General features: G+C 35.7%; 7 protein-coding genes and 4 long non-coding RNA genes across 12 annotated transcripts; 6 read left to right on the top strand and 5 right to left on the bottom strand.

Annotated features, from left to right (window-relative positions):
- Positions 1–2,338: 2,338 nt before the first annotated feature.
- Positions 2,339–3,983, bottom strand: LOC149616177 (uncharacterized). The gene is made up of 2 exons (XR_016376016.1): positions 2,497–3,983; positions 2,339–2,425 (listed from the first exon to the last, which is right to left on the bottom strand). It is a non-coding gene; the product is annotated as an uncharacterized LOC149616177 (long non-coding RNA).
- A 6,726-nt stretch (positions 3,984–10,709) lies between these two features.
- Positions 10,710–11,546, top strand: LOC149616176 (uncharacterized). The gene is made up of 3 exons (XR_016375798.1): positions 10,710–10,743; positions 11,144–11,315; positions 11,388–11,546. It is a non-coding gene; the product is annotated as an uncharacterized LOC149616176 (long non-coding RNA).
- Positions 11,547–13,635: 2,089 nt separating this feature from the next.
- LOC149616175 (uncharacterized) lies at positions 13,636–17,313 on the bottom strand. The gene is made up of 4 exons (XR_016376133.1): positions 16,597–17,313; positions 16,453–16,536; positions 14,586–14,736; positions 13,636–13,755 (listed from the first exon to the last, which is right to left on the bottom strand). It is a non-coding gene; the product is annotated as an uncharacterized LOC149616175 (long non-coding RNA).
- Positions 17,314–23,225: 5,912 nt separating this feature from the next.
- On the bottom strand, positions 23,226–26,550 carry LOC149616174 (uncharacterized). Its single transcript, XM_089856245.1, has 2 exons — positions 25,917–26,550; positions 23,226–25,178 (listed from the first exon to the last, which is right to left on the bottom strand). The coding sequence occupies exons 1-2, from the start codon at positions 26,385–26,387 to the stop codon at positions 24,813–24,815; spliced, it is 837 nt and encodes a 278-aa protein (XP_089712371.1). The 5' UTR covers positions 26,388–26,550; the 3' UTR covers positions 23,226–24,812.
- Positions 26,551–27,664: 1,114 nt separating this feature from the next.
- LOC149616173 (putative methyltransferase-like protein 25) lies at positions 27,665–32,768 on the top strand. 2 transcript variants are annotated; one of them, XM_089856047.1, is made up of 6 exons: positions 27,671–28,034; positions 28,757–28,964; positions 29,358–29,799; positions 31,145–31,263; positions 32,308–32,481; positions 32,541–32,767. In XM_089856047.1, exons 1-6 carry the CDS (start codon positions 27,769–27,771, stop codon positions 32,721–32,723), a joined length of 1,392 nt encoding a protein of 463 aa, XP_089712173.1. In that variant the 5' UTR covers positions 27,671–27,768; the 3' UTR covers positions 32,724–32,767. The 2 variants fall into 2 exon arrangements, with proteins under 2 accessions (XP_089712174.1, XP_089712173.1); XM_089856048.1 differs by lacking the exon at positions 32,308–32,481 and having other exon boundaries at positions 27,665–28,034; positions 32,541–32,768.
- Positions 32,769–32,858: 90 nt separating this feature from the next.
- LOC149616172 (uncharacterized) lies at positions 32,859–34,340 on the top strand. The gene is made up of 3 exons (XM_089856164.1): positions 32,859–33,682; positions 33,744–33,987; positions 34,031–34,340. Exons 1-3 carry the CDS (start codon positions 32,872–32,874, stop codon positions 34,338–34,340), a joined length of 1,365 nt encoding a protein of 454 aa, XP_089712290.1. The 5' UTR covers positions 32,859–32,871.
- A 147-nt stretch (positions 34,341–34,487) lies between these two features.
- On the bottom strand, positions 34,488–38,012 carry LOC149616171 (uncharacterized). The gene is made up of 3 exons (XM_089856457.1): positions 37,510–38,012; positions 37,124–37,428; positions 34,488–36,708 (listed from the first exon to the last, which is right to left on the bottom strand). The coding sequence occupies exons 1-3, from the start codon at positions 37,868–37,870 to the stop codon at positions 34,600–34,602; spliced, it is 2,775 nt and encodes a 924-aa protein (XP_089712583.1). The 5' UTR covers positions 37,871–38,012; the 3' UTR covers positions 34,488–34,599.
- An 8-nt stretch (positions 38,013–38,020) lies between these two features.
- Positions 38,021–38,395, top strand: LOC149616170 (uncharacterized). Its single transcript, XR_016375839.1, has 2 exons — positions 38,021–38,208; positions 38,271–38,395. It is a non-coding gene; the product is annotated as an uncharacterized LOC149616170 (long non-coding RNA).
- A 1,956-nt stretch (positions 38,396–40,351) lies between these two features.
- On the bottom strand, positions 40,352–57,263 carry LOC149616169 (uncharacterized). The gene is made up of 8 exons (XM_089856975.1): positions 57,145–57,263; positions 54,950–57,070; positions 53,863–54,052; positions 53,123–53,380; positions 52,121–52,285; positions 51,041–51,187; positions 43,744–43,868; positions 40,352–42,519 (listed from the first exon to the last, which is right to left on the bottom strand). Exons 2-8 carry the CDS (start codon positions 57,026–57,028, stop codon positions 40,840–40,842), a joined length of 4,644 nt encoding a protein of 1,547 aa, XP_089713101.1. The 5' UTR covers positions 57,029–57,070; positions 57,145–57,263; the 3' UTR covers positions 40,352–40,839.
- A 7,657-nt stretch (positions 57,264–64,920) lies between these two features.
- LOC149616168 (gamma-aminobutyric acid receptor subunit beta-4-like) lies at positions 64,921–67,031 on the top strand. The gene is made up of 5 exons (XM_089857144.1): positions 64,921–65,190; positions 65,272–65,363; positions 65,427–65,497; positions 66,295–66,521; positions 66,823–67,031. Exons 1-5 carry the CDS (start codon positions 65,150–65,152, stop codon positions 66,989–66,991), a joined length of 600 nt encoding a protein of 199 aa, XP_089713270.1. The 5' UTR covers positions 64,921–65,149; the 3' UTR covers positions 66,992–67,031.
- A 315-nt stretch (positions 67,032–67,346) lies between these two features.
- Positions 67,347–69,156, top strand: LOC149616167 (glycine receptor subunit alpha-2-like). Its single transcript, XM_089856163.1, has 4 exons — positions 67,347–67,359; positions 67,464–67,631; positions 67,936–68,273; positions 68,912–69,156. The coding sequence occupies exons 1-4, from the start codon at positions 67,347–67,349 to the stop codon at positions 69,152–69,154; spliced, it is 762 nt and encodes a 253-aa protein (XP_089712289.1). The 3' UTR covers positions 69,155–69,156.
- The last annotated feature ends 880 nt before the right edge of the window (positions 69,157–70,036 follow it).

Genomic DNA, 70,036 nt, shown 5'->3' with positions numbered 1-70,036 from the left:
CAAAATAAATTAACTGGAATAAATAGAGGTAAACGGAATCATTGTGTGAGAAGAGCTAAACTTATCATATGACGGGCTTTACCTCGCGAATAATCTATTGAACCTTGCGTTAGCGCCTGACCTCGCGTTGCTAACAACCAATGATATCGCAGTTAAAAAGACAAAATAATTATGAGGCGTGACGGATAGTAAGTTCTCAAGCCCGGCCCACAAAACCCGTATAGAAATTAACAGGGGATATATAGGGTCACAATGATTCCAATTATATGTATGAATTCCTGGTGTTAGGATAAAACAGGTCAATATTATTTAAGAAATAGTTATAAAATGGTCTGACCAATGGAGCAAGACGTATTTTCACGTGTGGGTAAAGAATATAGGAGGACACTAATATTTATGAAAAAAACTGTCTTTGTAGAAAACGACTTAAAAAAGTTAAAAAAAAGTGAAAAAAATGGGTTGGCAGAAGTGCCAGATATTAAATTGTCATATTTCGAAGAAGAAAAACTTATACTATTTTGTAAGATCAAAATACTCACATTGCGCCCATTAAAATTTTAAAAACCAAAAAAATAGAACTACATTAAAATACTCAAGGAGGCTGCTGCTTTATGTGGGCATTCGAATTTTTAACTATATCCATTTAGCGGCAACAGCAATACAAAGATTTCTTTCATCTTGCAATTTTTAACAGGCCATTTTCTTTGCCTTTCTGCTTGAGCTAAAGGGGAGGAGTAGTAGAAACCGTCACCTTTGATGGCACGTATGAACTTTGAAACCACGTGACATTGACGCACTGAATCCGAATGTAAATAAGGTTTCTTTGCGTGATCTGAACGAGAAGACCTGGGTCGAAGGTTTCCTATACACATGTGAATAGCCAATGAAACGCGAGGAAATATTAGTGGGTGGTTTAAAGCCCGTCCCCTTACGTTCAATCAGATATGATATTAGCATGGAGTCTATGTAGTATTAAAGATTCCAAGTAGAAGTCCATGTATTCCTGGTGGCAAGGACATGTCACCAAAATTGCATTTAAACGATGTTTCAAGTCGCTAAATAACATTCAATTGAATTACAAAAATGCGAAATTTATTGAATTATAATTGTTCTTCCTCAAAAATTTCATTACTTTAGACATAAATAACCTTAAATGTCTATGCCATTTAACTAAACCTTTTTTCAATGAATGGCACTGAACTTATAAATATTTTGGGAAAATTAAATTACAATGATATTACGGTCAACTGTACCAAGGAGGTAAAAACGCTTTTCAAGTGAGAGTTAAACTTCCTTTCATTAAACTAAGTTTTTATGTTTCCTGGGAGGGAATACCCAAAAACTTACGACAATTTTTTATAACTGAACCTCAAGGAGTTAGTTCTTCACGCAAGAATGATTGACACTTTTTTCCTAAGCATTTTTTTCCTTCGTAGGGGTTATACCGTTTAAAAGTAAAAGTAATACGTGGAAATGTAATATCATATAGTAATGCCCGGTATGGTCCAAAAAAACGGTACACAATTTCCTCTCCAATTTTCAGTATATAAAAAGGCCCAGTCCTCTAAATTCGACATTCAGTTCGATACTTGGTATTCGATAAAGATCAAGCAATCTTGAGTTAAGATATCACTCCAAAAAACAGGTAAAATATTTTTCAAGAGTTGGGGTTGCGTGATAAGTAAGGTTTATGTGAAAATGTATGGTTTGTTGGCAGTTGGTTGACATTTACGATTTAACTTGAACGACGCTTATGTAATTGTTTAAGTAGGAGTGTATGCTCGAATGGAGAATTAGTACTAGACGCTAATAATTCTATCTTTGCCTTATTTAGTAGCTTCAGTTCAGGTTAGGGTATATAAGGGCAATATTAAAAGTAAAAATTATGAAATATTTCAATAATTTTGAATTGAAATTTCAAATATTTCAAATATTTTATTAGTATTGTTAATTCACCCAAATATTATTAAAGTTAATCGTAAAGCCAAAGCTAATGTTAATGAAATAACTATATGACTAGTAGCTATAAAAATTTAGGCTATTAAACCTGTTAAGTTATTATTTGCTAATAATCAAATTAAGCTAAGAGTTAATCTGGTAATTCCATTAGTAAAAGTAAAATTTAAAAGGTTTTGAATTCAAGGTGTGAAGTTTTAAAGATGGGATTCTTTGAGTAACTCAACAAATATACTTCAAGAGCGAAGTATTGGTTTTCGATATTATTAGAGCTGAAAAATGTTAATTAAATTTAAATGATTCACTAAATTTAAACAAAGTAACTTACAATCCATCAATTACTATTAATTTACCAAACAGCAATTTAAATTTAAAATTTTTAGCACACTATTATTTTACCATGGTACTTTACCCGGTGCATTACCATCAGAACTTTAGATAGTAGAACTGTTACTGCATATTTCCAATGCTAAAATGTTTTTAAATCGAATTAATTTTCGTATCACTCTTTCAGAAGGAATTAAAATGGCCCAATCTCACGTCATGATTCTTTTGGTGGCTTTGGTCGTCATCTCAACGTTCATGGTCCAATTGGTATCTTGCGGAAAATTAGAAAAACTCGCCGCTTTAGCCATTATGTTTGGAACAGGCCGAAACAACGGAGGTGGCGGCGGAGGTTTCATTCCAGTTTTCATTAGGTGAGTACACTATTATTACCTTCATTAACCAGCTCACTTCGTAACATTATCGTTTTACAAAGTGTTAATTATTCAAATAATTTTTATTTCAGCGATGACGACTTCAACTAATCACATCTTCTCATCGTGATATCACTTAACATATCAAATCAGTATTTTGACTAATACTTCATGCCTTCTCACTTAAGCGCTAATTGCTTATGCTGGGATAGAAATTGTTGTATTATTTTAACTTAATTTCACTTGTTGCCTTTACACTGAATAAATATATCAAAATAATTTAATATAATATTGAGTTTCTTATTACTGACTCTAAATAGTGTCCTACATCTTATTGCCTGCACAGTCAACTCTATCGAAAACATTAAGTTCATAAGATATGTTCCATAAATTTGTCACTGGTTACTGAGAGCTTGTCATGAAGTGAATGAGGTAGGTCATAGATTCTCGTAAAGCGACGGCTGAGGTGCTGTCAAAGGCTTAGTATAGACAAAGTAGTCAATTCTAGCGTCTTTCTTGAACTAGCTCTCAGTTAGTCTCTGCATTACGAAGTATAGGTAGTAAATACGTATGGTACATATCACATAATCTTAGAAATAAACCTTAAATTGGGACAGTGTCCGTGTATTGAAGAAGATAGAAAATATTTATCACTAAGATCAGCTAATGGGAATCATTGTGTAGCCGTTTTCTCAACGTATCCATTCGGAATTTTAATCAACCAAATTACAGTTAGAAAGACGTCATAATTATGAGGCGTGACGGATAGTTCTCAAGCCCGGCCCACATAACCCGCATGCGTATTAATGTTGATTCTTATAAGCTGAATGTATCCCTGCTAAGATAAATATATTTTAAAGAGCCCTAAGCAATGAAGATGACGGCAGAACGACATATAAAATGCTATTGGTCAAATCCGTGGTACTAGTAGTCCAATAGAGTTTAAGAAATGAAAAAATGATGAACTATGAGATTTGAGTCTGCAAAAGTTAACTTATAAAAACAGTAGTCCCATCTAATTTACAGGTATCGATAGTTTTTGGAAAATATCGTTCTTTAACGGAAATTATAAAACTCAACAAAGTGAAAAAGTCCGTAGAATAAACACTAAGTTTCTACGTTTATTTCAAAATTTTACAAAAGAGTTCATAACTCACCAGATTGATTTAAAAACGAATAGGTAATTGAAATTCAACATTCCGATATATTCCAAAACATATGACATAGTTTATTCACAATATTTATGCTTCGTCTTTCATACAAAATGAGAAGACTAGACTTTTGCGAATACATTGAAATATACATCATGTTTGGAACTCGTACAAGTTCGATCTTACTAGTCTGATACTATTACTAGGAATGAACTGTTTACCGTCAAAACTCAGACAATACATCTAAGAATAATCATGTGGCTGTCAATTTTATCGCGTGCAAAAAAATATTTGGAGATGAGATTAAAGATAATGTCAAAAACAAATTTAGGAAAATTTCAATTTCGGGCGCTTTAACGTTTCAAATTTGAATTCTATTTCAGGCGTGACTGAGCTTAGTCAAAACATTATAAGACAAAACAATGGCTATATGAAGAAGTAATTCAAATGCGTTTGAAAAAAAAAACGGAAATGTGTTTTAAAGCATGATTTTTCCCTATTAATTGTTTTGACGATTTAAATATTAAGTCTAAATTTTTATGCTAAATAAGTTGCTTTACTTATGGATATTTTCGAATTTCCTTTACATTTATTGTACTATAAAAATGCCAGACGGTTTAGTCAGATTATCAAGTTATCAGCAGCAAGTGATTGGTACAGTCATATATTTTCAAGACTCCAGACGTGTTACTTACAAGGTAAGTAATGTTAAATGATTTTGTTAAATGTTAGGATTTATACAAAGTTACGAAAGATTTTGCGTAGGAAATGTAAGATTCTTAACAGAAAAATTATATTTGAATGTCTCATCTCATCCATATGAGAAAATGTTCTAATAATTGTAAAAGACTACAATTTGATAACTATGGTATTCACTACACTTGTTTTAAAATGCCAGAGAATCTAAGGCGTTTGAATACTCAATAAGTCAAAAACTGCACGTGAACTCTAGTATAGTTAATGGCACTTAGAAATTAAAAGTTAAATAGCTGTTGAGTTATTTCTATGTTAAAACTAATAAGCAAAGCAAATAAAAGGGGTTCAAAAACTGCACCTGAACTCTATTATAGTTAATGGCAGTTGGGAATTTAAAGATTAAATAGATGTTCAGTATTTTTCATGATCTCCTAGATCATAATTCATCACAAAGATAGTTGATATCAAGATCTCATTCACGTAAATTCACTTGAATGAGATCTTGTTGATATTCATATTTTATGGGAAAAACGTAAAGATGACCCTTCCCCTACTTGTTTGTAAACGTACTGGGGATAATAAGATACATTGGGTATGTCAATGAAAAGACGTTGATAGATTTACACCAAAGTCCTTCTTTGAAGAGACAACTAACGTCTTTGCATCCACATACCCCAATCCTGTCTTGTTATAATATTGTCGTTAAAAACCAGACTATTTTGGAAAAGGTCTGATTGATCATAATCAAATTTGATCAAAAATTTCGATAACTTATATTAGTAGCCTTTTAAGGGCAGTATTTATTAATGTCTGTTCTTTTAATTATCAGATAGCAAAAATGGCCAAGTCTCAAGTTCTGATCATCTTAGTTGTCCTGGCTTTAATTTCAACTGTCATGATTGAGCTAGCTTCTTGTGGTAAACTACACAAAATAGCAGCCCTTGCCATCATGTTCGGAACAGGACGAAACTACGGTGGTGGTGGCGGTGGTGGTCACGGATACCCCATTATCATTCACGGGTAAGTTGGTATAACAACTTGATATCTGGACTTCTAGAGCGAATTATAATTCAATGATCTTCATAAATGTTTCCAGAGGACATGGACATGGACACGGTCATTAAGAAGCCATATAATTAATAATTAAACTCAGGTGGATATAGTTACTAAAGGGAAATTTATAATTTGGATACTGTTGTATCATTTTAAACGTGTATATATATGTACAATTTTACGATTTTAATATATTAATAAACTCATTTTAAAATTGAAGTTTATAATATGAATGTAAACATTGCAGAATCATTGGTTCGTATTGTCCTTAACTAAAGAGAGTATACATATAACAGGATACATATTAAACAAAGGGTCCTAAAAAGTGTCTCTCAATGTGAAAGAATAATATGGGTAGAGACGAAAAATTAAAAATAATTTTTTGTATTCAAAAGGTTACTCAAGATGGCGCCCTATAAGACCCTGAACCTCATAACCTAAACCTACCCGTCTTTATGGAACTATCAAATTTTGTTTGTAACATATTAGTTTATCTATTATAAAAGTCAATCCTATTCCTAAATTTTAGAGAACAACCTTAGGCTTCAGGGGATCTATGAAACTGCCTTGGAGTCTTATAATAAATAGTTATTTAGGCCTAAAATAAATCGCATTGAAAACTGAACCATTCAAGAGCTACCCAGTCGTATAATCCTAGATAATAAAGGACTTCATAGTATTATAAAGAGCTCCAACGATAAATGTTTTAATAACTTTAATATTTCAATGTTACTTGAACCTTTAATTCTAACTTAAAATTAGGAGTCATATTAATACTAAAATTAGTGTAAAACATTTTTCTATTGATCATAATCCATTCTCAAGTGTAATCGAGTGCGATTAATAAATTTAAAACCAAGAATAATTATTAATTACATGGTAATTAAGACCGATGGAATTTAATGTTAAAATAGACGTTTATAAAAATAATATTATCAGTTAATTGAAAGTATACTTTTCAAATTGCAATAATACGATTAACAGATATAAGATATTATGTTATACCAGATGTTAATAAGTTCGTTTCCAATCACTGCAATACGACATTTCATATTTATAAATGGTACGAATTATGGATGGTAAGACACTTAACTGACTTCTGACGAACTTTCTCGAAAATTAATTAAGTTTGCTAGGAAGTGAGAGTCTACTATTACGACATTACTTTAACATACTAGAAACAGTTACTCAACTAAATTTATCACTATTTTACAAGCTTTCAATAACTATTAAAGCTGCCAATATATATCTATTTTAGCTAGTAGACTTATAAACTAACGAGGTAATGATGAACTTCCTGTAAAATGACCACTAAGCAACTTGGCTTCTCTAGATCGCTAGACCATTAGGCCACAGGACGTGTTACGGTACGATAAACGTACCCTACCCACCCATTTCAATATTTACTTCCTTTAAGAATTCTACTCAACTAAATAAAAATAAGCTACATAACTAATAATTTACAAAATGGTCTGCCAGTAAAAGTAATGAATATTTTTTTTAAATTTCCTTGATTCCGAATTTTGGTGAATATAAAAGTCGGAGGAATTTTTCAAAATTGACAAGTTCTTATTTGGAATCAGATAAGATCAAAACAGTTCTTTGTGTGATAAGGATTATCTAGAAACAAAATCAAGGTATTTATGACTTGTAATTTGGGTTTACTTGTGGACGTACTTATCGAGTGATAAGTATTGGTATCAAACGTTTTGGACTTCACGAGCTACTTGCTTCGTGATAAGCCTCATGGAGATAAAAATCACCTGTGAACTTGGGAGTGATTTTTACTTAGGGCAATATGATAGTACTTGTGCAACGCCGGTAGAATTTTTGGTTGCAAACGGAGAAGCTTCGCTCTTAAAATCAAGCTGTCTAACCCTCAATATGGCGACTACATTCTCAACAAGTAGTTTATATGACCTTCAATATACTATTTGAAACTTTTTCAAGCCGAAAAAAAAATTACGTATTTATGAATGGTAACATTGAAGTATTGTAATTTAGCCCATAATTTCTAGAATTCCACCTAGTAACTTAAATTGTTCGAGACATGGACTGACTATGGTGAAAGCTATTTAGGATTCTTAATAAATGTTGCTTCCTTCGTGATTTGGACTTAGGTTACTTAGATCTTAAGTTTTCGAAGACAAGCTTCTTTTAATTCTTGTTGACTCTCTTCATACAGTAAACTCTTTGCATCAAATCGTTGGCTAAAATTAAAATTATTTTTCCTTTCTTTTCAGAATAAATATGATTCGAGGTAGATTCACCCTCGTTTTGGTCCTAATGGCTTTAATCTCAACCGTAATGATTGAAATGGTATCTTGCGGTAAATTAGAAAAACTAGCAGCTCTGGCCATCATGTTCAACACAGGAAGAGGACAAGGTGGTGGTGGCGGTGGATTTTATCCTATTTTCATTGGCGGAGGAGGGTAAGTCGATAAAACGAACGTTACAAACTCGCCAACTGATAGTTTTGTGAATGACAAAGTACATTTATTTAATTTATAGCGGCGGCGGAGGTTTCGGAGGTGGATTTGGCGGCTAAGCCTAATTATGATGAAGACCATGTTTAACTGGTTGGCAAAAACACACTCCAAGTGTCAAAACTATTAACTTGATGTTCATTTATGCGCAGTATTATTTTTTTTGTAAATTAATAAAATGATTTTAACCTGATATAATTCGCTTTCAACTTTATTAACTCTTAATTAAATCACTATAACCATGTTTTTATTCACTAACATATCCATGTCAAGTAGTCCACTGTCAAAAAGCGATAGGAAGAGTCACTCAAGGGACCTAAATTTTATAATCAGTAATAACATCATTATGATAACATGAATCTATATAACTGTATAGATTCATGGTAAAAAGCTAACCAGGCTGAAAAATAAGGCGGTGACCCAGGACAAATGTTAACTTTAAATATTAGCTGGGTCAGTCGCGATTGGGCAGTGTCACGTGTCTTAACGTGTGCAACGGAAATTTTGTTAACAGGAAGGCAGGGCGTTATGCGATTGGTCAGAGAACCTCATTTCAAATTATCCATAAAATCTGAACCTATAATTTCAATTTTAAAATCATGCAGAATGGTCTTATAATTAGTAGAAGAATCGATAAAATATCACTTGATTTTCCTTTTCACCCCCCCTTTAATAGGCATCTTCCCCCTTGGTTACTGCAAAATTTTGAAGTGCAAAATTCCGAGAGTAATGCAGAGTAGCATGCGAATTGGAAAATATCTGGAAAACCTTTGGTTTAAATCACATTTTGGCGACATTCTGAAGAAGGACTTAGGTGTGACGTAAACGCCATTGACAGAAAATCGTGAGCTACAGTTCCGTTCCAATAGAGCGCCACGCAATTCAAATGATTTAGTTTTCCACATTTGAAATAATTTCGATTATCAGATAACAAACAGAACTTATTGTACTTAATTTGAACAACTTTAAGCAGTTAAAACTATCGAAACTTTATTTTAGTCTAAATTAACCGCCAAGTACTATCCCTAAAATCAAATCGTCCCTAGCAGTAAACGAATTAAAATTAAAAACACGATCATTAATTAAAAATGTATTCCAATTCTATATTTCCTTAATTTTAATTTCGAGATAATTTTTAATTCGATTCATTAAAATTTTAAAATTTATCCATTTTGACGAATGTGTAAATTATTGTGGATAGTTAGGTCCGGATTAGGAAATTTTCCCTATTTAAATTTCTACTTCCTCGGTACTTAACTAAAACTAAACAGTAGGTTAAATTTAAGATTTATATTAATAGCGAAGCAATGTTCAAATTCTCACCTATTTTCGTAGAATGTTAGGCTTGTAGAAAGTTTAAAAACCGTGTCGAAATTTCATTTAAAATTATATTCGCTCTTCTTTGAATGTCACGGTCCGTAATTTTTTTAACTTTCAAACGATGAGGAAACTTTCTCGTTGGGTGTGTACCAAATAACCATAAAGAATTTCTTGCTCATAAATTAGGGTAGTACTAATAAATTATAAAAATTGAAATATATTAATAGTTCCGGAGAATGCATTTTTTGTGCCCAAATCAGGTATATTTTGAAAAAACCAGGGTCTCATTGGGTTTTTTTCAACTATAATATTGGTATTCGCTCATAGAAAATAGGTTCATGTAGCAATAATATAAAGAGTTCTACCTTAAGTTAATTAGATACTTTCCCACGTAAGACAAAACTTTGATTATAATTGTTCTTCAACTAGAGACACTTCCTATACTTCGTAATGCTAGAGACTTACTGAGAAATAGTTCGAGAACGACGCGAGAATTGACTACACGCGGTTTTGTAGTCCATCTCCCTATTAAGTCTGTATTAAGGCTTTGATAGCGCATCACCAGGGTCGCTTTACGAGAATCTATGACGTTCCACCCACGTCAGTTAATTACAAGCTCTCAGTAACCAGTGACAAACTTATGGAACATACTTATGAACTTACGGTTCTTCCAATAACTAAGTTTACGCAGTTTCTCACAGAACAACATCCATATATTCTATATAAATTAGCTTTAAAGATACACCCCGAGCTAGAACTTGTTTCTTTTTAATCGAAAAAGCGTTTAAAATAATGAATATATCAATTAGAACCATGTTCCTATCTACAATATTAAAGAAGATACAAGAAATTAAGTTTCCGTAACGGTGCGTAATGGACACTACGCGTTAGGCTTTCCCGTGAGGCACAGGGAAGTACCCCTATTGGACGACTAGTACCGCCTGACGGACTCATCCAATGGGGATGGTCCCAGTGCCGTCTGAATAAATAAAGATAATCCGGCGGATTCCTAGAGTTAAAAATTGTATTAAATTCCAAAGATCTTAATTGGATATGAATGAAGGTAATGAGCCATGTAAATGAGCCGTTAAATTCCACTTTGGTACTTTGTTTCCATAAAAGCAAAATTTCCTTGCAATACTTTAACTTCCTTTTCCGCTAATGTAAAGAAAAAAATTTCTTTAAAATGTTAATTGGTAACAAAAGATGAGTTCAGGAAATCCTTTAAGAACATCCGAGCCGGATTAAAAAGTTACCGGTAAGCTGGGAATTTATCCTCATAACTTTCGAATATATAAGAACCGCATTTTTTACGTTGAACATTAACCATTTCTTCAACTTTAGTGAATCTTCTTCTCCAAGGACTTAAACGATACAAGTTCAGTAAGTCAATTTTTCTTAACTTTGCATTACAATTACTTGAAGCTAGAATTGAAGTTAGGCTCTCAACCGACGACGTGTGATTGTACATTTTACTTGGCCATAAACACTTTTTTAGAAGTCGGGGCTAAAATAGAGACTGCTATTGTTTGCCCACCATGTTTTCCAATTTGGAACCTTGATGGGTATGTGGACAACAAAGGCGTTAGATAAGCCTTCAAACAAAATGGACTTTGATGGACTAGTAACTCAAGTTTTTGTTGTCCACATAATGTATGTTTCGTCTAAACTCTTAATCGAGCAGACGATAATTTAAAATGGGCTCCACAGACCGTCTGTTAGAACTAGTGTAGATCGTGAAATAAAGAAGAATTTTTTTCTCCCCTTGATCTTTGATACTTAGAAATGATGAAAATGGCATCCATTCAATTCTTACTCGTCGCATTGCTGTTAGTAAATGCCATAAATATTGAGCAAGTAGTTGGCGGGAAGTTGCACAAAATTGCAGCTTTGGCTATCATGTTCGGAACCGGTAGACAATATGGCCACCATCATCATATTCCAATTTACATTGGGTAAGTTATTAGGCTTTATTTTGATTAAGTTTAATTTAAATCTAATGTGAAATATATTGAATTTCTATCTAGACACGGCCACGGACACGGACATCATTAAAATTATATTTTATCTTTGTTTTAAGTGTAGGCCCAATATTGATTACTTTTAATGGAATTTTTCCTTTTTAATTTGTAAATAAAATTTTTATCAGCTAATATGAATTGCAATGTTTCTTTATTTTTTACTCAATGGCGACATTAATGGATTATTACATTTTAGACAGGTCTTTATTTATCTCGATAAAAGGCTTGGTATTTTATTTTTTCACTAGCAACGATTTCTGAATAGCAAAAAAATTTACTAAACTCCTCGATCTCTCAGTTATTTAAATCGGAAGCGTCGCCTTAACTTTTTAATTATCAACGATACATAACTAAAGTGACCATTTATTTTTTACCCCAAACCGGGACGGCTTGTAAACACTAGAAACAAACTAAAATTCGGATTGAAGTAAACACAACTAAGATTTTTCTAAGGGTTGATATTGTCTTTCTTATATTTTTCTGAAGCACAGATTTGTTCATGGAGGTCTGGTGATGATTTTAAGCAGGGGCGCCGATCATTGTTTTTCTCATGGGGGCTGGGGCCCAAGGCAACACCAGGGAGCTCAGCCAAAAAATTTAATTCCTTATAGAAAATATGAATTATGATATTAATGAAAAGAAAGTGTGTTTTTATAGGAAATATAGTACTAAAAATCCTCATAGGTAAACCTATTTTAGCTTAAACTATGTAGAAAAATCTCAAAAAAACTAATCGGATTTTACTTTGAAAAGCAAAGCCTATTGAAAATATTATGTTTAAAAATTCAGAACGAGCGAAGCGAGCTCCGCAATTTCGCTGTCTATAAATTTGATCTCGATGAAAGAGCTAAATTTTGATAAACTTGGCGCCTAACTAACTCTTTTGAAGGTTGTCGTTAAATACGCATTTGCGTTTAGGCATTTTGAATAAAAGAAGACTCACTCGTCACTAGAAAAACTACACAAGTCACCTTGACATTGTTCACAGATTTGAAGAAATATTTAGCAGAATACATAATTACATATACCGCGCGATAATCAAAACTGGGACAATTTCCAGAAAACGGGACTTTTTAGTGTCCCGAGGCATTCTTCGGGGACACCGGGACAAAGTTTAACAAACCGGGACTGTCCCGGCTAAACCGGGACGTATGGTCACTTTATACATAACCCATAGTAGACCAAGAGCCCTATTATCCAGCCTCTAGCTTCCCAAATAATGTGATATGCTAGTGGAAGTGGATCAATGAAAAATGGCACCGACTGCCATCTATTTTGAGGAAGGCAAAAGAATTACCACTAAAATCTAATATGTCAAAGACATGGAAGTGTCCCAAATGCTTACTATATGTTTTTAAAGTCAATTCTCTATTAATCTAACAAATTTCAGAATGGGAAGAGCAATAATTGAGTAGGGTGAATAGAGACTTTCGGATTATACGGTCATAAAATTGCTTTCTATTGCTAAATTTCGTCTACAATTGTTCAATTACGGAATCTGACAAGCTTTGCAATTTACAAGTTCGCTAAAATGCCAATTACCCCTTACCACTATTTACGAGAACTCGGCCATTTTTAGATTCATGACGCATGGACAGCGTCAATTATAAAATATATTTAATTTAATTTTTAAACTCGCGTTTTAAATTCCAAAAGATTAACCAAAGCGTATTTTAAGACAAGAGAGGAAACTAATTCAAAAACTCACAGTTCGTTGGCCACTGGTATTAAACGTAAAACGCGAAGCACTTAATTTGGGAGTACGCGTCACTTTATAGTTAAACGATCCGTATCAACATTTGCAAAGCCGACATTTTTTTACGGACTGAAATATTCAAGAATTTGGAACATTTGACGGACAGTAACTCTTTATCGACTAAAATGATTCATAAATGGAAAATTTCCTTATAGCAAAAAAGTATTTAAATTTTTTTAATATTATAGACTTCGTTTAAAAATTATTGGTATTATAAAAAACATACGCATTTTTTTTCTAAATAAAAATTTACTGTGTCAAGAATACATATATTTAATAGAAGCAGGAATGAAAAACAATTATCCTTTAGTTTAGTCAAACTTATAGACCAATTAAGAGCTCCTACCCTAAACTCGTATCGATATACAGGTTGTTTCTGAAACGTCTGGCCAAAAGTACCTCAGCCAGGGTTAAAACAGTAAGACACAGAAAATTCACATTTAAAAGCACATATATTTTAAAATCTCACAATATTACATGATATTACAAGCACAAGTACAGTGTTTAATAATTTAAAAACTTCATATCTTGATCATACTACTAGTATTTAAAATTGCGTCTGATTTCCTTTACCAATCATGGTCATCATGTCCATGTCCACCACCTCCATGACCATGTCTTAAATTAAAATTAGTAAAATTAATTTTAAATTATCTCTCGTATTTTGAATGGTGAAAAGTAGTTCCTTATTTCTTTAGTAAGAAGGTTCCACTTCCGTGAATGTGTCTGATTCATAATTTAGTATTTAACTCATCCCTCAACGTTTGTTAAAATTTCCTTAATATCGTATTATTGAATTTCCGTTTTGATCATTACTTTAGTAACGCATCGACCGAAATGAGACGCTAATTACGAGATGATAAACTGATTAGACCTAGCTGGGAGTTAAAGTGTCTCGGGAGGAATTTATTAATTTAAAATAACACAAGTTTCCTAATATGTCCTAGCTTCAATGAATTAAGGAACTCATTATGAGTGGGTATTTTACCCAAGACCATTAAACACAGATGGACTGGTTCTTTTAGGGCAGCGCCTCTCTAGCACCACGCCACGACCAATATCGAAACTTTTTCTACTGAAACCACAGATGTAACATGACCTATGAGCACAAAAGTTTCGGGACCCTCCCGCTAGGGGACGACGACAGGAGATGCCATTAGAAGAATGGGGGTTTTAACTTATCATTACAGTACATCTGTGTTTAATTGCCTTAGATTTAACTTGAGGTCATTCGCTAACGTGTCAATCTAAAAGCTTATGATTGGCTACGCCGCTGACACATTAAAGCGAAATATTTCTTAAGGGAAAATGCCCTTTTCTTCATATAAAACGTTTGAGAGATAATTTCCATTTCTTAAAACAATACCTAAGGCGCAGGCGCACCAAAGCCTCTGAAACCTTATTACTGAAGAAAACCTTCCTACTGGTAACAAAGACTATAAACTCACCCTCCAACGTAAATTGGAATTGGAATAGAGTGTCCACCGTGATATCCTCCGCCGTGTCCATATCCTCCACCATGACCATATCCTCCACCATGTCCAAACATGATTGCCAATGCAGCTAATTTTCCCAAGTGGCCACCGTATCCCAGTTGGGCTTGAAAAGTAACCAATACAAACATAACCATCATCAAAGAGAAAGTTACACGGTTTGCAATCATTATTTTAAGCTAATCTAAATCCGTTCAAAACACTTGAGGAATGAATTGTTAGTGATTTTCCAACTTGCAATCCCGCAATATTATATAGTGACCAAAAAGGAAGTGTTATGTTTAAAAGTTTAAATTATTTTTAAAATATTATGTTATGTCATTCTAATTTGGAATCATTTGTAAATGTTTAATGTCCGTAACGTAAACACGTAAACAATCAACATGTCTTCAAGATATAAAAGGATATAAACAATCCGGGAACGACTTCCGTTAAAAGTAAACAATATCGGATTAAGAGATTTTAGGAAAAGATTAATAGTACTACTTTTTATTCTATGCAGGTTTCTATTGCGTTTCACTCCGCAATAAGCAAGTCTGTATAGCATAATTATATGAATTTCTGAAACCACAGTTGTAGAGATCATAATATTATTTGTTGTCTACTATGCAAATTTTTTATTATGTTTACTAGGTAACATTTATTTTAAACTTTTAAAATTTAAGCGGAAACAAAATGGAGGTAGTTTGAAATGAAAGTTATAAAGTGAAATTATTATTTCGTAAGACGTGTTGCGAAACGGTTGAGAACCACTTAGGTAGCATTCGAAATATTTTTTTGAAACTAAGGGCTTATAGATGTAATTGCACTTCGATACTGTGTGGAAATTATCCGCGTACAATTCATTTCAAGGTACGTTATAAGGTGTTGCAATATTACTATTTCATAGGGTGTTAAGCTTTATCTTGTTAGTGTAAATACTCCATACAAAATATTTCTCATAAGTATGTCATAAATTAATGTTCTTTGAGTCAGACTGAGTGAAACGCATAAAAAAATTGGGTCTAAAACATTTAGTTTTGGAGGTACGAGCCCACAAACATTGGTCCCTTAAACAAGGAAATTGGTAGATATTTTTGGAGTGAGGCATATCAGCCTGCCCATCTTGTTTAGACAATTTCAATAGCCTCCGATCTATGAACGTTAATGAGAATTTGTCTGAGTTTGAAGTCAATGTTATTTTATTCGTACCAAGTTAACATCGTTATTTAGAGGTATTGTTCAATATTTCAACCATTGGCATTAATAAGATTCTTCGATTTAAAAAAGAGGCAACCCTCAGTATCGGGACATTCAAGAGGGTTGACCCATAGCCCTGGCACACTTACTTCTGCTAGATAAAGGTTCAGTAAAGTTCTTAGATTGGAGGCTATTGAATTTGTTTAAACAAGATGGGCAGGCTGATAGTATTACTCCCCATGTGTGGCAACTTTCCTGTTTTAGGAGCCAATGTTTGGGGGCCCGTACCTCCGAAATTAAATGTTTTAGACCCCTTGTTCTTTGCCACTTTTAACTCAGTATCACCCAAAGAACACCCCCTTTAATTTATGGCATACTTATCAGAAACATCCTGTATCCTGTATACAAATGTTTTCTATCAGTTACCAGAAAAAACTTATAAGCGACACCGGGAATTTTAGAGGCGTCGGGATGATTCTTAAGAGATGTTGGGGGAACGTCTTACATATCATTTTATTTACATCACCATGACCCAAGCGTACAACGTTTACTAGAGTTTCAACAAGCGATTCCCCATGTCTTTTCTATTTTACCTTGTCATTTCATATTTAAATGCTCCAATTTAATAAAAAAAATTTCTTACCTTATGAATTTCAGTTAAAATTGAAATGGACTTCTACTTTGGTTTTCATCCCATCCACTATCGGTGTTCGAAGTTTTTCGTTCACTTTGAAATAAACTTATCAGAATTATAGAAAATAATAATAATAACTAAAAATCTTCTTACCTTGCATTGTCTTGCTTTGGTATAAGTCCAAACTCTTTGGCTAATTGATACATTAGATTTAATTCACTTAAACGTCGAATTAATCCAGAATGTGTCGATTGAAGATTATAAGAAATAACAAAAATCAATAGTAAAACCTTAAAAATCATAGCGCCATGATTTAATATATTCAAAACATTAATTGGAGAGCCAAATACTTGAAACCGATACTTGGAATGTTTACGAGAAAATGAGCCGTTCGATAAAACGATGCCGTATTTTTATATTTCAATCAGTGACTAAAACAACTTAATAATAACCTGTAACTTATCTTTAACTGAACTATATAACCCTTATCGTTGACAACTTCCGTTTTCTATACCAGGAATATGTTAATTAAACAAACAATAAAAATTTTGCACTTTTCTAGGAAATATTAGGGTTAAAAAGAATCGATTTCAAAATTCCGGTAGTTCATTTCAATCTCAAATAGCAATAAGAAACAAGTTTAGAAAGATTTACGTATAACATGGACTAGTAAAAAATGGACAAGAGCCTTAAACCAGCAGTTATTTCCGCACCATGTTGGTACGGGGTAATATATACTTGAAGACTTTTCTGTAAAAAAACAGGGTACTCTTGATTTCAGCTAAAGGTCAATAGTTCATACAACATTTTTTTTCTTTTTTAGAATGTTGAAAAAAGTATTGTAAAACCATGGAAAATAAAGTAAATAAGTCTTAACTGTACACTTTTTAAACATTGGAAATGGTAAGGACCATGTACCAAACCGACTGTTCTCCTATTGGTTCTTGGAAATATCGTCTGCTCGTTCCAAAAAGGCAAAAACTGACGATTAAAGTTTGAAATAATTTAGCTTAATTATGGTTAAAACGTTTTTATACTACATAAATTCTACCTCCAAATGGCAGATGAAAACACACAAAAGGGATTGTACCAGAGTTTGCTGCACTTCTATCACTTTTACAAAAAAAAAGAAAAAAAAAGCACTAAATAAAAGATTGGCGTTCGTGAACGAAATACATGACAATCCCTATCCCATATGGCGCTCAATTCCATAAATAGAATATATTCAATTTGGATTGCGTTCATGTTCTACTAGTCTTTGGTCGTTATACCGAGTTCCTTATTGTACATTCTTACTGACTTCTCTTATGGCCTGGAGATACTTATTTTCAATTTTAAATAAGCCGTGTCGACACCCCGATTCGCGCACTTTTCCTGTATCTCTATTTATGACATCATGTGCCTAGAGGGCTCAAAAAAAGCCATCTTGGTTTTTTGAAGAATCAATTATCATATTTAAATAATAATATTGATGGATTAAGAATAGATTTTTATGATAATAATAGTAAACAACCTAGATTACAGTGTTTTTGAACACTGTAATAAAATATTTTAACCGCAATACTTCAGTCCATCAAGCATCGGTAATTACTACTTATACTTAAAAACTATTTTAAATAAATAAATTTATTAAATTATGAAAATCATACATACAATAAATAAGGTACAAATAAATTAAAATAAAATCATAAATTACTAAATTAAATAAAATTAAAATGTTGGAAAACCTTGCTGCAGTTCAAGGATTTCCATTTAAATTTAATTCTAATTAATTAATTGATTAATATCTAAAGATAATTAAAATAGAACCCATTCTGAAATCGTCCTTCTGGATTATCGTCATTGCTAAAATAAAAAATTTAGATTTTCAAAATTTATTATATTTTTTAAGATTAACGTGTGAATTTTTGTAAAAAAAAATTAAAGTTCTTACGTAAACATAATTGGAATTGGAGGATAAAATCCTCGTCTTTGACCAGCACCCATTATAAGAGCAATTCCAGCAAGTCTGCCTAGTTGAATACTTGCCATTACAGATCCTATATTTATAAGACATACCAGCCACAAGCAAATAGCAGTTAAATTCGAAATTATCCTTTGAGTGGCCATTTTGTACTTGAATTGATATAGATGATGACTGTATAAAGAAATGCAACACAAAACAACGTATATTAAAACAATCACACTTCGTAATGCCAGGAGTTCGTCAACGACACGAGAATTGACTGCACGCAGTTTTGCAGTCTATCTTCCTATTTAGTCTGTACCAAGCTTTTGACAGCGCCTCACAAGGCGTCTTCACTTTACCTCTAATCTATGACCTACCTCCCTCACTTCATGACAAGCTCTCAGTAACCAGTGACAAACATATCTAATGAACTTATGCTACACTGATGAACTAAGCAAGTAACTTTCAAAAAAAAAATTGAGTTTCTTAAACTTTCACCTAAATTTAATATATCCATCAAATAAAAAGATGACTTCTTACCTGTAAGATTTCTTCTTATCGATGAAGGGCAATAAAAAAGTGCATCTTCTTTTATAGCCATAAAACTATTAGTTACAAGGAAATGCTTTCACGGAGTATGCAGCGTTATACAGTATTTTACCATTAGTTGGTCAAGAAAGCGATTCAACGTTTTGGGGTACACCCTTTTTTAGACTCGCGTGATTTATGCGGATTTATCAAATAAAGAACTAAAGAACTCTAGCGACAAATTAAAGATGCTTTTAGTTTTTATTTATTGTTTACTTTCATCCTCAAGGCTGAAGAACTGCCAAATAAAAATACAAAATCGCAACACTTAAGGAAAAAAAGTATGCACTAAGGGAACCTTTAAATTTTTACATCATAAAGGAATTTAAATATTTAATGCAGTTAACCACCACAATAAATGTTTATAATAGGAAAATTGAATTTTAAAACGTGAATTTCGTTGACTCAATGAACTTTCAAACACCGCCCTTTTTACCTCAGATCTTAACGCTCGGTGAATTTTAAAAAAAAATTGAAACTTGAACATCGTTTTGTTTTAGAACGTTAGTGTCTTTGAAGATAGTAACAGACAGAGCAAATTAATGTTCTAAAGCTACAGGTAACAGGTAATTAAATAAAATTTGCACTGCTAATCTATAGGTTAATTGGCATGTATAATATGAATTCGGGTATTTCTTCAGATCCATAGTTGGTGTATGTCATTCTTCATATCTGCAGTTTGGTGTAGGTCTTTCTTCAGATCTACATTTGGTGTAGGTCTTTCTTCATATCTGCAGTTTGGTGCAGGTCTTTCTTTAGATCTATAGTTTGGTGCAGGTCTTTCCTCAGATATATATATAGTCTGGTGTAGGTCTTTCTTCAGATGTATAGTTTAGAGCAGGTCTTTCTTCAGACCTATAGTTTCGTTCTGACTGCTATCACTGTGATTTCATGGGTTGGTAGCGACGTGAGTTCAGACGCGAGCAAAGTGCAACAGGTTGCGAGGTAGATAATTCGCGAGGTAAAATCCGCTTAGATACGTTGCGAAAATGGCAACGTAACGATTAATATTATTTGTATCTATTACTGCTTTTGCATGATATGAATTGGAATACTATGGTCATCTACATCCGAATAAAAGGAAACAAACTATTTTGAACATTATTAAGAGAGCTTTATTATCACGAAATCCAGTTTCAATTTAAAACATATGAAATATATTGTGTGTGTACAATATTTTGTTACATTCCAGACAATTCAATGGTACTACATTTCAAAACTATTTATATGGGAAATTTTAAAGTTTGATTGGAATTGAATTATGTAAAGCCGAGGTATGAATGAGATGAAATAAAGTCACTGAACAAATGGCTACCATACTCCATGCGCTCCACCAATTGCACCACCTCCCAAACCTAAAGCTGGGTATCCACCTCCGTGTCCAGCTCCGCAACCCGTGACTATAATTCTGTAAAGCAAAAATCATTATGCGTGTTTTAGCCATAAGAAGCTTGCAACTTCCATAAACTTTAAGTTTCCACCTAATCTAACTGAACCAACCGAGGTTGTAGAATTTTCACATAAAACTAGAACATACATTGACTTTTGTTTTAGATAAAAATTCTATAACAGTTCAGTTCGATGATGGGAACACCAGAAGATTATTGAAGTAGCTGATCCAGCCTGGATATAACTTTCGTTAAAACGGTTCTTACGGTTGAAGAACTTTGGGTTGAGGGTGCGATTCTTTAGCCTTGTGACCGCCTCCCCCGTTAACATACACAGGTACCGGTATAAATTTTTGGCCACCACCTATGGTAATTTTAAATATGTAGAATTACGGTTGGTATTTCGATTCCAAATTGTAAACATGGGTATGTATAAATACTACGTATTATCAGGAGTTCGGGGGGTTATTATGAACTCCTGGTATTATGGATTCTCCAATAGGCCAAAAAACTGGCCACCGAATACGCGATACACTCGCGGATGTGAGGTGGCTTGAAATTGAGTCGAAAGTAGCTAGGTCACGTGAGGAAAAGTAACTATAGCTCTCAGGAGAATCCTGATTGGAGAGTTTGAAATTTCGCCCATGCGCAAAGATAGAAAATAGGAATTTCACTGTCCTTCACAAGGTTGGGGGGTTCTAAGCCATATTTTTTCTCCTGCTGAACGGGCGCCTAAGCGAAATGTCTTGTGGAAGTTAAGAGATGGGAATCCATAATACGTTTGTAAATTGGCTTACCAAACGCTCCGGCATTGGCAATAAGAGCTAATGCTGCTAGTTTTTCTATCCGTCTTAGTGATACTGTCTTTTGACTTGATGCTAATATTACGATTAGTAAAGCTACGAAAAGCCTTTGACATCTTAGTGATTTACTCATTGTAAATTCTGTTAGAAAATAACATAGAAAAACATGTTTTAGTCCGAAATTTGAGATTGAAGTTTGGGTTAGACTTTTTCACTACTTATGGAAAGTAAGATGCTCAAATACCTAAAAAGACGTTCCTATGGAAGTGCCTACTAAATAATCTCTACACGATTTTTATACGATGATTAATAAAATAAAAACCTTAATTCAGTTACTGATCCTTAAAAGGAAGAGTTGAATTAAAAAACACGTCTTCCATTAGTTATAAACCCTATCTGAATAGCGAAACATTATGAAACTATCTGTGAGTTATTCTAAAAATTAAAATAGATTCATAGTTCATCGATAAAATTGAAAATTGTACCTCCGACCAACTATAAAGTTTTCGTTGCACTTTACTGTGTTGAGCACAACTAACAGCTACATGTAATTAACAATTAACGGCTCTAATTCAATTAGCACGTTCTGATTAAGGGTTTCACAAAGGAATTATATCAGCATCTAATACCTTCAAATGAAAACCCTTTTAATATAACTAAGCATTAAAGCTGACACCTCTTCAATCATAAACTAACAAATATAAAATCGAATTCAATCACACTTACTTGAAACTTACGATATCTCTTTTGCACGTTGTGCGATATACGGAATACTAAAGTCAACTAGTTTCAATTTCAGTGAAATCCGAGTCTTTTATATGAAAATCTTAAAAATAACGAGTATCAATATTAAATAATGCATAGAGTTAAAGACCATTTCCTTTGTTTTTCTATCTTTTCCCCATTTTACCACGCGAGTAATTTTGAGGAAAGCTATATTGTTTTTTTTTTAAAGAAAGTTTCAATTGAAAACTGCATGCTTCGACATTGAACCCCTTTAAGTTGTCCAAAATTGGATCAGCGGTTTCATATAACAATATAATTATATTATTTAGTCTACGGCAGAATGTATAAGAAGGGTATAAGACCATTTACCGAGCTATTCTTAAACAAGGAGTATTAATATGTAGATTTTTATATAAGGGTTTAAAAACGTTTCAAATATGGTCATGGTTGCCCTACCAGAAATATCATTATTGGTTAAGCATAGTGGACAAATTAGAGCCAAATTATGAATTATTCATTGAGAAGAAACCGACAGTCAATAAACTTAAAACTTTATGGCGTTATAATTCGTTCAAATTAGATACAATTTTAACTAATTTCCGCATCGAAATATATACAAGAAAATAGACCCTTTTCAAAAGAAGTGCATTATTGTCCGCTTGATGTAGGGTTCAGACCGAACATCCGGTTTCTGGTCCTTAGATAGGGCTTTTGTTCAAAGTCCTTTTGTTGCGTCCAGAGAAAACAAAGTAATCAAACACCAGACTATATGTTACATTCTAAGTTGCTAATTCAAGAGATTTGGTTGTAAAATACGTTAGATTTAAACTAAATTCGTTAATTCAAAAGACTCAAACGGTAGTTTCTAACTTGTTAATTCTAGAGACGTACTGCTAATAAAAGTTATTAATTTAAAGTATAGAGCGGCTCCAGTGGATCCCCTACAAGGGTTCTTTCCTCCTGAACTCCGGGTTTGGCTTGGCAAAGGCTATATAGTGGGCAGGATTTAAACATTTACGTATAAATCCCGCCCACAAATGCCTCTAGCTTCGCCAAGCCAAAAACTGGAGTTCGTAAGGAAAGTCAACTTTTAGGGGATCCACTGGAGCCGCGCTATGCTTTAAGAGATTGTTAATAAGGGAATTTGTGTGGTGCGGAGTTGACCTCATTGTGAGTATTACGTCTTTAATATACGATGTATACTCGTATACATCTCAAAATTTCACCCTCACAAAGTGGATAAAGGAAGATGAAGATTTTTTGATGAAATCTGGCTGGCAAATCATCCTTTGAGAAAAAAGTGAACAGACATGGACATGGACACTGATATCAAATATTTTTAAATTTCATTATTTCACATACAACGTTTTTCTTTCCAACAAGTAAATGACAACAGAAAAAACTGGTTACAAGCGTAGGAATTGGAATCTAATACACTAGCTGTTATTGGTAATATTTTATTTAAATTTTCTTTTTACAAATTTCCAGCAATAGCCCTTTTTAGGCTTGGGGGAACTGGTTTTTAAGGGCACATCGACTGGAAAAAAAGTGAGGGAGATGGTTATTCGTATGATATTCTACGGGAGCGATTTTGGTAGGGTCGAATGCCTCAAGAACTGAACTGTAACTCATGGAAAACAAACATTTACTCAGGGTTCGCTTTTTCAGAAAGGGCTTTTGGAAATAGTTTGCTAAATACTCTCGACTGTTGGTTTCTAGCGATCATTTTCCCTAACACTTGCAAACCACTAGTTCTAATGGCAGGAATGTGAAATTCTAGCATCTACATCCAATGATTTTCATACTCCTTTATACATGAAGTTATAAAGGGGCTGAACACGTTTCTTGTTCCATTGAAACAGGTTTTAACTTAGGAGTTACTAAAGCAAATTTCGGCTCATATGGCACTCCTAACATATTGGCTAATCTTCTACACACCAATTTTACCTGGCCTAAGGCAGGAGCCAATCAGAACTCGTTCATGGGGCGGAGCTAAAACTAGCCTTTGCTAAGCATAAAGGGCCAGTCAACTCACGGATGTGTATTGTAGAAGGAGTAGAGACTAGGCCTCTAGGGCCTAGACATAAGCGTACTAATGCTCCGCGCACAATTTTCGCGCATACCGAGCCTATGCAAACAATCTCTGACGTCACGTGTTTTAAAGAAGGCGTCGTTTTCTTCTTTCCCGGCTTAATTCTTTGAATATTTTCCATATTATAGTTAATATAAATAGAAATAATAGTAAAAATAAAAATTTAAATAAGATTTGCAAACGCTTGAGAAACTCGCGTCACTCGGACTCGATACACACAAGACCGAGGCTTAACCCTCCTGAACGTTCGTAGCTCGCGGCCATCTTTATTGTTTACATGGTCTCGCATAGGTTTGGAGGGAGGGTCAAAATTCATACCCCTTTTTATGGACAAATAAGGTCTAGCTTTTTTTAGTAGAGGGTAAGCTACGAGTCTCTACTCCTTCTACAATACAGCTCCGTGGTCAACTCCACCTCTCTATTATAGGATCATTTAGCGGCATTTTTGAAAACTGAACTTGCTTTAAGTGGTAAACTCATGGCAAATGCATAAATTTCAAATATCTTAACATTTTTCCCCATAAGTTAAATTTTCAAAGCTTTTGGCCATTTCTGTTGCTCTTCAGAGAATGGGTTCGTTTTGGGGGCCATCCCTGAAAATCACCTTTCAATTTCGTAAAGACTAGGTTATTTCTACTAAGCATAAATTTCAAATTATTTTCCTCTCAATACTAGTAGAACGTACCAAAGTAGCAAAACATTCTTAGCTAATTTTAAAAACACATTTTGTTATGACAGGCAATACTAAGCTTTATAAAAAGCAAAGTGGTTCTCTTGACCATCAGCTGGCACAATTCTATCTTTATTCTCTAACATTAAATTAACTACAATGTCTTGGGTGGACACCACACAGGGTTTGATCCAGAATGGAGACGTTTTCCATCATTTAATGGAGGAACCTTTTGTTGTACTGCAGGTTGAGGTTGTGTTATATGATCTTGCAGTTGTTGCGGTTGTTGTTGATGTTGTTGATGATGATGATGATGATGTGGCAATTGTTGCTGATGGGGTAGTTGTTGTTGTTGAGGTTGTACGGAAGGAAGTGGCGCTAGTTGAGTAGTTGGCTGTTGTCCTTTTTTAATAAGGGCATTATCACGAGATCTTAAAAAGTGTGATAAACCTATGTCTTTCAATAATCTTGATGTTGTTGATTCACTAAGGTTGGGAAAATTATCGTCTGCATTGATAGCCTAAATGAATAATGGTAATAATTAAGTATTTTTGATATTGAAGCAGCGTGTGACGGTCAGAGGGCGCCACCATGGATAAAGAATGCGCGTGAGGAAATTTGTTTTCACTCTACAGGATAGGCAACTCCCTTTCTCGGACGACAGCTTATTCTGTATATACTCTGTTACAACATCGGTTGTCAGCACGCGTAAAGCTAAGTCTCTATGTAACGTAGCTTTGTACGTGCTGTCAAGAGACCAAAAACTTCAGGATCTTCAGGATTTAAAATATCCGCGAGTATTTTGGCTCGAGTGCACGGACCTCTGGGCCTTAGTTTCAAATACGCGTAGTAGCCTGCTGTAGGCAATTTCACACGGTATTTGAAACTAAGGCCTAGAGGCCCGTGCACTCGAGCTAAAAAAACTCGCGGATATTTTAAATCCTGAAGATCCTGAAGTCTTTAGTCTCTTGTCAGCACGCACAAAGCTACGTTTCATAGGGACCCAGCTTTACGCGTGCTGACAACCGATGTTGTAACAGAGTATATACAGAATAAGCTGTCGTTCGAGATAGGGAGTTGCCGATCCTATAGCGTGAAAACAAATTTCCGCACGCGCATTCTTTATCCATGGCGCCACTGTAGAGTGTCGTCTGCTAAAAGAGGCTGTATCGTGAATTGCAATCTTTTGAAAAATATATGCGATTACAAAGAAGCAGCCATTCATGATACAGCTGCAATATATTGCAACGTACCATACCTGCATTATCTTTTTAACAGTTGGTACTTCATTCCTTTCAAAGAAACCCTGAACTATATTCCTAATACCCGAGACAATAAAATCACTATAAAGTTCTTTCCTAGTTTTCCTCTTTCGTTTTGCTGTTTTCATTAACCGTAAGGGTGAAGGGGGCTTCCCACTATTTTCCTTAGTTTCTTTACGTATCCTGTACACAGTTCGTACTGAACAACCAGTCAATTTTGACGTTTTCTTTATAGAACCCTCTATTGTTTCAGAAGGGAACATAACTCGCAAACCGATGAATACATTCAAAATTATTTGCTTAGATTCGCTACTTAGTGGTTTACCCGACTGTAGGGGGCAAAATACTTCAGGTGGTTCCTCGTCTTGAGGTAAAGGCACGGATAGTTTTGGTAATGAGTCAAGAGTCATGCCTTCCAAGTTCATGAACTTCAAACTATCAATGCTTTGAAATTTTACACTCTCCATGATTTTGTAAGTTTGGTAATTTAGACCCACCGAACAGTTTCAATGAGCTGTCAAATTGTTAAATTAAATTTGTTTCTCATTGAAAACTGACTTCATGGCATTCATTTAACAATCATGAACTCATGACTACGATGATAACAACAACACAACCGCTCTGAACAGACACGAACCTCCGGAAACGTACAAACTCCCATACAGTACATTGGAGTGGACTGTCAACGTTATTAACCTAATTTTAACTACTGTTAGGTTTTAGAACTTACATAAAAACTAGCATTATTATTATTAATTTTTTAATTTACGAATATTTTTACTTAACGAGGAAGCAATAAATCGTTGATAAAGTCTGATTTATAAAAGAAATGATGGACTTTGGTGCGAGTGGATAACGTTCCTCCAGATTCATCTGCTTATATTTCTGACAAGGCTTAGAAAAAATTTTTATTTTTATAAGGAATTTGTTATTTTTTTATTAGTTTTAATTGAAATTCAGCTTAAAAATGAGTTCTAATTTAAATTTATGGCTTGAAAATGGATTTTTAGGTAAAAATTTAAAATCAAAATATGAAGAAATTGAAAAACTGGCACGAATATTTTTACTTCACGAGGAAGCAATAAATCTTTGATAAAGTGATTTATAAAAGAAATGATGGACTTTGGTGCAGAGTCCTGCACGGGCCGGGCTCAAGCCCGGTCCGGCCCGAGGCCCGGCCCGATCGGGTCGGGCCGAGCCGGGCTTTCCACTTTTGAAAATTGTATCGGGCCGGGCCGGGTCGGGCTTTTAAAATTTTGGAAATTAACGGGCCGGGCCGGGTCGGGCTTTTAAAATTTTGGAAGTTAACGAGCCGGGCCGGGCCGAACTTGATTCTCATTTAATCCAAAGTTCAAATGAAACAATTTTAATGAGTATAAGCTTCTAAGAACAAATGTAACGAACAATTATCAAAAAAATGAATAATACACGACGCTAAAGCAAATATGAATTCAAATCATTGATTTTATCGAAAAAATATATAAAAATTACAACTGAACTACGTGTAACGGGCCGGGCCGGGCCGGGCCTGTTCAATTCATTCAATGTGTCGGGCCGGGCCGGGCCGGGCTTGGTTAATGCATGTAACGGGCCGGGCCGGACCGGGCCGAAAAACCAACTATGTTCTCGGACTCGGGCCGGGTTTCGGGCTTATTCAAAATTCTAAAACCGGGCCGGGCTTGGGTCGGGCCTGAAAAACTCGGCCCGTGCAGGTCTCTGCTTTGGTGCGAGTGGATAACGTTCCTCCAGATTCATCTGCTTATATTTCTGACAAGGCTTAGAAAAAATTTGTATTTTTATAAGGAATTTGTTAATTTTTATTAGTTTTAATTGAAATTCAGCTTAAAAATGAGTTCTAATTTAAATTTATGGCTTGAAAAAGGATTTTTAGGTAAAAATTTAAAATCAAAATGTGAAGAAATTGAAAAACTGGCTCGTGAAGTGACTAATTTTGTGGATAAGCACTACGAATTGTTGAACTGTCATATGGTAGATGTCATTACCGAGGATTATTGGAAAAATTTACTAAATCAGGAATTAAAGAATGAACTTGACACTATTCTAACAGAGGAAGACGTCCAAAAGTTCAAAATTGGAAATTTATATAAAAATGAGTAGGTGCACATGACTAGAAAGACACAAGTAGTTTAAACTTTAGTTATGTTTAGAGAACAGTAACAACTGTAACACTAGTGAAAATATTATGACATTTCTCTCCCCAATATATTATTTTAATATATTGGGGAGAGAAGTTATTTGATACAAAATATTTCCCATAGAGTCACAATTTGATTACACAAAAACGTGTCGCACATTATAAAAACATGTAGCCAATGAAAACGTTATTTGACATCAGCGCCATCTATCGATGAGAAAATAATCTATATATCCATGAATTAACTAACGCTAGGGATTGTTCACTAACTGGGTTACCCATGTAATGCTATCGCCAACTACATGTTCCGAATTATTCCTTGATTCCCCTCTTCATTCCCCCAATTTATTGGACCAAAACGGATGTAGATATGGCGCCATCTCTCGGCAAATTAAATCGTTTTAGCCCAATTTAGGCAGTATTTCAATTTTGACGTCATAGACCACGTGATATTTGGTCCAATTTTCTTATAACTTCCTGTTAGGGATAGTAGCTGCTGCTAGGGGGCGTTTGGAACATGCATGCGTTATCTTTTTGGGGGAACGAACTATCCCTAGCGTTAGTTAATCCATGATATATCCAAATATAGCAATATAGTTATTTCCTTCCGTCGTAGATGGCGCTAGGTGTACTTGAAAAACGGTTTTCTATTTTCAAAAATTTTGGTAATTATTTAAATAGCAAATTTCCAAACCTATCACAATTGGTTGAGGAAATCAATAATCTGCATGTGAGAAACATTTCAAGTCAGATGTTACTACCAGAAGAATGTAAAAATAGAAACATAGGAGATGTTCAAAAAATGTGGATCTCGCAAAAGAAACATTACGAAACTGATTTGATGGCAAATTTAATTGCAAATATTGCAAAACCATGTGAAATTGATGTGGTAATTAAAATCAAGAAGTTATATCAGTATCTCAGAGAGAAGGTATAAGATGCCTTTGTATTCGCGCGCCATAGTCCCAGTCCCCCTTTCAAAATACAAGGGGGGACGTAAAAGGAGGCGCCGGGCTATTTCGCCTCTCCTCAGTCGGAAAATATGACTGTAATTTTCGTCACTCGCGTCGTCGCGCTGACGTGAGTTTTCAAGAACCAATGAGATACGTACTGGTTGTAATTTAGAGGCGGGATTGACTCCGGACCTACGTTTGGACTGGAGATAAAGCTGGAAATCTGGCGAATTTATACCTTCTCCCTAGTAAACTAGATATAACTTCTTGTTAAAATTAACTGAATTTGAAACCGTCGAAATCAATTAATTTTAATTCCAATATTGTAGATAGTTGATTTTGGATGTGGCAAAGGATATCTACCTTCTTTATTAGCCCTTCGACATGGGCTTTCCGTTTTAGGCATTGATTCGTCCGACATAAATAAAAATGGTGCGGAAAAACGTAACGGCAATTTTAGAAAAGAGTTTTTGAAACGAAATCGAACAGAAAACACTGACATCTGTGATATCAGGGGTCATTTTGTACCTTTCAAAGAAAACATCACTTTGTCGACTGATATCAAAAACTTAGTTACAGACAATATGAAAATAGTTAACACAGATCCAACACTTCTAATATGTGGATTACACACGTGTGGAAATTTAGGGAGTGATGTTGTTCAACATTTTGTTAAAACTCAAAATGCCACAGTATTATGCTATGTGGGTTGCTGTTACCATCTTATAGAGGAAAAATATTACAAAAATGCCAAGTCCAAGTTTGATAAAAGTAAGAGTAAGTCGGGATACCTAGGGTTTTAAAGTAAGTCTCGGCTGGGGTTTAGTTTAAACAAATGCCAGTAGATTCACCCATAGTCGCCAGCATGTTAAGGGCACCACAGAAGCCGAAATTAGCTTTAAAATGCTACTTTCTAAATTTATACCATGGATGAAGAATGCGCGTGAGGAAATTTGTTTTCACTCTACAGGATCGGCAACTCCCTATCTCGAACGACAGCTTATTCTGTATTTACTCTGTTACAACATCGGTTGTCAGCACGCGCAAACCTAGGTCTCTATGTAACCTAGCTTTGTACGTGCTGTCAAGAGACATATAACTTCAGGATCTTCAGGATTTAAAATATCCGCGAGTTTTTTTAGCTCGAGTGCACGGACCTCTAGGCCTTAGTTTCAAATACGTGTGAAATTGCCTACAGCCTACTACACGTATTTGAAACTAAGGCCTAGAGGTCCATGCACTCGAGCTAAAATACTCGCGGATATTTTAAATCCTGAAGATCCTGAAGTTTTTTGTCTCTTGACAGCACGTACAAAGCTACGTTACATAGAGACCTAGGTTTACGCGTGCTGACAACCGATGTTGTAATAGACCTTTTCACCGGTAGAGCGGGGGTGAAAAGGGGGGAAAAATTTCGAGAGGTGAGCATGCGTAGAAAGAATGTTTGGGGGCAGCGCAGTACTTTTAACCATTCCTTTTGCCTTATTTGCTACACATTCGAGTTTATTTTTATAAAACAGTGTTGTATTACTTGTTGTAAAAGTATTAATTGAACTTCCGAGGTAAAATTTTATCGAATTCAATTGATAAACGTAAAATTAGGGCATTTAATGAAATTCTACACACTAAATTGGGCACCAGAGCTTACGGGCAGCGCTTTCGGCAGCGGCATCGGCGGACATCGCCGTCTATTTGCCGATCAAGCGATGATCCCATACCGTCGCCAAGGCTTAGTGAGTTATAGCGGCGTACTAATATCAATGCATCGTTTCCATTAGAACTTAAACACTTTATTTCTTAACATGGTTTTAATTGTACTATCTAGGTTTTAAATACTAGGCATTTTATTTTAATATTAAATTTCAAAAAGTTCTCCCATACGTCCATCGTAGTTTAGTTTACACGTTAACTCCATAGAAGCGCTATAACTCATGCCCCCAAACATTGCAACTTCTCATGCGCGGCCATAAGTGTGAAAAGGTCTATAGAGTATATACAGAATAAGCTGTCGTTCGAGATAGGGAGTTGCCTATCCTGTAGAGTGAAAACAAATTTCCGCACGCGCATTCTTTATCCATGTTTATACTATTCTCAGCATTTTCTAAATATATTTTAGATTACGATGAAAGTGAGGGCTCTTTTCCTATGTCTAACTTATTAACAAATCTGAAATGCAAGTTGGGGCGAAATGCTAGAATGCTAGCGTGTCAATCATTTGAAAGGACCATCATAGAGGTAATTTTTGTGCAAAAATGAAGGAAACAAGGTTTTCAGAAGTAAATAAAGGCAGTTCTGTAATAAAACGACCCTTTCATAAATGACAGAAATTTGCTAATTTGAAACGATTCCATTAACAAATCCTGCACAATATTTTACTGAACATTCTTGGTAGTAGCATAATTTCATAAAATATGTTCCATAAGTTTTTTAATTAGAGGTGTGCGGTTAACCGTTTCAATCGAATAGTTCGATCGAATACCGAACCGAATAATTCGATCCGATATTCGATAAGCCCATTTTCACTATTCGATTCGAATATCGAATACCGAACTGACTATTCGGTTAAAGTTCGACTACCATAAATTTAGGTCCTTGGCACTAGAGAGCCCACCTTATTTTAAAAAATATCATCCCGATTTTATTTGTCCTTCATCAAAAACTACCAGCAAGTGCACAGGAAAATTTTAAGAAATACTTGACCACCAATGAGGAGAGGTATTTTGAAATTTAGGAGCTTCTAAATGTTCTTCTCCTTGCTTTGTATTGACTATTGGCGAATATTAGGGTTACTACCCGATTAACCGCGAATAGTTGGCCTAGTATTCGCGAATATTAGGGTTAAATATTCGCGGAGGCTTAACTATTCGCGATTAATCGGGAAGGAAAAAAATTACCAAGGCCCAACTCTTCGGTATTCGATTTGGAATAAACTATTCGATTCGGTATTTGATAAGGAAAATTTTTTGGTATTCGATAACCGGTTCGATACCCAAAAAGTGGTATTCGCACACCCCTATTTTTAATGGTTACTGACAGCTTGTCATGAAGTGACATAGGTGAGACGTCATAGATTCTCCTAAATCGGAAGATGGACTGCAAAACTGAGTGTAGTTAATTATCGCGTCGTTCTCGAACAAGCTCTCAGTAAGTCTCTAGCATTATGAAGTATAAGTATTGTAACATTGGAACATATCTTATAAACTTACGCTAGTAATACTATTAATGACTATAGTTTGTGAAACTGAAACAATTCTTTCAAATGACATTTTTTTCTGTTAGGACAAATCTCACACAATATTTTACCGCGCACTATTGGAAGTGATATTGAAGGATCATAAAGTTTCAATGACAACAGAACGACAAGTTGGACGTATCTCTGCTAAGTGTGCCAACTTTCAAGAATATGTTTACAAGGCGTTTGACAAATTAGAACTATCTCATTTGAAACAAGTGGTAACGCAATTTTTTTCTTGAACCACAGTGCATAGATTAAAAATGTAAAAATTTCGTAGGTGACAAACGAAAGAATTGACCAGTATTTCAAGGAGAACAATGCATGGATGGAAAAGTTATACCTATTTCAGCAGATAAGGATAATTATGGGAACTGTGGTTGAGACTGCAATTATACCAAAAATAAATAGGGGAAAGTGTCGGACTCTCTCCTTCGTCTGTGACATGCATTTGGAGGGGTGAATGCATACTCGCGAAATCTGTTTCATCCCCCTCGCCTATTCACGACGTACCTAAGATAATTAGTGAAATTGCGCGTGAAGAAATAGTGCGGTTTTATTTAAAGATCGTCTGCTTACATTACATTAGCTGCTTTTGACTGAGGCTTACCATGGCCACTCAAGTTGATCGCCTCAACCAGGGCCTAACTTTAAACAAAATTCTAAATGATTATAAAGATGATTTTTTTGAATTAAATGAGGATTTCAAGAACATCTGCGAACAATTAAAGAGCACTGGTGACCTCGAAAAATTGATGGATAAGCTGCAAAATAATTATGCCTCGTTTCGAAAGGATTTTGAGAATGAAAGAAACTGCACATCAAGGTTTCTCTGGGTTAATAGTTTTAGTGTAGGAGAACTTATTTCTGCAAACACGCTGTCTTCTTATAATTTCAAAAAAGATTCTCTGAGTTCTGTTATTCATTGGCTTAGTTTCCGAGTTTTTGACGAACTCGCCATAGCTAGACGTCAAAGGAATGTACCTTCGCTAACATTGAAGTCACAAGCTTGGGTAGATGGTGGAGAAAAGGACCCAAACAAATGTACTGCAGGAAACTCGGTTCTAAGGCACATTAAGAGTGATCGCCTTTACACCATAAATAGAATCGGAGGTGGTGCTTTGGGCGAAATTTGGAAATTGAACAAATGCAATATGCAATCCTGTGAATCAAAAAGGAGGGGCAAGAAGCCATTAACACAAAAGCAAAGGGATGATGCGCGTTTGTTGTACAAAGTGAGTTTGAGCCTCAGAAACGTTGACCTGAACGCAGAGGACATGACACCAGCTTTAATTATGCTTAACACTGGAGGGATGTTTTTACCGGCTACAATATTAATTCCATACGTCACTGAAATCAACCGAGTTGTGGTTTCGCAATACAAGAAATGGATTATCAGCAATTGTTCTTCAAAAGCCATTTGTAAGTGCATAAAAATGCAATTTAAAAATTACAGCTAAAATTATTTGCGATTATATTCTAGTGAAAACCATGACCTGTCTCATGAGTGATGAAGAATTGAAAACTATGTTTCATGTAGCAGCTTCGACTATACCCGCTGTCATAAAACAAGGCTTTACTAGTGATGATCTAGAAAAGCTAAGATTAGTGTGGCAACGAAAGATTGGGCATGCAAAAATTGCAGACTTGGTGCGGGGCAAGATAAATGCTCGAAATGAAAAAAGAGGAATTAGAAGCAAAGGAGGTCAAACTCTTAGATGCACATTGTATAACGTTTCAAAAAAAACAAATCCAAACAAATCTATGTAGCAACGCCACTGCGAAAGCGGATTCAAAGTCAATGTGCGGAAAAAAGAGACAATTTGAGAAAGTGGAAGAAAATAATTCAGTACCTAAACTCAAAGCCGCAACGCAAAAGTCTAGGTTGAAGAAACTGAAGATCATAAAAGTTGCCAATGATGAAGAAAATTCAAAACCTATAACTTTCGTCTCAAAATCTACCAAGACAAAAATTAGCAACCCAAAAAAAGAGCAGGTTTGTTCTGGGCAAGCTGTCAGCCCACAAAGAAGAACTAGAGGAGGCAGGATAGTCAAGAAAAAGATATTATTCAATATTTAAATATCAAGCTAGTGATAATTTTGGAATCTGTCATTGTTATTGGTTGTACTGTTCCTATTTTAATGTGTAAAACATACGCAACAAGTTCCATTTTAAGCAAAAATGTGATAATTTTTTTAATGTGTAAAACATACGCAACAAGTTCCATTTTAAGCAAAAATGTGATAATTTTACTGAGTACTGTACAATGTTGGTAAACATGTTTGTAAACATAAAGCCAATGTTTCAATAAAAACGAAAATAGTCAAAATGCTTCTTCTTAATTTGTATTATTATCGTAAAGAACATCTAATCCGACTTTTCTATAGGATGCTTCACAATTTTGAGAGGTTTTGGTGCAAGCTTTTATAGAAAGTGAACGCTTGGCACTTCTATAATTTGAGCTCATTAATTTGCCACCTGCAATATATTTCATCTGACTGAATACCGTTTCCACTGCGGATCCGTTTATTCTGACAGGAAAAATATATTCATCCGTGTGCCTACTGCAGAAATCAGTTACTAATCCCACAAATCCTAAAACGGAGATTCTTAATAGCTCCCACGTCTGCCACGCCAAGAAGTTTTTGTCTCTGCCAATATCGCCATTCAATTTGATAATTTCCGTGGCCCACTCCTCAAAATACTTGAGGCCCTTTAGCATAGATTGTACAGGGTCAGACATAATAGAATCTGCTCGTTTGTGGCTTAGTAACCCTTCTTCGAAAATGTCATTGCATGCTTTTAGATAGTAGAAACATTCCATTACAGAATCTCGATCCACTGGCTGATTTTCATACTTGGGATTTGCGTAACTGTATAATTCTCCAAGCATTGGACGTTGTTGCATTATTTTTGCCGGTGTTACATTGAGCTTTGTCCACGAATCTCGTTGTATATGGGACTGATTCAATCCTTTAACTTGCGCCAGTTCATCTGATGCTCGACGATCATCTTCACGTTTCTTCACATCAACTATCTGATCCCAGCCAAAATGAGTTTTGTTTTTCGTGAAATATCTAGTTCCCTTATCGGTCGAATGTTGTAATGCGTTGATCAAATTCTTCATTTCATGACTTGGGCAAACTATCCAGTGCACCCATAACTCTGGTTTGAAGGGATTTCTAAATTTCGGTGTAATGGTAAAGTTAATCGATCCATCTTCTTTCACCTCGTGTGTTGGAAACTTTGCTACTCCTAGACTTTGCCTTAAAGCAGCTATGTTGTTGCTTCCACCATCACAAACAAGTCCAATCGTAGACAGTCCCACAGTGTGAAAGGCCCACATAACTCGAAGTAGTGTATCTGAAATCAAGGCATTGGAAGCTGGTTTCGACGTCATGAAGTATGGACCGATTATGTCAAATTTGGTGGAAACACATCTCCACAAATATTGTAGAACATACTCCCCTTCCAGAACCTGATTAATTGGAACATCTTTGTAAAGGTCATCTAAAGAGGGGTATTCTTCTGGAGATAAAGCGCAGCCGACAAACTTTCCATTTCGAGAATTCCACATAAGCTTCCCAATAACCTTGACTTCGTCAAATATTACAACCCCTTCTTTAGGTTTTGTTTGACCACTGTACGTGCAGACTAGGTGATCTTCAAATCGCTTAGCTTCGCTTCTTAGGAACTTCAAATCAATTCCTTCATCACACGGTATTTCTCTTGCTTTTGCTCTTAAGGTAGAAACACTTGGAAGTTGCAATATATCAAAAGATGATAATGCTTCGTACGCCGCAGGTGAACGCGAAAACACACATAAAGCTATTCTGTATGTCAGTGCGCTCCACCGATTACCTTTCGATCCTTTTTTACATTTTATTTGGTCCTTCAAAAAGTCATTTGTTTCGTCTTGATGTAAGGAATCTGTCTCCCAAGCTTTCCTCAATGCCATTCCAAGTAATTCATTCTTCGATGTCGCTTCAGAAAAAATATTTTCCAACTCCTCCTGACCTTTATGTTTGATTTCTGAAACTAGTTTGGTCATCTCCTCGTTATGTTTACCTTGTAGCTGGAGCCTTGTGTCACTTAAGAGTTTTTCTAATTCTTTGATTTTCTGGTTTTGTTTGTATGTTCGAAGGCGGTTTTCTCTAAATCGTTTGGTGCGTGATCTTGGCGTTAGGTTAGTAATGGTACATCTTGATCCAGCATATCTTCTTTTCAGTTTTCGTTCCGGGGTTAAAGAACCTCTCAACTTCTTTTGGTTCTTAAGATACCACTCTAAAGCTCTACAGTGACCACATTCATATATTCTTTGCTCAAGTTTTGCGTTTGGAACATTAGCTGGCGGAACAAACCAAACTGGGCAGTTCATGGACTGAAACCTTTCAAATGGGTAGTCAATTGACACCAATGTTTTAGTGTCTCTCTTTTCACATTCATCCTAAACACAAAAGTAATCATGGTTCATAAAATAATGCCAGAAATTGTTGTGAAAACCCCAGGGTGACCACAGCCACGTCTTTAAAATATGGGAATATAAGGAATTTACAAACGATTTAAAATTAAATCTAATACTATGTTATTTTAAGAAAAACGTAAATATCGGAGCATTGGATATACATAGTTTACAGGAATGGACGATTCCTACCATTAACACAAGGAGACCAAGCGCCTTAGAACGTAAAATCGTCCGCTATTTTACACTCTAAGTTGCCTGGTCTCCTTGTAAAAATGGTATGAATCCTCCCTGCGTGTAAACTATGTATTGAAATATTACAAATATAGGGAAATAGCATCCCACTTATTAAATACAGAAAGAGTGGTCACCCTAAAACCCTGACCCCGACATTTTTTACCTTGGGTATCCCAGGGCAGAATACATGCTTTGAGCTAAGTTTACTCAAAGCACCCTTTACAACGTTCCAATTAATGCAATCGGTGGTGGTTGGATTGTTATCACTTGGAAGGATGAATTTCGTCTCTTGTGGCTTTTTAAATAAAGATAATTGGGACAGCATCCCATTAGAAGAAAACAGAAGACGAATTGGTGTGTCGGCATAATGAACAGATGGTGAAACAGACAATAGGGAATTCTTTGGTGTAGCTTCTAGCTGTTCACAAATTCCACGAACATTCTTCAAATATCTCAGCTCAATGTTACCTGACAGACGATGAATAAAATATGATTATACAAATTACAATACTTAAAAACTGGTACAAGCAGGAATAAAATCATATTTACTTAAGTTTTGGTTCAAAATGTAGCCTTCAACTTCCGAAAGTAGAATAGGAACATCTTCTGTTGTTCTATTATCAATCAACTTTGGTAGTTCGATTGTTATTGTTTCTTTATCCACAAAGTCCAACTTTCTTTTTTTAGTTGAACAGTTGTTATGCTTTCCCTTTGCAACAACAAATGCGTTTAGGTCATTCCAAGCAGAAGAGGATATTACTGTCCCAATTATTTCAGTTTGAGTTTGTTTATACTGTGAAGCCTTGGCTTTACACTCGATTTGATCGTTTAAGTAAAAGTTACACTGGGTTGACTGACTTTTTGGTGTAATATTATCGATAGAAGAGCTGCAAACCTTTTTCCGCGGCATTTTTAATTTAATTTCGGCGTTATAACGTTTTAAATAAAGTTTAACAGCGTTCAAACACGAAAATAACACTAAAGAAAATAGAACAGAGCGCGGAGGTTGCGACTCTTCCTTGAGATACGCCTATGCCAAATTCTCCCGTTTGGTGGCGTACGAGCGTAATTTTCGGGAAGAATGACATCATCAACTATAAATCTAATTGGCTGATACAATTTTAAACACCTCTCGCGCGTTTGAGCGTCTCGAAAAGCATGTCAAGCTAATGCAAAGGCAGGAAAATATGGCTGTCCGACACTTTCCCCTATTTATTTTTGATTATGCTACTATACCTCATTGAACAGGTATGATTTCGAAAGCAGCTTAATTTTTTTTAACCACTTTTAAAACGTACATGTTATTTTAGGAATCAATTTCGAACTGCTATTTGTTGCAAGTTTTTGATCCAGTGAAGTCACCACGATGTTATTGCATCATAGGAATAAAATAATGTCAATGAAAATAAAAATAAAAACGTTTTCAAACCTTAAATTTTGTTTCCTTGTCTATTTTTCCATAAGATTTCATTTTGCTGTACCATAAGTTCATGAGTTCATAAGATATTCTCTCCAAGATTGTCACTGAGCTCTTGTCATGAAGTGGCGTAGGTCATAGCATGGATAAAGAATGCGCGTGAGGAAATTTGTTTTCACTCTACAGGATAGGCAACTCCCTATCTCGAACGACAGCTTATTCTGTATATACTCTGTTACAACATCGGTTGTCAGCACGCGTAAAGCGAGGTCTCTATGTAATCTAGCTTTGTGCGTGCTGTCAAGAGACAAAAAACTTCAGGATCTTCAAGATTTAAAATATAAGCGAGTATTTTAGCTCGAGTGCACGGACCTCTGGGCCTTAGTTTCAAATACACGTAGTAGGCTGTAGGCAATTTCACACGTATTTGAAACTAAGGCCAAGAGGTCCGTGCATGCACTCGAGCTAAAAAAACTCGCGGATATTTTAAATCCTGAAGATCCTGAAGTTTTTTGTCTCTTGACAGCACGCGCAAGGCTAGATTACATAGAGAAACAACTTTGCGTGTGCTGACAACCGATGTTGTAACAGAGTGTATACAGAATATTCTGTCGCTCGAGATAGGGAGTTGCCTATCCTGTAGCGTGAAAACTAATTTCCTCACGCGCATTCTTTATCCATGGTCATAGATTCTCTACTCGTAAAGTGACGCTTGGTGAGGCTCTGTCAAAGGCTTTGAACAGACTAAATAGGAAGAGGGACTGCAAAACTGCTTATAGTCAAATCTCGCTTCTCGTTCTCGAACTTGCTCTCAGTAAGTCTCTAGCATTACGAACTATAGGAAGTGTACGTCATACTAGTGGAACATATAACCTTATGGTAGTACTATAATGCTAGCTAGTTTTACTTCCTACGCTAAGATATAAAACAATTGAAGTTAAGGAATTATATTGAAAGGTAAATTTAATAGTATGTATTACAGTTGCATTTATAAAAATAGATTTGTATTAAATTTAATAGTATATCCATCTATAAAAATAGTGTAATATTAATTAACCAGAGATTACAGGCATATTTGTAATGATAATAACTGCGATAGTTTGAAATCGTTGATTGAGCCATAACATACAACTCAAGTGTTGTAATTACATGTATATTATATATAACGAAGGGGTATGAAATAGCACATGCATTTATGCTAAATACATTGTAGAATAAAATCAGTGCTGTCATTTTTCGGAATAAAAAAGTGAAAAATTAATCATAGTAACTTTTCAAGTAACAATTTGATAAAGAAGATTTATTTTCACATAGTTTTCGCGCCTATAATCGAAAATGTCGGTGGGACGTATTATGGCACACTGATCTTTCCCACACTGTATATTTCACCATAGCCCACTTGATCACGCACGCTGGTTGCACGCGCTCTAGAAGCCCGTCCAAACGATTTTTTTTACATGTTAACTCGCGAATGCGGCGCGTCACATAGGTTCGGTCTAAACTTTCAAACCCGTCTGGTTTTAACATGGGCGTCTATGGGATGGAACCAGTTTTATCAACGTTTTTGACAATATTAGTGCATCTACTGGTTCAAATCTCTTGAATTTTTAATGAGACGTGTATTGAAAGGTTTGATATTATCCTGTAAAATTTAAAGCCTTCAGTTTTAATAGTTTTTTTTATAAAAAAATAAAAACCATCACGTAGTAGAGAATTTTGCCCCTTCAATTTCTCTACTATGTGATGATTTTTATTTTTTATAAAAAAACTACTATAGCTGAAGAGTTTAAATTTTACAGGATAATATCAAACCTTTCAATACACGTCTCATTAAAAATTCAAGAGATTTGAACCAGTAGATGCACTAATATTGTCAAAAAGGTTGATAAAACTGGTCTCCTCCCATAGAGGCCCATGTTAAAACCAGACGGGTTTGAATTTTAGACCGAACCTATGTTATTCTCATTTTTAGGGTTGATTGAGGGGGCTTCTATAGCGCGTGCAGCCAGCGTCATCAAGTGGGCTATGATTTCACTAATGACCCTGTTTTTTGTAAAGCCTTGACCATATATTTATGTATTAAACGAATATGACGGCCGTTATATCAGTAGTACGCCTTTGATTAAAAAATTAGCTAATTAAATAGCTATAATTACCAAATATTTATCATTGGAGATTGGAGATTTGTTCCGATGATCGGATTGAGTTAATTAATGCCCTCATTTTTTGTAATTGTTCATTGTAAATCGTTTCATAATTAATGCCCTCACTACTAGTCCTAAAAAATTTGGACAGCGAAGTTTAAATTAAAATCGCAAAGTAATTTCATTTGATATGTCCCCATTTATAGGGATTATTCACTATTAAAAGTGTTTGTATGAGTAATGGCACCTCCCTGCATTTGGCTACGTTACGCACTATGAGAAATTAACATGGAGTGCCACTACTCTATAAGTAAAAAATTAACAATATTTTTCGAGTTTACCCCCTTGATCGATATCATCATCTGATTCATGATAGGGCATTTCAGCCCGCGTGGTTTTCATCAAAATTGTAGCAAACTGTGGCTGAATAATAAAATCTTTCAAGGCCTCAATACACCACAATTTGCCATAGACTGTCAAAATGACCGCGTATTTTCCCGGTCTTTCTTCCCTAAAATCGATATCAATATTTTTCAATCGACCTAAATTTTTCAACGTTTCTCTTACTGAACTTTCATTTCTTATTATAAACTTCTTAAAGTTATCTTTGGAGCGATTTTTTCCAAGATCCAATGGGAAAATGATCTGTTCCCTAAAATCCTTAGTCAAATTTCCCATTCTCTTTAACTCCGCGTCTCTTTCGCTTTCAGTCGTGTACCAAAGTTTTCCCGTGGTTGATAAAGTAGATAACGTCACCAAAGCTAACATCCCTAATTCACTATCTCTATAACTTTGGGAGCTTCTCACGGTGTAACAATGTGAACTCAGATCTCTTAAAAACTTTATAGTTAATTGTGCCGCGGATGCCTTGGGGTTTTCTTTAAGGTACTCGTTGCTTTTTGCTACTACGAGATTTTTAATATACGGTTTTTCGCTATTCAATCCCCTAATTGATAAAAATTTCTCATAGTGTCCCACCCAAAGCCTAATTACATTCTGAACCACCAATGCAGTATATTCCGAAACATCCATACTATTTTTATCATCTTCATTTATCAAATTTAAATTTTCAATAAATGTTTCCGCACTCTGTTCAGCCACACTAATTGACATCCTACCTCTTTTCAAAGCTGCCTGAGCTTTCAATAACCCCATAAGTTCAGGTACAGTCCATGGTAACCCTAAACAAGCCGAGGACCCGTTAAGTTTCGCACTGTACGCAACAACGTACCACGCCGAGATTTTTCGTAACATTTTTTCTAAAACGTTATTGCTTTGTACTTTAGGGTTTATTGGATCCGAAGCTTCAATAAAGCATTGGCTAATTACACCATTAGCTTTATCTTTAATAGTTTTTACGGATAATCCCTTTGGATTTGGGAGATTTTCAACCTCGGGTAGAAATTCCTCCATAAATTTCTGTCTACATTTTTTAAAGACGTTCGGAATGATACAACCTAAAGCCATATCCATATTTTCCTTTGAGTTTTTACCCTGAAAGGTTTTCTCGATTTTTTTAATGGCGCCTGACATAATTTCCCCTTCTTTAGTTATATTAAACATTTTAGCAGGGGCCATGAGTAAATGAATATATTCCTGTAATAATTTTTCAGCGTCCGCTTTATATTCCTCCCATCCTTCGTATATCAGATCTTCATCCAAGGAAACTTCAACTTCATCGTCTAAAATTTCCGAAAACATTTCGATTCTTTTGCAATTACGGTAAAGTTTTCCCAGACACTTATTTGAAAGATAACTTTTCTTAGATTGGTATTTTTCCATGAAATCCGGATACATTACGGGTCTTTCATTAAAGGCCAGCTCTTCCGGTTTACCACTTTTTGCAAAGTCAAGGGTGACTGAGTATTTCTTAGCAATACGGATTAATCTATCACCAAATATACTCTCAGAATCAGCGAGAGCCAAGTGAGCGCTAGCAATCAGACCAACGCAATCGTCTAGAATGTACTGGCACATGAATTTGGTCATATCTTCTACCTGTTAAAATTTTGGGGCTAACAAATTAGAATGTACACATAGTGAAGATTACCCAGGGGTGTGCGGGTATTATACCCGATACCCGAAACACTGCCAACTCTAATACTAGGCCTTGAAATGTACGACAGAAGCATATTTTATGTGACATTTTGAATTTGCGCTTAGTGACCGTTAGATGGCTCTTTTCTGAGGCGAATTTTCGCGATGACGAAAGTAAATTCGTACTGCGCAGTCTCGCATGACGTCACGTCTTTCGCTCATGGCTGACCAGGGTGGGAAATAAGGATTTTTTAAACTACTAAATAAAATGATCCATGACCATTGACCAGGGCACATCGTCTGCTAAACTAGAGAAGTGGGTAATTAAAATATTGGAGTTTATAATGTCTGTGTCCGAATTCAGCTGCCAAAGAAATCTCCTCCTACCTCTCCTAAGCTCGCTCATTGGTCAATCAAAATCAAACTTAAGGCATTTCATTGGCAGTGGCAGGTTTTGGGAAAAACTTAAGGGCTGTGATAGGTTGGAATTTCCATGCAGACGCCATTGACAGGTGTCAAAACGTACACCAAATTTAAACTAGTATTTTTCGAACTCGGAAACCGTTCAGCATCATGAACCGGTTTTTTGCTTTCTTTTTCGAGCCGAACTTAGCAGATTACACTTCGTCGTTGCTAACAATTTCCCATAGTTTTGAATTTGCCGCCAGTTTAAAACCTCAGAAAAGCGACATCTAGCGCCATTTGTGAAATCCTAACTGCCATCCCCCTTTTATTCCTATCGCAAGGCCTAGTATTAGACAAGGCAGTGCCCGAAACACATTTTTTAGGACCCGAACGGGTACCCGAGTCCCAATTTTAAGCCTTTGCCAATACCCGCCGAGTCTGACGGGTCCAGTTTATGACGTTACCGCGCGTGTTTCAATACTTCTGCCTTTCATAATTAAATAATTTAATTAATATTGTTTAATGAATTACACTATGGGGGATAATGACTCAGCTTTGAAATCTAGCTTTTAATTGGACTGTAAGGAAAAGCAGAGACCCGAATTGGACCCGAAAGCTAATTTTGGGGATTTTGAAGGACCCGAAGACCCGACGGGTAATTGAAAATTGGACCCGATACACGCGGGTACAATTTTCTATTACCCGGAATTTACCCGACAACCAAAGATCTGGACCCGCACAGCCCTGATATTACCACAATGTTTTCGACGATAATCTTACCTTGATATTATTATTCACAATAGGCTTAATGTCATTGGAATAATCCATGGGTTCTGCATTGATCCTCTCAAAGAACATTTTTTCATACCAAATTACAACATATTCATCACCATCCAAATCAGAACCTGAAAAGAACCATGACCTTAACAATGGGCTTTCTAGTCTTTATTATTAAACCGCATGTTGGACCAAATTTTAAGCATGGAAAATATATCAAACATTTAGACATTTCCTAATGTAAATATGGACGCTCTGACAAAGCCCTGCGAGTTTCCGTTTTTTTTTTTAAATATTAATTATTTAGCAATTACTCCCTAAATCGGCAATCATTGGCTAATGATAAGTTTACTAATGTAGAAAAGATGTTTCTATTCACAAAAAACTCTTCCAACAGGTTAATGAAACAATAATAATAATATTGGGCTTTATTCATCTGTACTAAACGTTTTGTTTAGTACAGGCAACTGCAGTCCTGACTGCCCTTAAATATTTTATTTAAGTCATACCACTATTAAACCAAGAACGAATTCAGGATACCATAAGAACGTTGAAACAAGGCAATGCTGGCGCCATGAAGTCATACTTTTCATAACATGAGGGAGGGGCCTATTTTTGGGAATATGGAAAATGGAGTCTCCTAGGTCTAGGAGTGTTGGTGTCGGTGTCAAGAAAAAAAATTTTTAAATCGTTAATGATGAACTGATATATTTAAAAAGAGTGCTTATAAAGAATCTAGTTTTTTTTCTATTAGAGAGCCTGATTTATCTGGGACAAAGTCAGTACAACGGATTTCCCAAACTTCGCCGTGTAACGCCAAGGCTTAAGACCAGAGAAGCTGAATGTGATACTAGCCACTTTAATTGATTTATAACCCACCGATGGCGCTAAAAACGGATTTTAAGGCGTTACCTAGAACGAAGGCGGTAACGGTTTTCGAAAGAAGTATGACTTCATGGTACCAGGGGACAATTTTACCATTCCACCACGGAGCTGTATTGTAGAAGGAGTAGAGACTCGTAGCTTCCCCTCTACTAAAAAAAGCTAGACCTTATTTGTCCATAAAAAGGGGGTATGAATTTTGACCCTCCCTCCAAACCTAGGCGAGCCCATGTAAACAATAAAGATGGCCGCGAGCTACGAACGTTCAGGAGGGTTAAGCCTCGGTCTTTTGTGTATCGAGTCCGACTGTCCGAGTGAAGGGAGTTTCTCAACGGTTTGCAAATCTTATTTAAATTTTTATTACTATTATTTCTATTTATATTAATTATAATATGGAAAATATTCAAAGAATTAAGCCGGGAAAGAAGAAAACGGACGCCTTCTTTAAAACACGTGACGTCAGAGATTTACATTGGCTCGGTATGCGCGAAAATTGTGAGTGGAGCACTAGTACGCTTATGTCTAGGCCCTAGAGGCCTAGTCTCTGTTCAAATTATTATTCTCTGTTACCAAATAATGCATGCACGAACGACAAACTGTTGCTAAGTTAATTTATTAGATTAGATTAAAATATATTTAGGTTCATAATACAAGTTTGAAAGAACTGGTTATAAAATAAATCATTGAGGATTAGACTTATATCTTGATGCATCCTTACACCACGAGATCATAATTGAGACTAACTTATTCATCAAAAAACTATTAGCAGACAACAACTTCTAGGGCGGGGCTTTCATTGTCACATGATACATATCAAGGTAAAAATAGATCTCATTATCTTAGGCCTATTTCCTTATCTTATCTGATTTCCAACATGCTCCCCTATTTTTGTCTTGATATTCATCCAATATTTTCTTTTTAGTAATTTAAATAAATTAAAGTATTCGTTAACGTTTAGTGATTGACATAATAATATTAATAGTTATTCAAAAATATTCGTTAACTTTTAGTAACTTACAATATTAATGGTTATCAATAATACAATTTCATCATTTTACAGAAATCATCAAATTTTCTTGAGGCTATCGCCTTTGTAAATAAATCAGCAATATTGTTATTAGATCTTACAAATGCTATATTAACGAGTCCCTTTTCCACACATTCTCTTACATAATGGTATCTAATATCGATATGTTTTGTGCGTCTATTTTCTATGTTGTTTCGTGATAACGATATTGACGCTTGATTGTCACAAAATATATCCGGTGTTTTAACATTATTTTCCAACTGAAGAGTTGTTATCATTTCATTAATAATCCTATGGAGCCAGACTACTTCTTTCGCGGTTTCTGCTAAGGCTATGTATTCCGCTTCTGTGCTAGACTGTGCGACGCAGTCCTGTTTTGCTGATCTCCATGTAACGGGATTATCGCCGATGTTAATTATTACACCAGTCGTAGATTTACCATCGTCGAGGTCCATGCCGTAAGAAGCGTCGGTATAGGCTTCTATGGTAATGTAACTTAAGGCATGATAGTTCAGTCCATAATCACTAGTATCAAATACGTATTTTAAAATTGGCATTAAATTATCACAGTGTATTTGAGCTGGGTTTGATGAGTATCTGGACAACTTGGTAACCGCGTACATAATATCGGGTCGAGTGCGTTGTGCTAAGTACATCAGTATACCGATTAAGTTCCGATACGGAAAATCAACTGGGTATTCGTCTGGTGGGCATTGGTCTTTGCTGAATGTGATTCCCACTGGAATTGGTATTTTATATACCCTCTGCGTATCGATTGTCCATTCTCGTTTCAACTTATCTATATAACCACATTGATGGATATATGCGCTCCCTTTTGTCGACAGATCAAATTCGATCCCCAAGAAATACTTTAAGCCTCCCAAATCGTTTATATCAAATCTAGATCTTATTCGAGTCATTACGGTGTCCATTATCCCGTTATTTCTAGCTATAACTATGATGTCATCGACATAAACTAATATCACAGCATTCGTCTCATAAAGATATACGCAATTACATCCTTTTAGTTTTGTAAAGTTAAGTTCCTGGAGGACTTTGTCCAATTCTCGATACCACTGTCTGCCACTCTGTTTTAATCCATATAGAGCCTTCTGTAATTGCCAGACATGATCTTCCTTGCCTAATTCAACGAACCCTTTTGGTTGCTTCACATAGATGGTTTCATCTAAATTACCGTATAGGTAAGCGTTCTTTACGTCCAATTGTTTATGTGTCCATCCAAGGCATACGATGAATAGTAAAACGCAAACTCTGACTAACGAGAAATTGATCACGGGCGCATATGTCTCCGAGTAATCGAGATCCTGTTCTTGAGTGAAGCCTTGAGCAACCAATCTGGCTTTGTGCCGTATTGTTTCGCCTTTCGCGTTACTCTTGATAGCGTATACCCATCTTGTTCCGATCACTTTCTGATTAGGCTGTTTCTTGACTAAATCGTATACGTTTCGCTCTTTTATGGTCTTTAACTCAGTTTTCATGGCTTTGTCCCATTTCTCGGCATCTTGACTTTGCATCGCTTCTTCGTATGACTTGGGTACCGTAAGGCAATGGTAAGCTATGTTGCCTAGGTGTGACTTGCAATCCTTTTGTTTGTCCAATGGCTTGAAATCGAATTTGGTCATGTCATGTTTTATTCGTCGTTGCTTTAAGCATGCATCTACTTCACTATTTGAACGTAGTCTTTTGGTATCATCAGTTATGTAATAGACGTCGACTTTCCCTTTTGTTCTTCCTGACTTTCGAATGACTTCTTGTCTATACCATCCCTTAGGTAAATCTGGATCTTGTTCTTTGTGTCCTTCGCTCTGCTTTGGCTGTACACTTTTCTGCGCTGGTCTTTTAATTGTGACGTATTCTTCATTGTCCTGCCAGTCTTCATCGTCTCCTTCTTCATTCTTATCTTGTTGTTCTGGTCCTTGTTGTTCCGTCATTATATTTTGTTCGGCGTCTTCAAAAGGATCTTCTTCGTCTTCTTGGTCTTCTAGGTCACTTTGTCCTTCTATCTTGTCCTTTGTTTCCTCAGCAAACGTTACTTTCCTCTTGACTGGTTCTGGGTCTTTTCTGGTTATGACGTCTGGTTCCTCTGTTACATACGTATGGTCGCCAAGTTCACGATACATGTCCATCCCTAATCTATCTTCATTGAAGGTGACGTGTTTGCTTTCAATAATAGTATCTTGTTGGGGAAACCAAATCCTGTATCCCTTAGTCTTGACAGCGTAGCCGACCATTATACCTTGCTTCGCTCTGTTTTGTAGCTTATTCCTGTTTGGTTTCGGTACATGGGCATAAGCAATACAACCATATCGTCTCAAATGACGTACGCTGGGTGTTTTCCCTGACCAACGTGCCAAAGGTACTATGTTGGGTAGTTTTGCATGTGGTAATCGATTTGATAGATAGGTGAAGGCCAACGCTGCTTCCCCCCATAATTTCTGTGGTAAGTTAGAAGCCTCTAATAGTGTCCTGATGCCATCCAATAATGTGCGATTGTATCTTTCGCATACACCATTCATTTCCGGTGTGTATGGATTTGTTCTCTGTACATTAATGCCAAGTTGAGTACAATTCGTTTCAAACAGTCGGGAGCAGTATTCCATTCCATTATCAGTTCTTAACGTCTTAATCTGATGTCCTGTCTGCCTCTCCACGAATGCCTTATACTCCTGAAATCTCTTATACGCCTCATCTTTGGTTTGCATCATGTACACCGTGGCTCTCCTTGTATAATCGTCGATGAAGGTAATAATGTACCTTGCGCCACCTCGTGAAATAGTGGGTGCGGGTCCCCAAACGTCGCTATGTATAATTTCCAATACTTGTTTTGTTGCTATCGCAGTGATTGGTCTGGACGGGGCTTTTGTAGACTTGGATAATATACACGGTTGGCATATGCCTGCTCCCCCTTTGAGCTTTGGTAGGCCAACGACCATTTCGTGGTCCATCAGTGCTTTCATTCTGCTCTCACTTGGATGTCCTAACCGTTGATGCCACCTCATAACGTCGACCATGTTGCTAACATGTGATCTCTTTGTGACTTCCTGACATCTTATGTCTCGTTCTTCTCTGTGTATTTTGGCGTCGGTTATATATAGATTTTCATCCGTTAAACGAGCACTCAGAAAAAACTTGATTATCAAATTTCCTTACTGAAATGAGGTTTCTATTGTAGCCAGGTACATAAATAACATCTTTTAGCGTTATTATTTCTTCTCCGTCCCGTATCGATAAGTCTACCGTTCCTATCCCCATCGCTTTCGTGCCTCCCTCTGCAATTTCTACTACCGATTTCATTTCTTTATATTCTTGAAACCAATCCCTGTTGTTGCAGAAGTGATGTGATGCTCCAGTATCTAACACCCAATCTTCGTTATTCTTTACAGCTACTAAGGCAGATGCGAAAAACGCTCTTAGACTATCCCTTGAATTGTCCGATTTCTTATTTCCCTTTGACCTCCAACAATCTCGAGCGTAGTGTCCTTCTTTATCGCAATTATAACACCTCTGGTTTTGTCTTCTTTGTCGCGAAGGACTTCTGGTACGGCTCTTACTTCTAGGTCTTTGTTGTCCTCTATGTCTCATGGTTGAAGAGTAACCGGAGTGTGATGTTCCTACTATATCCTCATTATCTTCCCGCTTCTGTCTGTCATACTCAGCTATCAGTAACTCCTTAACGTTATCTGGGGTGAATTCGGAGTCTTTCCAATGGTATGCCAAAGATGCAACTTGTCTATATGTTGGTGGTAATTTATGTAGCATCTGGAATGCTATTTCTTTATCCGACACCGCTAATCCCATATCTTTAAGGTGTCCTGCTATGCTCATAACATTGCCTACATAGGTCGCCATAGATTCAGTAGGTTTATATCGACAGCTAATGAATTCTTCCCGTAAGTCTGCCATTCTTGCCTTTGATTTTGGTTCGTAAATCTTAGCTAATACATCCCAGGCTTCCTTGGCACTCTTCGATCGAGCTATTATCCTTTTATGAGTCTCATCCACCGCTAATGCTAACTTCGACATCGCCTTTTCTTCCCTTCTCTTATATGCCTTCCTTACAGTATCTGTGGCGGTTGTACCAGGGTCTACATCAGTCCCATCAATGATTCCCCACAAACCATAGTCTACTAAGGCCATTTTTATGTTGAACTTCCACAGTTCATAATTATCATCTTGTAATTTGCGAAAAGAAAACGAGCTGCCCGAGGCACCAAAATCATCGTCCGACATAGTGAACTGCTATATATTATTAACCCTTATGTCTATGTATAACACTTTCTGGTATAAGCTTACTGCATCTAATGGTTATGCACTATTATCTTAACTTGAATACCTCTTAGTCTAAATGTTACACAGTAATACTAATAATATTATACTAATATAATATAATAATCTTATAATAATATAGTCCTTTGAATATAGTCTCTTCTTATTTCTTGCTTGTACTATTGTTATTTTGACTCACCACTCGGTGCTTTCTTCTTGTCATTTCTGTGCCGTCTCGTATTCTCGAATGTTCTTTTCACTTTATACTTGTTTGATCACGTAAATGTTCCTAGTCTATTGCATGTCGTTCGTTCTTGTTAAGCCTAACCACGTTGCTCATCCTGTATGGCGTAATACCGTCTACCGCGCATGTCCGGAAATGTCGGTATGTCCAAGGCCCGTTCCGTAACCGTTGTGTTTAATTTAATGTGATATTTACCGCATTTATCAGATATAGTTCGTACACCGGGTCACTCGCGTTTATTTCACTATCACGGCGTCACGAAATTATTAGCATTATTGGTAACCACGCTCTGCTACCATGTTCAAATTATTATTCTCTGTTACCAAATAATGCATGCACGAACGACAAACTGTTGCTAAGTTAATTTATTAGATTAGATTAAAATATATTTAGGTTCATAATACAAGTTTGAAAGAACTGGTTATAAAATAAATCATTGAGGATTAGACTTATATCTTGATGCATCCTTACACCACGAGATCATAATTGAGACTAACTTATTCATCAAAAAACTATTAGCAGACAACAACTTCTAGGGCGGGGCTTTCATTGTCACATGATACATATCAAGGTAAAAATAGATCTCATTATCTTAGGCCTATTTCCTTATCTTATCTGATTTCCAACAGTCTCTACTCCTACAATACAGCTCCGTGATTCCACGTTCTTATGGTATCCTGAATTCGTTCTTGATTAAACTAATACTCTCAGTCTCAACAAGTGGTAGACATATCTTTCACAAACGAATAGTCACAAAGCTTGGGTCAGACTTAAAAAGTAAATTGCAAATTTCTCAAATTTTATATCTTTCGTTTAGTTTTTAATTATCAAAAGATCCCCAAAAATTAATTAATATTTACCAGCCATTTCGTCAGGATGTGGTCTAGGACCTTGCGCTGGGAAAACCAGACAATCTTTGATATGGTGAAGTTCCTTGACATCTACGGCCTCAAATTTTCTTACATCACCAGGATGCATACAAGGGTTTTTGGTCACCAAGACAGTCCCTGCAATTTTCACAACATTTTTAAGATTCTGTTTTTATAATTTATTCTAAAGGAATTGGTTGGCAACAGTGTGAATATCCATTGAATAGATCATTTTATCTTTTAAAACTCTTAGAATCCTTCATTATTCAGGGTTCATACAACTTTTGGAAAACAAATTTCCCTGAGATTTCCAGGCTTTCCCCCATATACTTCCCTGAAGTTTCCAGGTTTTTCCCCCTATATGGAGTATCCTATGGAGCAAATGTTAACAAAGGAGTTATAGGACTATTACATAATCAAAGGACATCCCCGTATCTCTAATATAACCAGAGTTATGAGCCTCCAAAGTATAGTGTAATGTTAATCCTATGGAGAGAATGTTCACGAACATTTTGCTTAATTACTCGGCCCCTGTTTGTCGTAGCTGTACGTTTTTAGTATGGTTAGATGGGGGATAAATATGACTATAACATACTCAAAGGGCATCCCCGTATCTCCAATATAACCAGAGTTTTGAGCCTCCAAAGTATAGTGTAATGTTAATCCTATGGAGGGTATGTTTACGGACATTTTGCTTAATAACTCGGCCCCTGTTTGTCGTAGCTGTACGTTTTTAGTATGGTTAGATGGGGGATAAATATGACTATAATATACTCAAAGGGCATCCCCGTATCTCTAATATAACCAGAGTTATGAGCCTCCAAAGTATAGTGTAATGTTAATCCTATGGAGAGAATGTTCACGAACATTTTGCTTAAATACTCGGCCCCTGTTTGACGCAAATTTCCCTGATTTCCCTGCATTTTATTAAAAATTCTAAATTTCCCTGAGTTTTCCCTGAGGTTTTTGTCAACTATTTATTTCCCTGATTATTCCAGGTTTTCCCTGTTTTCCAGGTTTGTATGAACCCTTTTATTAGAAATTCACCATGGTGCCCAAAAAGAAATAAACCTGTATAAACTGTCGCTGTTCGCGAAATTTTTCCTTCAATGGTAATGTCACTGTACTGAAAGAATAGCTGCCCATATTCCAAAGTTCCGGTTTCATCCACAACACCAAACATAGTACGACTGTAATCAAATGGCAATTGAATCCTCGCTTTGTGTTTCAGTTCCCCTATTTAGCGTAAGACACAATTTCAAGTTACAACGTACGTATCACACTTAAACTTTATAAGATATGTTCCATGAGAATGACACTACCTATATTTCATAACTAGCTGTTACCCGCGGCGTCGCTCGCTTGTAATAAGAACTTCCATCAAAATGATACACGGAATGGATAGATTTTACTGACGACTAATAATTTTGTAGCACCCTAGGAGCGAAGGCATTTGGCGTTGCCCGTCAGCCCGTCGGTACATTTTTTTATTACTTTTCACGCGGACATTATTTCATAAAGAAGGGTTTTTAAGTTTTTGGCCGCCATTTAAAAAGATGGCAACAAATCGAACAAGAAAGACATTTCAGCCCGTCTATAGGTTAAAGGAAACCAGTGTACTAAATATTTGTGAAATCAGTTCAAACGCGCGGACTTTGTTGCATAGAGAAGATTTTTTACATTTCTGGGCGCCATTTATTAAGATGGCGGCGGATTGGAAAAATCTTTCTTAGTACGCGCCTACTACTTATGAGTAACGTTCCTGCAAATTTTCAGCCTTCTAGGGCAAGTGGTTTGGGCTGGGCGTTGATTATCAGTCAGTCAGTCAGGACTTTGATTTATATAGATATAGATAATGCTAGAGACTTACAGCTCGAACTAGTTCGACAACGACGCGAGAATTGACTACACTCGGTTAGTTTTGCAGTCCAGACTGTACTGCGTCGATTTACGTGAATCTATGACCTACGTCACTTTATGACAAGCTCTCATTAACCAGTGTTACGCTTACGGAACATATCTTATAAACACACACCCGTTATTTAGTCCATATAAAATGATTCCTTTACTTACCAATAGCTTGACGATACAGGAACATAATCATGGGCTTAAAAAATGGTTCAGCCGAAAGGTCAAACCCACAATGATGAAGCCGGCTGTATGGTAATCTTAACGTTGCTCTCTCCTTCAGAATTTTCATCGCATCCTCACTATCCACAAGGCTTCCGATAATAGAGTTCAAAGCTGATGACTGAAGTTCAAGTAAATGATCTTCGCTAACACCCATTTGATCCAGAATTGTCACAAAAGGTCTATTAAGATACGCTCTTTCTGAAAAGAAGATACCCAGTAAGTCTAGACTCGGAATTATCAGGGTTCATACAACTTTTGGAAATAAATTTCCCTGAGATTTCCAGGTTTTTCCCCATATACTTCCCTGAGGTTTCCAGGTTTATCCCGTATATTGAGTATCCCATGGAGCAAATGCTATCGAAGGACGGGGGCAAATAGGACTATAACATGCTCAAAGGACATCCCCGTATCTCTAATATAACCAGAGTTATGAGCCTCCAAAGTATAGTGTAATGTTAATCCTATGGAGGGTATTTTTATGAACATTTTTCTTAATTACTCGGCCCCTGTTTGACAAAAATTTCCCTGATTTCCCTGAATTTTACTAAAAATTCGAAATTTCCCTGAGTTTTCCCTGAGGTTTTTGTCAACAATTTATTTCCCTGATTTTTCCAGGTTTTCCCTGTTTTCCAGATTTGTATGAACCCTGATTATAAATATTTCTTTGCAAATATCCTTACGTGGCTTGCTAACTTTTAAAATTTCAAGAGATTCTTGATTAGAATTGAATTTCCATTGACTTTGACGAAAGATAACTTTTTTCTGAGTGCCAAGCGTTGGATCAACAACCAACATTCCTTTGCATCCACCATAACGTATTTGAAACGCTGATGGATTGTCATCTGGATCAAGTTCCAAAGCTTGATAAATCTACAATTAAAATGATTTTTGTTTAAATCGAGGGGCTAGCCACTTACGAAATATGGTGTACAAGCCTTAAGAAATATATTTCAATATTTCGAGAAATATCGTAATATTGAGAAATATCGGAAATATAGGGAAATATCTGAAATATTGGGAAATAATGAGAAATATCGGAAATGTTGGGAAATAATGAGAAATATCGGAAATGTTGGGAAATAATGAGAAATATCGGAAATGTTGGGAAATAATGAGAAATATCGGAAATGTTGGGAAATAATGAGAAATATCGGAAATATTGGGAAATAATGAGAAATATCGGAAATATTGGGAAATAATGAGAAATATCGGAAATATTGGGAAATAATGAGAAATATCGGAAATATTGGGAAATAATGAGAAATATCGGAAATATTAGGAAATAATGAGAAATATCGGAAATATTAGGAAATAATGAGAAATATCGGAAATATTAAGAAATAATGAAATATTGGAAATTTAAGGGAAATATAGTGAAAATATTGGAAATTTTAGGAGAAATATCGGGAAATAAAGAAATACAAAAATAATAGAAATACTGAGAAATATTAGAAATACGAAGGAATAATCGAAATATTGGAAATTTTAGGAGAAATATCGGGAAATAAAGAAATACAAAAATAATAGAAATACTGAGAAATATTAGAAATGCGAAGGAATAATCGAAATATTGGAAATTTAAGGGAAATATAGTGAAAATATTGGAAATTTTAGGAGAAATATCGGGAAATAAAGAAATACAAAAATAATAGAAATAAATCGGAAATATTTGGAAATAAGAAATCTGGTGTACATTTTTTGGGGAAGTGAGTAGCCCCCTCGGTTTAAATTTAGGTAAATAATAGCTATTTCGAAAATATCAGTTACCATTTTGGCAACCGTTGGTGAGATTTTTCCAATACCATCAGTAAAATTGTATTCTTTCCCGTCTGGTGTTTTTATTATTGTATCTTTAACTGGTCCTTCCACATATTTTTTTGGCAAATTTATTCGCACCATGGCTTGGGACAAACTTTGACCCATACGAGCCATATATTTTGGCACATTATTGATCTGAGCAACATCTCCGATACTTTTTCTTAAATCCTCAGCTGTTCTCCCTTGACTGTCTTTGGCATAAAAGAACGTTCCGTGTTCTCTCAGTTGACTAGTTGATGAACCCAAAAACTCGTAGTTACGATTGCCTATTTTGAAACCAGCTGCCAATTTATCACCAACAAATTTGTTCAAGAATTGAATTTTGTTTTCCTTAATTCCGCAAAGAGTGAATGTCATCTGATCAAAATTATCATCTCGAACGGTGACTCTCATAGCGTGATCAGTATCACAATTTTCAAGCAAGGAACTTTTAAGTTGAGGAACTGGTGGTAGAAAAACGAATCTAGTGGGTGTCAATATTGCGCGTCTCATTTCAACCATTCTATTAGTGATATCGGCTTTGACTTGACTGACGTTGCGCTTTTCTTTATATTTGTTAAACAAATTACCCAAGGCTCGAACGAACCGCATGAAGCAACCTTTTTCCATGCAGCTGTTAATATCGTATAAAGATTTTTCTAAGGCTATTGGATTTTCTTCGGTCATTGCTTTAAGCATTTTATTAACCTCCGATAAATTGTTGTTAATATAAAGTTCATCTGGAACATTGTAACTGGCGGACAGAACGCACTTTAACGCGTAAAAGCAATTAAAGTTAGTTGATGGCACTGAAGGATTGGGAGGAACTTTTTTTAGCTCAATTACTTTGATAGGGGCAAAGTAAACCTTTATTTGACTACCGCAACAGCTAACTAACTGCTTAATTGCGTTGAATGAATCTTCTCCGACAAATTCGAGTTTAAACGTACGACATGTACCCAGAGTTTTGGCACTACAGAATGCATCGTTTTCCATCGTTTCTTGTTTACTCTGGACATTAATTTTTGGCATTAAGCTATCCGTTTTGGGTTTAGTATTTTTCTTCTTCTTTTTGGCATTTTTTGTTACATTCCCATCTATAACAACTGCAGTTTCTGAAGTTTTACCAAATGGGGTTGTAGTTTTGACGATTTTATAAATTTCATCGCTGTCATCGCCTCCAAAGCATACAGCTCGCATTAATGGAACCTGGTAAACATTAGAATTTGTCGAAACATATTGATAGAAATCATCATGGAATATTCCAGAAGATTCTTCTCCATCCTCAAAATCACACATGTCTTTATAATTTTTGTAGTTTTGATCAAATTCCTCTTCATCATAGTCGTCGTCAAATTTTCTGCGTTTCAATTCAACTTTCTTTAAGATTGGAGCGGAATAAATTTGTAAATAAAGATCGTATTTCGATACTGATAATTTATGGTTGCTTGTTTTCTCTTTTATGACGATTGATTGAATTGTATTGTAATTAATTTCCATACAATGCAAACGATGGCTTTTACCATCTTTCGTATCTCTCATAATTTGTTGCCGATCAGCTACAACAAACTTTATGACTATTTTGGAAAAATCATGTACAAAATCAACCTTCAGTTGCGTTATTCGTTTATTCGCGCTGTTTTTGGACCAAGAGCTGTTGTAATGTTCGACAAATGTATTCATGCCGATCAGAGATCCAAGAGAAAAGCTTTCAACACCAATTTCATTATTTCTCGTATTTATCACATCGAACGTTAAAGCTTTTTCAAAGACTAGCATGGATTCACCAATCCCTTCAAAAACATTAGTTTCGCATGATCTTGATATTATTCTTTTAATTTGGTCATAATCGCAGGAACTAAAATCACAATCAATTTTCATTATCAATTCTGAGTATGGAACATGATCATCTTTTTCTCTTTTCATTTCAACTACAAAGTTTTCATTTAATGTTTTGTTAAGTCGGCCTTTAACATATTTGAGTTCAGGTTCTTCATCTTTATGTGGTAGCAATAGAAAGTAGCTTTGGTAAGATTCCACTGCTTCCATTATGAAAATTAACTCTTTACACCTGATGCCAATTGCCAATTGCTGCATAAATAATTATACGCGATTTTGTAAGAGGGTAAATAATTCGCATTACATTACTTCAGTATTTACTATACTTTCAAATAAATGCCGGTATTTGTTTCATTCACGAAGAATAGGCCGTAGAATACTGATTTCAATAAGAGCTTACCGTTTTTAAATCCTTTAAAGGTTAACGTTAAACCATTGTACGTAGTTTACTTTTTACAACTTTGCACTTGCCAAAATAGATAGATGTTGGCAAAAGTACAAAGTTCCGAAACAACCCACCCCCCTTTTCCCGCGACTCATCTACCTCGTTTTTAAACTTTTAGTTTTGGTTTAACTTTTTAAGTTACTGTATACGGCAAAACAGGTGGTTAGAAACAACAGCGCCGTCAGTGTCGTCTACGAAAATCCATTACTCGACATTTTATCAGGGATGCCAGATTGAAAACGTTCAACCCGCCAAAATCAAATTGGAAACAAGCCCAAAAAACCGCCAATCGGTGTTTCGAAAAGAAGCCCAAAAACTGCCTAAGATCTAAACTATGCAGCCCAAAAACAAGCCAAAAATTTATCGTGAAAATTAGGAATTTATTTTTCTTTTAGAAATTTCAATGCATATTATATACTGACACCATTTTTAAAACCCAAAACAAAATGAAACCACTATTTTTAACCATAAATTGACGAATTATAAGCTACACAAATGGTTTGACAGTACCATTTGTCAGTTTTTTGGGCATTTTAATGATCTTCGCCTATTGGCGATGGCGGTATTTTAAGTACAGAAAGCCAAAGAAAACCCCGACAAACCCAATTTCCAGCCAACAGCCAACCCGTTTATTTCCAGCCAATATTTTTTAGAAGAAGCCCAATTGGCGGCTTTCCAGCCGATTATGGCATCCCTGCATTTTTTCTTAACTAGACAACTAGTTCCGTTTAAGTAAAAAGCACAGAGCAAGGAGCAATATTAAAGGATACTACGGAACTTCAAGCAACGTGTAGCTGTAGATGGGCTTGACGAACCCGACGATTTTTCTCATAGAGCTTGGCATAGCGTATGGGCCCGGGGTAAAAGTGGAGAGGGGTATTCCTGCCCCTTTAATATTCGTGGACATTTAATTTAAATCGTTTGCTTTTGCAACATTAATGAATTTACAGTATATTTTTGTGTGCGATATTTTCTTTTGGAAATAATTTATTATATACCCTATGTATATATTTTTCCACTAGCGTTTTCTCTAATCGATATATTGATTACTAAGAACTTCACGGAAAATTTTAAATTAATGCCAAAGGCATTATATTTTAGCGCACCTATGTCCCTAACTGAAACAGTTTTCCCTATTAGATGTCTATGTTTTTAATATATTTTTTTTATTCATATTAATTTAGTTAGTGTAATGTTCATTACTAGTTTACTATATTATACACACGTGCTGTATTGATTTTTCCTGTATGTTAGACTATCTAGAAGGCCAGACATTCGCGCCAAATTCAAAAGTTGTATTAAAAGTAAACAAAACGTCTTAACAGGATAACTTCTGTTCAAATTAAAACAAATTAGTTTTACCCAGGCAACATTTTCAGCTAGTATATTCATAAAACTTTTAAAAATTGCAGTTAGATATTTAAAGGAAAAGTTCAGGTAACTTAACATATACCTTTAAAGAACTACCTTTTTCTAAATATCAAAGTAAAAAATAAATAAAAATGTTATCTTATTACTAAATAATTATCATTTAATTACTCTTAAAAACGAGGACTACTTTGGTTTAGTTGCTCCAAGTTTATAAATGTTATCCCTCCAAACCCGAACTAAGAGAGAGAATTGAGAAAAAGAGCAAAAATATGACGTCATAAGGTAGAGCGCTGATTGATCGACCAAAGAAGCTAGAGGCAATGCGAAAGTTGCGAAACTTCGTGTTTTAAACATAATACTATAAATTACAGAAGGCTTTTATCCACACAAGTTATTTCTATTTGCCTTTTCCGATACTAAGTCTAAACCTAAAGGAAAATGATAGATGTTGTGTAACCGTGGGAATTGAACAAGTTGCGAAACTTTTCTTTCTTTAGTTATGAGGCAAACTATTAAAATTGGAATATGATTATAGGTTGCGTGTTTTGGGTCGTCATATAATTAAGGCGACACATTCACTGAAAAAAAATTATACTTGGTTGCCGAACAGGTTTTAGTGTCAATAGTTTTCTCTCACTGGCAATACTCGTGTTCTGTCACCTGTGCGGCCCCCTTGGTCGACACTACATTTTTCCTATAATATTTAACATTACGTATACATACGCCTAACCTTTCCCTATTTATAAAGTTTGACTTGATTATCGTCCCTTTCATTATGAGAATTGAATAAGAATAGAAGAAAATGATCTCGTTTCCTTCTAATAGGAATGATTATAGAAGTTAGACTGTGTTTACATTGCGTTTTCTAAGTTGTTGTTTAAACACTTGCCGAGGAACATACTGGTTAAAGGTAAGTCCAGTACGGAAATGGTCAGTGCAAATTTAATTACCTGCTGCAATTATTGAACTAAAATTGACACCAAAACTATAACGGTTCAAATGTTTGATAAATAGTTTGAAAATAAATTTAATAAAACATAGATTGAAAAGAACGGTATAATTTCTTTTTCAATATTTTTCGGATATATGAATTATGTTGACTAGATTGGATTGCAATTGGTTTTCACGATCATTACGAATCTGTATTATGCAATACACGCTTACTGTTATAAAACTAAAGTTATATTCGAAATATTTTTCCATTTCGTTTTATCCTCGAATTTTCACTAGTGCGTAATGAAAATGTATTACAATCTTAGGGATTTTTTTGTATTATTTACTTTCGGCTTACTGTACGGCATTTTCAATTTCACGTTTACTTTATGATTTCGTGAGCAAAAGACACGTATTGCTATCGATTTCGATTTGATCTACCTACTATTGAGGTTAGATTGAATTCTTAATATCCTTTGGAAAGTATAACATTTACTTACCACAGTTTCGTGTAAAGCAATTCGAACTAGATTACAAAAACAAAATTGAATTTTTTTTTAGATACAGTAATGTCTTTTTTATCAGTACAAGATTACTGTTGCAAGAGAACGATTTGTATCAAGTGTATGCTGCGTTTACCATAAAAAGTAAGGCGATATTATGAATTATAGTCTTTGTGCGTCTTACAAGAAATTAGAATTGTAATTCCATGATAATTACTCAAAGTCTATTTTTAATGCAAAATTGCTCGTGTTGATGTCGCTTTTAGTGTGTGTGTGAGAGATCGATGCGACTGCTTAAGAAAAATAACAAAGATCAATACGTTCAAGATCAAAATGAGTTTACAATATAGAGAAAGCGGAGGAATTTAATTCTCAGTGTTAGACCTCATGGACATAAAATGTTTATAGCGTTTTCCATGTGATTGCTCCGAAATCCCAAGCGATTTCCTCTACTACGTCACGAAATCCGTTGACAGATAGAACTGAAAATAAATGTCTCTATAAATTTAGAAAGCGATCTACTTATTTTATTGATCAAAGGCACCCGGTGTGTGTGGCCCGTCAGCCCGTCCGGACAATTTTATTAGTTTTCCGGCCGCCATTTTAAAAGATGGCGGCAATTCTAGCCCCAAAAGCCATAAAGCCCGTCTATATGATATAGGGAACTAGTGTAGTATAAGTATTAAAGAAAAATGTTGTAATTCGCGGAAGTTATTCCATAAAGAAGGTTCTTTACGTTTCTGGCCGCCATTTCATTCAAGATGGCGGATAATTGGGAAAATCTTTCTTATTGCGTCCCTACTACCCAAGAGTAACTTCCCTGCAAAATTTTAGCCTTCAATGTAAAGCGGTTTGGGCTGGGGGTTGATTATCAGTAAGTCAGGACTTAGACTTACATAGATCTAAATTGCGAGCGGATCTCGGGCCGAGAGCAAACCTAAGGAAAATGTAACTCGGAGCGCGAGCTGATCAAGATCTACTTTTTTCCAGAGCACCTCAGAACAGGGAATCGAAAATGCTTTTTACTAGACGTTGGAAAATGAATGTAGTGTTGCATGGAACTACGAGTGTTTTTCAGATCATGTTAATGCATCAGTCAACAAGATCTTAAAAGTTTATTGATTGGTTGTACCATAAGTGATTTAATAACAACAAGCACGACATTCCCATTGCCATAATGCTAAGGTTCTTCTGCATGCATTAAACAGTATAGGTCAGTTCCTGGTAGCTCTAAAATCATATAGACCCTTTTTTAAAAGGACTCAAATTAGTTTCGCTATAACTTCTGTTTGATATAGAGTAAAAGCCAAATCCAGAGTTCAGGAGGAAAGTCCCCTTGTAGGGGATCCACTGGAGCCGCGTTATGTTTTAAGGCATTTTCCTATTTCTGTGTTATTCAGTCTTACGCGGCAGGTGATACAACTAGACCAATCAATGTGCCTTTGCTATTGCTACGGTCGAAGGTTCCAGAGTATTTCCTCGAGTGTCTTACTTATTTTGGTTTTATCACTTATGGTTTTAATCAAAGTTAAGTAAAAATGCAAAAAGAAGTATTACAGTATAAAGTGCGTTTCTGATACTGACTAAAAGCTTCGGTAAACTAAAATAAAAGAAAAATAAAATCATGTGCTATTCTGCATCGATTGGCGTGCAGTAAAACCAAAATGATTGTGACATTTCCTTATTACATTCTTAGAGGACTTAAAGCGAACTTTCCCGGCGTTGCTCATGTAAAGCTACTTTAAAATGTACAGTTGTTATCCCACCAGGATGTTATGTTTAAATGATGGCGGAAATGATATAAAAACGGAAAACCTTATATAAAGAACTATAGTATACTTTAAAGTCACTGGGACTTACTTATTCAGTGAAGTAGATTTTTTTATTCTCATTTCAAACCGCCATTAAGTTTGGAAACATCTTTTTAGGTGAGTACACGATATTTAAGTATAAAGTCTCAGCAAAATTGTCAGCTTGATAAGCGGTTTGGGCTGGATTTGCATTAGTCAATTCAAGAATGGCGACATAGAAATTCAGAGTTACTCTGATAATTCTGTCATAAATTAAAGGGTGTATTCTTAGGGTAAAATCGAGTGGAAAGTGTCAAAGAACATACGGTCTACAACATTTAATTACGGAGATATGGGCTCCCAAACATTGGTTGGCCCCCAATACAAGAAAATAGTTACTCATGTGGAGAAAAAATATCAACCTTAAAAAGCCTTCAATCTTAGAAAGTTATTGAACTCTTATCTAGCAGAAGTTACTACTAAAGCAAATATCGGCTCCGTTGTCGTACCTAACATTCTGGCAAGATCCAATCGGAACTCAATCTCGAGGGTGGAACTAAAACTAGCCTCTGTTAAGCATAGCGAGCCCATGGACAAAGCGATACTGAAGGACAGATGGCAACCCATAGAGCCCCATACTAAGCGTACTTCCCCTTTTCAGCCCTAAAATAAGACGTTAGCTGCTTCCCTCTTTAGAACGTTGATTCCCCCATATGCCCCCCACTATCCGGTATGCTACTATCTGCCGCTAGAAGGCGAATTAACAAGTGTTTTTCAACTTTCTCCCACTGCCATCGGTCCTTCTGTATTGCTTTGTCTATGGCGAGCCAGTCAACTCAACTAAGGGAGCATCTAGTGGCATTAATTTAAACTAAACCACAGCCTAGACTTAAATAGGTAGAAGTGAGAGTATGTTGGCGAAACAATTAAGGATTATTACTATACATGTGTGACTTTTTCCTTGTTTTTTGAGCCCATAGCTTCGTATGAAGTTCGTAAACTAAACCACAGCGTAGATTTGCTTTAAACTGATGACTTACAATTATCCCAAAAATATCAAGCGTGTTCGAACTAGGTTGAAGGTAGGTCTCACGAGTCACGCGTGTTCCTATGCCATCAAGGCTATGTAAATACAACGTTAACCTGTACTAAATGTCATTTCCGTTTCAAGTTAGTGGGTGGGTGCGATTGTTAGAAGTGTTTTCCTATGTTTGTGCTATGTCAGAAAAACGTCATAGCACGAGAGGAAGATAGATCGATTTTATTATGTGCTAAAGTATAAAAGGAGTGGTATTTTTTTGAGACACATGTCCCTATAGCGGAATATTGTAAATATCTCACGGACCTCTTAAAAATTTGTATGTGTAAGCCGAGGTATGTATAGGAAACGTTCTGACTTTAGTTAAATAAAGTGCTTTCCATAATTCAAAACTCATTACATTAAGAAATGTAGGGTATGAAACTCTTCCAAGTTCGAATAAACTGAAAACTTGGTCAAGTTATATCAAATATTAGAGGTACAAAACTTGAGAATAATTTTTACGAATTATCTTAGTGCGCTCAGTAAGGCAATTAAGTGTTTATAGATTTTGCCATGATGAAAGTTTCCGAAACACTCATTAAGTGCTTTGTTTTAGTTTTTCCCAAACTATTCTTGATTTTACCTCTCCGAGTGACTTATAATATTACGACCGTATCTGTGGGGTGTATGTGTGTGTGTCTGTTGTAACGGTCCGAGGTCGCAGTTTCCAAATTGTAGCAAAGGTTTTTGCCATTTCCGGACTGCTACTACTACAGTTTAAAGAAATTTTGAAAATAGAATTTCACTATGTTGAGACCATTAATGGACACTATTCTTTCACCTGCCTAGCCTGTCGTCTATAGAACAAATCTGTACTTATTGGCTTCTAACACCACCATCTTCTGGTTATTAGATCGCGGTAGTTAAAGGTTTAATCGTAATCGTGTTTATAGCTTCGGAACTTCCATTTATGTCGTGCACATTCTCTTTTTTGTATGGAGACAGTCATGAAGTATAACGAGAGGATAGTGTTTACAAGCAAACTTAGTTGCGAATAGAGCCTTGAATAATGCTTGATTAATTCATTAATTTTAATCTCTGTAGTTGCTTATCAATAAAGAGCAATAATTGCATATATAGGTAAATAGGTTTTTAGGTGTTCTTCTCGACACGGAGAGATAATATTTTGGTTTCCCAACTTGTTTTTTACTTGAGATAGTACCAAGAATTTATTCACGTTACTAAGAATATGGAAAGACATTCTAAATCAATAATCTCATTCTTCATTACGCTCAAGCTGATCTACTCTGATGATATGACTGTAAGTTAATTATTTTGGAGAAAACTAATCATTTACATCAATAAAAATTTAGTAATAGTGTTAGAACAAAAATTAGCGGGAAAAGTTTCGCTCTAACGTGTACGAAGAAAACATCAGAAGCTCAAGCTATGTGCGCATTTTCTTAGCAACGTGAATGTATTTTTAATGATACTAAGAACAAAATGGTACTTCATCGCGTGTTTCAACCTAAAACCAAAAGTACATATTTCTACAAAAAGTATCATATTTCCCACATTATGAAAGTAGCAGGCGATGCAAATCGAGCACTCACCCAATCACAGACAGTTTTAGCTACGTAGATTTTATTCGGACTTAGTTGACCTAGGCTTAACTACTGGCCGTTCAGTTTTACCATAATTCAGCGATCTTTGTTACCGCTGTCGTTATCAGTACGCGCAAAATACAAGAAAGAGCAGGTACAGTAAATAGCACTAAGCGTAGCTCGTTCATTAGACCATTACTATGTAACTAAGAGGGAAAGAGACTGGGGTAAAACTTTGAATTAAACCTCGCTTTTTGGCGATTGCGCTGTAGTCTTTTTATATCATGAGATTGCGCAGAGAACGCAATGTATCAACACCCTTGTATATCCCGATACTGATAGTTGCCTATCATGTCTATTGAATTCAATTCCCACGACTCGAAATAGGACTTCATAAAAGGGGGTACGAAATTGGGGAAGGGTATAACATGGGACACTTTCGCCTTGTCAATGGAGACTTTTGGTTTTAATGGATATACTTTTAATATAACTAACGCACAGTGTGAGGGAACTTAATTATGTATTTCTCGAAGCATGTCTTGATGAACCAAACAAAACAAATTTTCATACTTTCGCACGCATTCTAGCTAGTGTTCGACGCATTTTTCACATGGGCAACGTTTGGCTACGTCTCTAGAAAATACGCAGCTTAGTCCTTGCACTAATGACGAATGGACTACAACTAGGACTGTTCTTGAATTTTTGGTATAAGATTTCTTGTGGTCGTTCTTTTATCATGCATATGAAGACAATTTTTACGTCCTTGACTTTATTCACGTATTTTAGTTTATGTTTCTCTTATGCCGCTGATATTGACTGGGGTCTAATCAAGGCGAATGTCTGTACACCTGAACATAAATATAAAATGCTTCAGAAAGGTATGTTCGATTCTTTTAAGATTTGAAACTGATCTAATATAATTGGAAATTTCTCTTTCAAAGGGTCGAATCCGGTTGAAGTATCGGCTGGTTTGGGTATCATTCAAATATATGACTTCAATGAAGAAAGCATGGTTAGATAAAATTTCATTAAAATAAGTTATTGAAAAGCGTGGTTTAAAGAAGCTTAGTTCGAAAGGCTAACGGGTGGTTCATGAAAAAAGGCGAATAATTCAAAATCAGTTATATGGATATAGAAACCGACATTCAAGACCATTGTGTTTTTAGAGATAAATCGCGGCTCAAACCCGGTAAAGTCCAATTTCTTTGTCTTTCGGGACCAAGACAACCTTGCCGCACCTTCGGTACTTTGCTGAACATTATAACTGATTTTCAAACTGCCTCACAAGTCGCTTGTTCATCCAATTCCCTCTGGCCCATCTCACTTTTGGTTGTAAAACTTTTTACTCTCGGAAAACCAGGGAGAAAAGAGGTAGGATGGTGTGGAAATTATGATGGACGACCTGTGGCACTGAAACTCTACCAGTTTACTTTGGACACGCCCATACCCTACTGTAGGCGATTGTGAAGTGCTGCTGCGTAGAGCCATAGTATTAGTATCAGAACTAGCTTCAATTTTTGAAACAGAGGGGGCGTCCTTTACGATTCCGTACTGTACGATCCTACCTAAACGCCACCGAGGATGCTGAGGGGACTTCGGTGCAGTAGGTAGGGGTTCAGAGGCATCGTTATAGGTATGGGGGTTACTACTCCATCCATCTCTCCTTCAAGGGCATAGAGATATCGCCAAAGACTGAATCTTCTTCTCAACCCTTTCGAACTTGCTACATGATGCCACCCACGGGGTGGCAATATACTCAAGCCTAGTTATTCTTTTATGAGTTCTCAAAAATACAACATTTCATTTCAGCAATTTACACTTCAAGGAATGCTCCGCCTAGCTTGGATTGACCCAACGTTGGACTTAAATAACATGAAAATAGATTACGTCCATATTATACCAGATGACGTCAATCAGTGCTTATGGAAACCCGATATAGTCTTTTACAACTGTAAAGATTCCGCTCAATTTGCTGTTACGGTTCCTAACACAGTCACAAAAATTATGCCGGGTGGCATTATATATCAGTACAGCAGGTATGCATACCAGGAGTATTAGGAAGGTTTTTGTAGTAATCAAGTGTAACAGAAGAGATCAGAAACTTTGGCTTTGAGCGAGATAAAATAGCACTTAACTCGTAAAATCAATAGACCTAAACTACATCCACCATCCTCAGTTTCCATTTCCTACCGCCAGATGGTTGTAGTTAGCTCAAATTTTAAATGTCGATTTTCTTTGAAGTCTCCTCTTAAGAGAGTTAAGGCTAGAGTCAGAGTTACTACTAAAGCATTTATATTATTTCTGCTTATTCCTTTGTAATTTGTTCAAATAATATAGATACGCTGTGACAGTTGGTTGCCAGTTGGATTTAAGAAACTACCCAATGGATACTCAAGAGTGTTCTTTGTTCATACAATTCTGTAGGTGTCTAAATTGCACAACCGCACAATTTAGATTGAATGGGCTAAATGGGAACATAACACACACGAAATATTTTTTGATTTAAGACTATGTATATTATAAATTCGAATTTTTTTGAATAAAAGTTAAATACGGGTTGAAGTTTGCACATTTTTCAATAGAAAGGAACCAGCATTTTAATTATTATTTTCTATTCAAAAGAGAATATAAATAATGATTTTTCAAACTGTATAAAAAAGAAGAATAAAAAATCCATCTTCAAAATTAAAGTATATACGAGCAACTTCTTAGGCCTCTGTGAAGTAGATGACTTTTTACTTCTAAGTTGACCAATCACAGTCCGCACACAACATTAGGGCATCGAATGTTTCACAGAGAGGTATAACGTGAAGGTTCCCCTAAGAAAACTTCATTGCTCGTATACCAATTTAAAATTGCAGATGGTATTATTTTGTATATTATTTAATATTCTCTTTGGAATAATAAAGAGATAAATTCGGATTGGTCCTATAAAATGAATTTTATAAACTGTGTAAGAAATTTTCATATTTCTTCAGTTTCCAGTCGTAATAAGCAAGCGACACTAAGTTGGTTTCACGAATCTAAGCACCCGAAAACTAAGAAAATATCCAGCATAGATCAGCACGATATAATCAAGAACAAACTTCAACAATTTAAAATTGAACAACCTGAGGCTCATTCTATGAAACTTTCATACACATCAGGTAAATAAGATGAATAACGTATCAGGTGTTAAAGGTATTTTTCAAGCAGAAGGGGAATAATGAACTAAAATCATATTAATTCATGAATAATTTTCGATAAGCCTTAATTAATGTGTTTAAATTAGAGTGCTAATACCATGTTGTAGTTCGGAACCCAACGCTAAGCCTAAAAACCACAATCTAAACAAGAGTGAAAGACCTTGACAGCCCTGAAAATCGGTTACTGCCATTAACTCGAGATTGGACAAACATTACTGTGATTTTTTCCATGTTCTAAGTCTTATATCTTATCCAAACCCCCTAGGAAATACAACCATTCTTGACTGTCGCTTCAAATTCACACGCTACACTACATCCAGTTTCGTCAACACCTACTTGCCCAGCTTCTTGGTGGTCTGGGTTTCGTACGTTTCCTTCTATCTGGACGTGGACGCGGTACCTGGACGGGTTACGTTGGGCGTAACAGCATTCCTGACAATCGCGACTCAAATGGTATCAGCCAGGAACGCTCTACCGACCGTCAATTACATTACGGCTATAGACGTTTGGTTGTTTGGCTGCCTCTTTCTCGTGTTCATGTCCTTAATAGAATTCGTCATGTCCTACGCAATTACTAAGGCCATAAGAAGCAGAAAGGTTCATGTAAGTATAATTCTATTTCACCTTACACCTTAAAATCAACTAAGTGTCGAAGTCATCACTGATATTTATCATCGTTAATTCAGTGGGTAGAAGCAGAAAATTCATAAGCTAATATGAATCATTGTGTAGCCATTTTCTCAACGTATCTAGGTCAGCTTTGAGGGAGGAGCTACACTAATCATTATGTGTGATAAACTTTGCGTCGTGAATAATTCATTGAACATTGCACCCGCTCCTGACCTTAAATTACTACGCCAAGGGCTCGCGATTTGATTGCCCATGTGCCAGGAATATAAGCAGACGACCAACCAATGAAATCACAGTTGGAAAGACGTTAGAATTATGACGCTTGATATAGAGCACTCAAGCCCCGCCCACAAAACCCGCATAGAGATTGACATGGACGATATGGGGTCACTTAACTCTTGAATTCCTTGTAGAATTAATACGGCTATTATTTTCTCGAATGAGTTACCTTTATACAAATAGTCTGAGACTCCAAAGTAATGGGGCAAACACTATGTCTTTTGGCTATTTTGAATATTTCTCAAGAGTTTCTTTCCCTTTGCAACAAAACTGACCGGTAATGATGGCAATAGATTCCTCGTTAAACTGATTCATCTTCTTGACCATTTTAGAGTACCACTTCCGTCACTGTAGAAAATATCAGGCCCGGAACCGCCCACAAACCGAAGATTTTTTTACCAAGCGAAAAAGACGAAGAGAAAATCATAACTAACAGACAAATTCTGAAAGTAGCGGGATATTCCAACGAGTTCAATTTGGACAATATCGCCAAACGCGTATATCCCGTTTTAACCTTAACATTTTCCATAAGCTACTGGATTTTCTACTTAAATTACACTAATAAATTAAGCTAAAGCTAATCCAAGTTCACAAAAAAATGAACCTTAAATCTATGCTAATGTAATACGGACTTTGGCAAAATCATCGTCTGAATGAAATAAATAATATATAGATATTTCTGTTATCAACAAGCGGTACGAAGTGTAACCTTGCATTTATGATAAAATTCTAAGTTAAGATTCCAATTGCCGTTTTCCATAGACAGCCACCATGGAGCAATATTAAGGAGACAGATTGTATGTAATGCAATTGTATAGGAAATTTCGTTCTCACTCCATGAAAATTACTCCATGGAAAATACCTATAGAAAATGGCATTAATGGATTTAATGTACATACAAGATTGGTTTTTTATTTTGATCTATAATTTTTTAGATATCACACATTTTTTTTTGTCAATTTTACAAATTAATAAGCTATGTCACCCTCGATAATGCATTCAGTTTTGTTCAGTTTTTTCCACGGTTTACTAATGTTAGAAAGCATTGGGGCATCAGATATGGCAAACTCATTAGGGCCCTCCCATCAATTGCGTTCCATGTGAACTTTATAGATGTAAGTACTAAAATAAACTGAACTGAACTGGGTTTTGAGGGTGATCAAAGCCCATTCCTCTTAAAGAGGCGGTAAAGCATTTAACACGTGTAAATACAAATATACAAACAAAATAGAAATCGAGCAAAGTAGTTGGAGCTCATCCACTATTACGGGGTTATGTTGACAACTTTGTTGGGCTGCTTGGACATGAGGCAAAACGTAAAATCGGCGATTTCAGATTGAATGGAATCTGAATCCTATAGACCTAGTTAAACTTGTAGGAATTCTTTAGGCATACTTAGTATTAAAGTATATAGTTAACTTTCGAAAAGCATAACACTGATTGTAAGAGGCACACGT

This window comes from Phalangium opilio, unplaced genomic scaffold (genome assembly GCF_054372755.1).
Source record: "Phalangium opilio isolate 3A_F unplaced genomic scaffold, DU_Popi_V2 ptg000217l_1, whole genome shotgun sequence".
Classification (NCBI taxonomy): Eukaryota; Metazoa; Arthropoda; class Arachnida; order Opiliones; family Phalangiidae; genus Phalangium; species Phalangium opilio.
The sequence above is the reverse complement of the archived record's forward strand: the minus strand, read 5'-3'. Positions and strand labels throughout refer to the sequence as shown.

What these genes read in the sequence shown, in the direction of transcription:
- LOC149616172 (XM_089856164.1), top strand. Translation starts at nt 32,872, where the DNA reads ATGGCCACTCAAGTTGATCGCCTCAACCAGGGCCTAACTTTAAACAAA. An exon ending in TTGTTCTTCAAAAGCCATTT is followed by an intron (nt 33,683 to 33,743) that starts GTAAGTGCATAA and finishes ATTATATTCTAG; the next exon opens with TGAAAACCATGACCTGTCTC. An exon ending in CAAACTCTTAGATGCACATT is followed by an intron (nt 33,988 to 34,030) that starts GTATAACGTTTC and finishes AAATCTATGTAG; the next exon opens with CAACGCCACTGCGAAAGCGG.
- LOC149616171 (XM_089856457.1), bottom strand. Translation starts at nt 37,870, where the DNA reads ATGCCGCGGAAAAAGGTTTGCAGCTCTTCTATCGATAATATTACACCA. An exon ending in CATTTTGAACCAAAACTTAA is followed by an intron (nt 37,429 to 37,509) that starts GTAAATATGATT and finishes ATCGTCTGTCAG; the next exon opens with GTAACATTGAGCTGAGATAT. An exon ending in TCTGCCCTGGGATACCCAAG is followed by an intron (nt 36,709 to 37,123) that starts GTAAAAAATGTC and finishes TTTTGTGTTTAG; the next exon opens with GATGAATGTGAAAAGAGAGA.
- LOC149616174 (XM_089856245.1), bottom strand. Translation starts at nt 26,387, where the DNA reads ATGGAGAGTGTAAAATTTCAAAGCATTGATAGTTTGAAGTTCATGAAC. An exon ending in CTGTTAAAAAGATAATGCAG is followed by an intron (nt 25,179 to 25,916) that starts GTATGGTACGTT and finishes TTATTCATTTAG; the next exon opens with GCTATCAATGCAGACGATAA.
- LOC149616167 (XM_089856163.1), top strand. An exon ending in GAAACTTTCATACACATCAG is followed by an intron (nt 67,632 to 67,935) that starts GTAAATAAGATG and finishes CAAACCCCCTAG; the next exon opens with GAAATACAACCATTCTTGAC. An exon ending in TAAGAAGCAGAAAGGTTCAT is followed by an intron (nt 68,274 to 68,911) that starts GTAAGTATAATT and finishes TGACCATTTTAG; the next exon opens with AGTACCACTTCCGTCACTGT.
- LOC149616169 (XM_089856975.1), bottom strand. Translation starts at nt 57,028, where the DNA reads ATGGAAGCAGTGGAATCTTACCAAAGCTACTTTCTATTGCTACCACAT. An exon ending in CACCAACGGTTGCCAAAATG is followed by an intron (nt 54,053 to 54,949) that starts GTAACTGATATT and finishes TTTTAATTGTAG; the next exon opens with ATTTATCAAGCTTTGGAACT. An exon ending in TTGTGAATAATAATATCAAG is followed by an intron (nt 42,520 to 43,743) that starts GTAAGATTATCG and finishes AAATTTTAACAG; the next exon opens with GTAGAAGATATGACCAAATT.
- LOC149616168 (XM_089857144.1), top strand. Translation starts at nt 65,150, where the DNA reads ATGACGAATGGACTACAACTAGGACTGTTCTTGAATTTTTG. An exon ending in ACTTCAATGAAGAAAGCATG is followed by an intron (nt 65,498 to 66,294) that starts GTTAGATAAAAT and finishes ATTTCATTTCAG; the next exon opens with CAATTTACACTTCAAGGAAT. An exon ending in ATTATATATCAGTACAGCAG is followed by an intron (nt 66,522 to 66,822) that starts GTATGCATACCA and finishes CAAATAATATAG; the next exon opens with ATACGCTGTGACAGTTGGTT.
- LOC149616173 (XM_089856047.1), top strand. Translation starts at nt 27,769, where the DNA reads ATGAGTTCTAATTTAAATTTATGGCTTGAAAAAGGATTTTTAGGTAAA. An exon ending in GGAAATTTATATAAAAATGA is followed by an intron (nt 28,035 to 28,756) that starts GTAGGTGCACAT and finishes TTATTTAAATAG; the next exon opens with CAAATTTCCAAACCTATCAC. An exon ending in CAAGTCCAAGTTTGATAAAA is followed by an intron (nt 29,800 to 31,144) that starts GTAAGAGTAAGT and finishes AATATATTTTAG; the next exon opens with ATTACGATGAAAGTGAGGGC.